This window comes from Canis lupus, chromosome 38 (genome assembly GCF_011100685.1).
Source record: "Canis lupus familiaris isolate Mischka breed German Shepherd chromosome 38, alternate assembly UU_Cfam_GSD_1.0, whole genome shotgun sequence".
Classification (NCBI taxonomy): Eukaryota; Metazoa; Chordata; class Mammalia; order Carnivora; family Canidae; genus Canis; species Canis lupus.
This window is the reverse complement of record NC_049259.1, coordinates 23,268,110-23,329,057: the sequence shown is the minus strand read 5'-3', so window position 1 is coordinate 23,329,057 and position 60,948 is coordinate 23,268,110. Positions and strand designations below refer to the sequence as shown.

Sequence of the window (60,948 nt, the reverse complement as noted above, 5' to 3'; positions counted from 1 at the left end):
CCCTGGAGACCCGGGATTGAGTTCCATGCTGGGCTCCTTGCATGGCGCCTGCTTCTCCCTCTGCCTGTGTCTCTGCCTCTCTCTTTCTCTGTGTGTCTCTCATGAATAAATAAATAAAATCTTTAAAAAATGGTACTAGGAAAACTGGACAACTACATGTCCAGAAAAATGAAACTGGACTGCTTTCTAGCACTATACATAACAATAAATTCGAGGTGGATTTAAGATGTAAATGTGGGACCGGAAACCACAAAAATCCTAGAAGAGAACACAGAGAGTAATTTCTTTGACATCAGCCATAACAACATTTTTCTAGGTAGGTCTCCTAAGGCAAAGGAAACAAAACTAAAAATAAACTATTGGAACTACATTGAAATAAAGAGGTTTTTCACAGTAAAGAAAAACAAAAGACAACCTACTGAATGGAAGACCAGATTTGCAAGTGACGTATCCAATAAGGGGTTAATATTCGAGATCTATAAAGAACTCCGGCAACACCAAAAAAAAAAAAAAAAAAGATATCACAAGAAAGAAAACTTCAGAACACTAGCTCTCATACACGGATTCAGAAATCCTCAACGTATGAGCACATCAAATCAACCACGCATGTAAAGAATCATACACCAGGAAACTAGAGAAGCTAAATTTACCTCATAGGGCAGAAACATTTAACAAAGCTTTCCTAAACATTAATCCCAAATAAATTCTTAAAACTCAGTACAGAAAACTCAGTACCACTCTAAAGATCACAGGATCCTGCAGCAGAAACTGCTGTCTGGCCGTCCACCAGCCATCTGTGCCCCGTTTCCAGAGCATAGCATGGTTTCTGGGAAGCAGGCGCCCAGCTCACAACCGTTTCCAGCCTCCTTGCTTCTAAGTGGCCACAAGAATGACTCCTGCCGATGGTAGTGACAGGCACCACTTCCAATTTGTCATAGCTAAGCAGCAGGTGAGGGGTTTTTTTTTTCCTTCATTGCTCTTCTTCATCATCACCTAAAGGCAGAAAAAGAAACACAGGACTTTGACAGCCTGTGGCTGATGGAGAGATGCTATGTAGGGTCCTCAACCGTGACTGAGGCAGCCTGGAGGGCAGCCTGCTGCCAATCAAGACCGTGCACTTGTATTTTACATGAGCCAAAATAAATTCCCACGGAAGTACGTCATGAGGTTCCTGTAGGTAAGTCTGTTACAGGACGGGACGTTACCCTTAACTAATACTGGGGCTTTCCATTCAAGTTTTTAGGTCTTCTGTGCTTCTTGAAAAGCAAAACTCAAAAGATGGAGCATAGAGTCTTTCTTGCACAAGGTAGGTGATCAATAAGCATGCCCAACAAATAAGTCTCCTGGAGTTTGGAAACCTATTGCTTCAGCAATCTGAAATTTAAAAATACATTCAATGGGCACATATGGATGTGCCTGGCAAACCTAGGAGACCGCTCGGCAAAAACAAATGGTATAAACTTCTAAAAATATTGCTCTTCTTCCTCCCTTCCTTCCCCACACTGCCAGGTCTCCTGCTACTCGTCTGCTGTTGCCCGAGACAACACTTTTGGGAAAGTCGTGGTGGTGGTAGGATCCCAAGGAAACCTCTACATCCAGAAGTATTTGAAATCTCTAGCTTAATTCTATGAGTAAACTTCTCAATTTAAATGCCACTTCCATAGATAGATGGTTTCTTACCACCCACTGGCTACTTGGTTGGCCAAAACATTATTAACCTCTAACCAGGCTCCCCCAGTCTCTCACCCAGATTTTTTTTTTTTTACAGAGAAAATGGAATATAAAAAGCAAAAAGGTGTGAGGAGTCATGGCATGTTCTAGAAACAAACAGCAAGTCACACAAAGACTGCAGGAGATACTTTGTTAAGGAAGAAAGCCCAGTGGGTTGTGACACAGCCTCCTAGTTAGGGTCCTTGATTGGCCTTAGGCCTGCCAGTTACGTGACATGCACCTCTCATTTTCCTCCTCTACAACCCGTCAAAAATATTCCTACGACAATAAAATTCAAAGTGCAGGTAGAGAGGCAGGTAGAAGATTGATGGTGCTTAAGGGTACAAGTTTGTCATGAGTAGTAAATAAGCCACAGAGCAAATGCACAGCACACTGAGTACAAACAATACCGTACTGTAATCATGTGATGTGAAACTGCCACACCGGCAGCCACGTTACAGCATATAGACGTATCAGAGTAACACACCGTCCACCTTACATTTACACAGCCGTCTATGTCAAACATAGTCAATAAAGATTTTTTTTAAATCCCAAGTGCTTCCTATGGCTTAAAATATTCTGTAATTTATCATCTGCATGTTCCTGAACATAGCAACTGACTTCCTGCACCCTCCAACGGTCTACAATCCCTTCTTTTGCCTGTCAAAATGCAGACTTATTCATCTTTCCCAATCCAATCCAAATACCGCCTCCTGTACTAAGCTCACATGCAGCCAACTCCCCAACCTCCAGTGAGCGTTAGGTACCTAAAAATCACTGTATTTGCAGTACTCTAATGCACCCTTTGCTGCCCCTCTTAGACGATCATGTAATGGAGAGCAATTAGATTGTCCTTTCCTAGGACCAGTGGTGACTTATGTCTGCATCCTGAGTGCCAAACCCAGCATCTGACACTTAGAGTGAACAAAACTCAGTGAAATCACTATGGTAAAAATAAGCAAAAAAAAAAAAAAAAAAAAAAAAGACTCAAAGCATAAGCACAAAGACTCAAGGAATGGGGACGTGAGCAGCTCAGCAGAAGCATTCAGTTGCATATGTACCTATTCAACTGGTCAAAATTATCAAAGAATCATCTTGAGTCTCTGAAGACTGACCAAAGGGCTTACCACAACTGAAGTACTTCTAGAGCAGAATCTATGGAAACTCGACAAGAACAAGCTTGGTAAAAATCCTGGGAGACTGGCATCTGATGGTGCCTGCATCCTCACCACTTGGCCATGCTGGGCAGGAGGTGCTGCACATGGATCTGGTGGCCAGAGAACACAACAGAATCCATCCCTTCAGCTCAGAGCCACAGAAGACAATCAGTTCTAGAGGGCAGCAGCAGTGCCCATTCCCCCATCCCCAGCTCCCACTCCACAGAAAGTTCTGGTGGGCCAGCCAGTGAAGAGCGAGCCATACCCACCCCCACCCTGTTCCACACAAGTGTTGGCAAGAGGGAAGCACAAATTCTGACCTCAGCACTGAGCTATGCTGACCGAAAGGTAACTGTTAAAAATTCAGCCTTAAAAAAAAAAAAAAAGGGAAGCAATCTGAGCAGAGGTTTCACACCCTGGGGCAGGGGAAAGATTCCACAGTATTAGTCCAGCCAAGTCACTAAACCAATAAATAGATAAGAAAAAGTTCTGAAAGTAGGGATCAGTACCCAGAGCTGCTACAATGGGTTTTCTAAAATATTTCGACACAAAATTGTGAAACATGTAAAGAAATATGCGATGCAAACAGGGGGCGGGGGGAAAGCAAAGAGATTACTATTGAGGGCCCCAGATGTTGGACTTAGCAGACAGACTTCACAGCAGCTGTTGTCAATATACTAAAAGAACCAAAGAAACCATGTCTTAAGAACTACGATGTGTAGCAATAGCTTAAATTAAAAACGGCAACAAGCTTAGAAATCATTAAGAGCAGCTGTGGTCTCTAGACTTGAACAGTTCAACAGCGGGTAACCATCAACAGTTACTGCAGGGGCTCAACGAGAGATCTGAGCCGGCAAAACCAGCTGCAAAGCTCCCAACAGAGCAGCATAAATGATGTGACCTTAAATATATACCAAAATGAGGAGAGCCTACGAGAAACGTGGAACACCATCAAGTGGACCAACATACGCATAATGGTATGGTTGGAGGAGAGGGAGACCATTTTTAAGGACATCTGAGTGCTTCTCAAAATTTGAGAAAGAACAAGAAAAAAAAAAAAAACCTGCCATCAAGCAGCTCAACAAACTCCAAGATAAACATGAGGATAGTGGTGCGTGGATCCATCACTGCCCAAACGTCAAAAGCCAAAGATAGAAAAAGTCTGAAAGCAGCAAGGGAAAAAGCCCCCCTATAACATGCGAGAGAATCCCAGGGAGATTCACTACCGGCTTCTCATGTGACATAACACAGGCCTGAGGCAGCAGGGCGGCATATCCCAAGTCCTGAAGGAAAACGTGTCAGCTAGGAATCCTCCGTGCAGCAAAACTACCTGTCACACACGAACGCGAAATTAACACGTCACAGGTAAGTGGAAACAGGAACCGTGCTGTTGGCAGCCCTGCCTTCGACCAGACGCCGACGGAAGTGCCTGCCTCAGGCTGAAAGGATGTGCCAGACGGAATGTGCCTCCATAAGGACAGACTAGCTCCCCACGGCAACTGGATAGGAAGACTGTGGCTGCTCTACAAGACAGTGACCGGGTATTACTCTTCTTCCTTCTCTATATTAAGAGAGAAGTTGTACGAATGCCTAAGATGTCCACTTCCAGGAAGGCTAAATGCAAGGACCTCTGGGATTCTCCAGGACGGTGGACGAGCCCGGGTACCGCGCATGAAACAGACCACGCAGGGGAAGGAGGACCAGCCGGAGGCCGCGGGACCTGAGGAATGGCACGGTAACTGGTCCGTTCGGTTTTCCACCTGCCTCTGTAGCCCATACTGGAACCTGGAAACCTCGATGGGTACAGACAAGGAGTCCCCACAAAAAGTTTATTCCCTCTGGACAGAAGACCAGGAAAGCAGGGTCCTAACAAGACATGACACTTTGAGATGACAGCTGCTCCACTGCCTGCGAAGGACCAAAGAAACCTGCCTCCCAGGGTGTGCCCCTGGCAGCAAAGGCCAAGGGGACAGCCTGGGTCTCCACTCTCGCCAGTAACGGGACACCCGACATCGCACCCAAATGGGGTCAAAGACGATCAATCGAACAGAAGCAGCCATTTCATTTCTGCCAGATGGTAATTACTCCCCTGCCAGGGACCCCCAGGGGCAACCGGGCACGGAGCTTGCTTTTCTGCCCCACGCAGGGCAGATAAGGTGCTTTCCCCCTATGCCCCGCAGGGGTGGTAACTAAGGAGCTGCTTGGAAGGTCCGCATGTCCCCCGCACTCAGCAAGAACAAGGCCACTCCCTATGGGGTCCGTGGAGGCTCCCTGGGAGGCAGTGGTGATAGCAGTTCAGGTTTATCCTGGGGTCTGAGCTCTCCCTGCACCTCCAGGACTAGCAAGGACCCCATCACCCCACTATCAACAGAGGCAGCACAGACACCAGGACACCCGCCCCCCCAGCAGTGAACAGGTGGTGACTCGCCCCAGAGCAGCCTCAGAGGAGACCCCCAGAAACATGTTTTGAATAAGAGCCAGAGTCTAACAACGTAATACTCAAAATACCTGAGTTTTGACCAACAATTCATCATATAAAGACACGGGAAGACTTCAAGCTGAATGAAGAGAATTAACAGATGCTAACCCAACATGACGCATTAGGTGACAGAAATGTTAAAGGAGCGACCATCCAGGTGTTTCCACAAGCACACAGGAGACAAATGAGCAAGTCTCGGCAACAGTCTTAGGGGAGGGGGAGGAAAAGCACAACCTAACAAATTTAGAATTAAATAATCAAAAGCAACTCAGAGGACAAGCTCCACAGAAGAACGTAAAGAACAATAGAGGAAGAATCCTACTATTTGAACACGGAGTCTCTGATCTGAACCAAGAGAGAAGCGATGGAGGCACAATGGGTGAAGTCGGAGGAACGAGACTGTCATAAAAGATCCTCTGTTGGCAGCAGCCAGCCAGGGAAGGACAAAGGGCACAGGACGAGGTTACCGGGTGACACAGGTCAAATATCCCCAAATTTGCAGGAGACACCAACCTACAGACTTAATCTGAGCAAACCCCCCACAGAAGAAACCAGAGAACCATCCACGCCAAGACCCACCACAGACTTCTGAAAACAAAAGAGAAAGAAAAATATTTGAAAGCAGCCAGAGAGAAATAGTGAAAACCATTGGAGTGACAGTGGATTTCTCACCAGACCCTGTGGAGGACAGGAGGAAGGGGCACGAGATTTTTCAAGTGCCGAAGGAAATGAGCTGTCAAGCCAGACTCCTCTATCTGGCGGAAATAGTCTTCGGGAATAAGAGAGACATCAAGACCTATTCAGAGAAAGGGAGACTAAGGATTTGTCACCAGCAGACCTGCCCTAGAAGGATGGCTCACAGAAGGCCTCTGAATGGAAAGGAAGCAAAAGAAGAATCCTTGGGACATCAGCAAGGAAGGGAGACCACAGCAGGCAAAGATAGAGGTGCACATAAAAGACCTTCCCTTCTGGAATTTTCCAAATTACGTTCAACAGTTGAAGCAAAAATTATAATCCTATGGCCCTCCCCATGGGTATGTGGATCTCTGAAGGTGGTGACAGGGCAGACGCACAGCCCCAGGGCCTGGTTAGGTGCTGATTCTGATACCGCACTATGATCACATGAGATGTACCCACGGCGGGGGGCGGGGGGGACTGGATGAGAGGACCCAAGACTTCTCGCACTATTTGCATCACCTGCCTGTCTTCACCAGGACGTTAAAACCAAAGTCTTCACATACACTCACACACACACCCCCCCAAAAAAAACAACAAAACCAAAAAGTCACCTTAAGACCAATCTCTCTTGTGAACACAGATGCAAAAATCCACAAAATACTAGCACACGGACTCCAGCACAGTAGGAACAGGATCATGCGCTGCAATCAAGTGGGAATCCTCCCGAGAATGAAAGAGCGGTTTAGCCCGACGGCAGTTATTGTACTAATAGTCACATCACGGACAGCTCTTCAGGCATGACAAGGAACGGCACGCGGCTACCTGCTACAGCCCTGGAGTGGCCGGGAAAAGAAGTCACACAGGAGACTGTGTGTGAAAACATCCGGAGAGGGCCAGTCCAGAGAGACACGTGCCCGGGAGCCTGGCCGCCCAGGGCTGGCGGCTTCAGGGCCAGAGGAAGGGCCGCGATGCCCAGGTCTCTGTGCGAGGAGACGCCGGCCGGCCCTCCATACTCCAACTTTATGGATGATAAGTTCTAGTTCAGCGTTCGTTGGAGAAAAAAAATAATCACAAACATGCCATCTGTTGATAATTTAATACAGAGGCAACACCTCCAGTGCATCCTAAATTCCTGAGTGGAGACAGAACTGACACGCGAGGAAGCGGATGAGCGTGTCTCACTGATCTACCAAAGCGAAGAGGAGGACACCAGAGACCTCTAACCGATGTGTGAGTGGGGACAGGCTGGGTCCCCCAGGATGCGCCCGGCTGCGGGAAGGATGGGGCAGAGGGGACGGCGTGTGCAGCGGGGCCTGGAGTCCGTCCCCCAGTCTGCGGCCGGCTGCTCCCCAGCCCCAAGCCGCCACCTAGCACGGGACCCCCCGATGGTGCCCAGGGTCCCACCCCCTGCCCCGTGGAATTAGGGACAAGCTGCTCCAGCTGCCTGCGCCTGGAGGAGGGGTGCGGCCAGGGAAGGAGCACCTGCAGACTGCAGGGCTCCCACAGGCAAGCGGGACAGGCCCCAGCGGCGACGCTCGCTCAGGTGGGGGATTCACAAACACTGGCTTCCTCTCGGCCACTTCTAGGAACTAAGGGGTGCGCCTCCCTCCACTCCCCACACCCCAGTGGAGATCGCGTTTCAGAACCTTGGTTCCTTCCTCCCAGGCCAACGCACCCACAGGCAGCTGCAAGCCGACTGGGCAGCCTGGACCTTCCAGATCTGGTTTTCCAAGGTCCTGGTCCGTGGGCCGAGCTCATCCTTGGCCCTTCGCTGTCCTGGCAGCATCTCCCACCATCACCGTTCTAGGTGCGTATCCACCCAACGCCTGCGTATTTTCCCCCCACATGAGTCTCTGGAGACCCTGAGCTTCTTAAGGAACAGGCTCTACCTGGCTTAGAGCAGTAACGTACATCGTAAAAGGAAAGACGCCCCAGTTAGTACTCAAATATGAAAAGCATTTGCAAAGTGTAGAAGCAGAGATAAAGGAGCAACTATTGTCGGCCGGGTGAAGTCGAGAGAACGAACGCAGGGTGGCTGCCGCGAGGAGGACTACCCGTGAGGGAGGCGGCCCCTACAACACATCCTCCCTCTCGCTCTGCTCTTGCCTCCCCTTCGCCACACAGGACTGGTCACTTCTCAAACATCCTGTGATTTTTTTCTGACTTAAGCCTGTTTAAGTCTAAATTACTGTTTTTAGAGTAATTCTGATCAGCACACATACGTATACATGTGCGGCACGCACGTGCATACGGCACTGCAATATAAAACCTTACTGTGGGTTTTAGTCCAAATAGTTTTATAAAAGCCTACTCTAGATCAACAGATTTTTTATCTTTGGCAGATTTTTTATCTTTTTTATCTTTGAAAATTTGATTTAAAAATGCACATGTGCCCACGCTCACAAAATCTTACACCCAACTTCAGGGAGTCTGCAAACCCACGGAAACCCTTCGGGATCCATGAACCTCACTTCAGAACTGCCCGATGGTCCAGCAGGTGATCCTCCCAGAGACGCCGGCATCACCTACTGACTGCCCCACTCTCCTAGGTGGGACAGGAGATTCCAGGAGAAGGCACCCTTGACTTTCAGCGGTCTGTTGCAGGGACAGATTGTCATAGGTGACCAAGACGTGCCTCTCCGTCCTCATTTTGTGGTTAAAAACAGGGCCAAAGTATGGGACAGAACACAGAAAGGCTGACTTTGGCAGTGAAACAAGGAGTAGTCCCTTCCTTCTAGGATATAGGAGTGTGTAGAGTAGGTGTTACTATACCAAGACTCTCCTGATGCCTTTACTAGCTCACACGGGAGACACGTACAAATTTCCTCATTAGGCACCTAACCACCCAACCGAGAAACACAGGGTTGGACATGAACAGAGGAGAGCTCTTCAGAACAACTGTGACGGGAAAAGACACAGAAGAAAAATACCCCTTCAGCCCCCACCCGCCCACCTGGGAAAACTGCAGTTCACACTTGAAGAGCAAGTGGAGCTGCTCGCCCAGAATTAGCCGCCACCGTGGAACTAACAATTCTCAAAGGCTTTTGAGAAGACAACGTTTCTCTGAAGACTTCTACAGGAAGGCACCATTCCTCCGGAAGAGACGCCCATCTGTTCTCCTTGTGCTCATTTTCCGGAGCTGCGACAATATCGTAGCTTAAAAAGACCTTTGTTTTCTCCCATAAAAGTAAAGGGTACTCTTGAATTCATGCTACATGCCAACGGGGACCAATTCATCAAAGAGGGGTCTCTCTTGGCGGCAACCATTTATTTTTCCATCAACAAATGGTAAGGCGAGTCCTTTTTGAAAGGGCCGTGCTAAGGATCCTATAACTGAGATCACACAAGTGGTTTGGCAAGTCTCAGGTGGTCCCTGGGATTAAGTGAAGTCACACTGGCTTTGTTGCTAGGTCTGCTCCACCCTCTGACAAAAGCCAAGCACCAAACAGCCAAGGGAAGTGGGAGCCAGGTCAATGCAGATGCTCATGTATGAGAACAGGCCAAGCACCCTCAGCTGATTTCCTAGCTCCCGCCTTCTTTCTAGAGCATAAGAGCAGGATTCTTGAAGCAGGTCACAGCATAGCTTTCTGTTTCATCCACTCGTGAGATGTGAATTGTTTGTAAGCAGGAAAGTCAATTGGCGAGGACGAAAGGTTGATGGGTGAAGTGAGTCAGTCTGTTAAGAAATGCTTCTGTCTCCAGCTCTGTACGTGGTAGCCTTGACCTCCATGAACCGCAAACGCTAAGACAAGGTCCACAGGCAGAGCGATGACGGTGTAGGTCTCGGAAAGATGGTGTATTTTCTGTTGAATCCATCAGCTTGGGCTTGAGGTCGGCAAGAGGCACACCATAGTAGACGACTACCCCGTGAGGTGACAGGCACAGGTGACAAGGCCTGCAGAGGCGGCGATCCTCAACATGGTGATGAGAGCGTTGGTGCAGGAAATGTAAACCGAGCCCATGCACCTTAACGTATACGTGAGACTAAGAAATTGTTAGATTCATGGATAGTGGTTCCACACAGGAATGTTCCATGGCAGGAAAGCTACCACAGAAGAAGTCACCGAAGTACACGTGGGACACGGGTGGCACATGGACGAGTGGGGCGACCAGGCCAATGCAGAAGACTACACACACCAGCTGGGCACATGCCTTCCTGTTCATCACAACTGCATGTACCTAGGTCCCATGGCCATCTGAGGGAGTGGCTGGACCTGAGAGCGACAACCCCAGCCCCCTGGGCTGGCTGGGGAAGAAGATGCTTTGCACCTGACCCTACAAGTGTGGACCAGGCCTAGACCCCAGGGCCCCTCCAGTTCAGAGAACCTCAGGTTGGAGGCAGACAGGCTGTGCATCAGCACCCCCATCAGCACCATGAGAATAGAGCAAGCTGCCTTTTTGATGCTGGGGGTGGGGACTGTACCTAGGGATTTCCAGATGACCACCTAACAGCTGGTGTGGGTCAAGGAGAGAAAGAACAAGGTGACTGGCTGGTGCTAAGACCAGGCGGAAGGCACTGTCCAGCGTCCACCATCTCTGAACCGGCCATGACCAGCACGCTCAGGAAGCAGCGAACGGCCAGTGCAGGGGGACCCAGACACGGCATCCCCTGTGCAAGAGAGACAGGCGCTCACCAAGCTCGAGCTGCCTGCAGGGTGAGCAGCCAACGTCCCTAAGGCTTTTCCCCTGCATTCTGAAGTTTTAGGGATAAGAATTAAGTAGGTCAAGATGAGAAAATTCTTGTTCTGCCACGGACAGAAACAGCATAGGGGAAGACGAGATGACAGGAGCAAGACACGACAGCTCCCGCCGAGGCCTCCTCCAGCCACACGGGTGAGAAGCCTGCCCTGCTTCATCCGGGCGTGCCCCCTCTGCCACCACAGACGATTCCCGTCCGGGGAACGCACGCAACGCTGCTGCACTCCGTGTCCCCACCGCTGTATTTTCTCTTCCTTGTTGCATCTCCTCCCCCAAGTGCTGTTTTCTCCCAAAAGGACAGAGCAGCAAGGAGATGGTGAGAATTAGGACATTCTAGAGAGGACGTCTAGTTGCACTCTGAATTCAAAAGCGAGATCTCACGGAGGTAGCATGGCCCAGATAGAGGACTGAGCCCGAAAGATGACAAAGTTGACCGTGGGACCTACACAGAGGCCACTTGGGACTCTGCCAGAGTCAAGAAGGGGTCTTGGAGCCTGCGAGTATTTGGTAGAAAGGTCAGTCACGATCCTCAGGTGGACACCGGTTCTTCTCTGTCGTTGGGTGAAATGTCACAGTGTGAGCAGCACAGACACAATAGCTCCCGTCATGAACAGAATCTAAAAATCCGTCTGGGGAAACACACTGGATCCTGAGTCCCCGCAGAAATCCTGCTTCTTTCCTTCTGTTATTCGCCAGAATCACTGGACCTCGGGAAGCAGACTTCTTTTTTCTCCCTCCCTCATCCCCTGCAACCTGGCTCCCACCACGCTCACTTTAAGGAAATTGCTCTTCCAAAGGTCATCGATGATGTTTTTATTGCTAAATCCAGCATCCTTTCTACGGAGATCTGGCTGATGCACTTAATGACACTGGACACCGCCTGCTGCTTCTCCTGGAAACACACTAACTCGGTTTCCATGACACTATATGCACCAGCCTTCCTCTCTGCCAAACACCGTTGTCTCTCTTCTTTCCTTGCCTCCAACCCCGTGAATGCAAATACTCCCTCAAATCAGTACTTGGCCCCCCGACATGGTCTTCTCTTTTCTACTGATGGAGAAACATTTGCACCATTTATTATAGGCTGATTCCTCTGAAACTTGTGTTTTTAATCCCAAGTGGCACACACATATTACATATTTTCCATTGGCCTTTTCTAGGTGTAAATCATACTGTCATTTCAAATTCAGCATTTGAGTAACCAGACTTCCCTCCACCTCTTCCAAAGGAGCTTCCTCCTCTCAAGTCTGTACCCCTAGGGCCATATTTCTCCAAAACCTACATAATCAAATTCGGAGAAAAATGTGATTCCATATGCCATACACTTTTTTTTTAATTGGTGTTCAATTTGCCAACATATAGAATAACACCCAGTGCTCATCCCATCAAGTGCCCCCCTCAGTGCCTGCCACCCAGTCACCCCCACCCCCCGGCCACCTCCCTTTCTACCACCCCTTGTTTGTTTCCCAGAGTTAGGAGTCTCCCATATACTTCTTGTTGTTGTTTTTTTTTTTTTTTATCTCATCGTTGGGGCACCTGGCTGGCTCAGTCAGTGGAGGGTGACACTTCATCTTGGAGTTGTGAGCTCGAGCCCCACAGTGGGTGTAAGAATTCCTTACAAATGAAATCATATATATATATATATATATATTTGCCTTTTCTCTCACCATAAGACCCTGTCATCAGGCTAAGATTGCGTGCCTTTGACTTACACAACCACACGTGAGGGTAACGCTCAGTTAATCTTAGCTCTCCACGGTCTTTCCATTGTTTACAAATAAATGTTTTTAGGTTTCCTTACAGTTTACAGAACACATGGCAAATAATCCTTCATCAGCACCAAAATGCTGGTCTAGCTCATGCTCTCCTTCTGTCTCTCCCTATCCAGTCTTTCCTGACAGTTCCTAGGACTTCAGGGCTTCTGTGAACACCCAAGGCCTTGGAAGGGGTCAAATATTCCTCCGTCCCTCCGGTAATGTTCTATCCTCACACCTCTGGTTTTTCCAGCTCAGAGTTCATGCTACACCCTTCTCTGGCCCTGCCTTCTCCCCACCCACCATGCTTCCTGAAGGCAAATTTCACTGCCAACTGATGTAACTGGGGCAGGTCGATCTGAGGCACACTGATGGCCACCGTCGGCACCCCCAGCTGGTCGCCTGCGGCTGCCCAGCCCCAGGCCCCAGCCCCAACCAGCAGATGCTTACATGGACTGGACAGCAGGGAGTATGAGATGAGAAAAGGGGTTGGATAAGTTATTTTCTGCCTGTACATATGATGAAGGTCCTATTTCTCTACCCCACAGACCTCAGTTTGTTCCCTCTAGAATCTTCTACTAACCACGTGGTCTTGACTCCAAAGCTAGAGAAGCCTCTACAGAACTTTACCTTGTGCTTCCGAGTCTACAGCGACCTGCCCCATACCCACAGCCTCTTCTCTGACACTGGGGCAAAGACGATGAGCTCCCAGTCTTCAAGGAAAAAACTGGGGAGCACTCCAGGCACACTGGAGGAGCCCAAGGCACCTCCCAAGTTGTGGAGAAGCTCCCCAGCCCCATGTGCACCTGCAGCAGCTGGAGTCTTCCACCAGCATTGCCAAGTTTGCCAAGTTTCAACGGGAAGCCACTGGTGACAAAGGGCCTCAAGCAGGGCGCCTCGGTGGGAACCCTCCCCAAGATCATCCTGCGGCAGGAGCACGATGCCTATGGAGGGGGGGGGGTCTTCGTGGGGGAGCCCGGGGACTTCTACATGTGGGACTCTGTGTTGTCCACACAACAGATCTGGTCTGTTCAGCAAGACTCCTCCCTGAATCCCAATGTCCTGGACTGGCGTGCTCTGAACACGGAGATGAAAGGACAGGTCATCAGGCCCCTGGCCTGGGACAGAGGTCTTGAATCAGCAAGAGCCCTTGGAAATGCAGTGACTGGTGGATAAGGAATCTGCTCAAGGCAATTCCACACGAGATCCCGTATCTGGAGCGCTTTCTTCTTTGAAATTTCCTATCTACACATTGCTGAGTAAGAAAGCAGGTTGTATGGTGCCACCTGCATTTGGTTAGTATTTGTTGTATCAAGCATTTTTTGCTTTGATCCACTTATTTGGAAATCAGGGTTTCATCGTCCAGAATAAACAGGTTGCAAAGAAGGGGGAGGGGAACCCATAACCAGGAAGCTACATCACAAAACCAGAGCGCTCCCCGAGGAGGCCGGTGGCAATACGGACAAGCTACTGATAATTTCTATTAATTCCAAGTGTGAGCACAATTTCAAAAGGAATCCTATTTGGCTTTTCAGCTAAAAATCAAAGAGAAGTCTGAGGTTACAGCAGAGAATCAACTATAATGAGATAAGCAAAAATAATGTAGACCCTGACATCAAGTAATGAGAAACACCAGCAGCAGGGATGAAAACTAAAAACGTGTAAGAGTCTGGAGTCCTCGTGCAAGACGGCAAGCATGGCTTTTCTATAAAAATTCCCAGTGATATCATACGATGCTTGACTTTCCTGAGTGTCCTGAAGGCATCGGGGGTACTGTTCGTGATTCCCAGTTTACAATCCCAAGGATCCCCATCTCACAGTGAACACGATTTCAACCCCCCAGCGTGACACTGTCCTCCATAACCTGACCCCCATACCTCTGTCAGGTATGACTCAGCCTCCAGCATTCCAACTACAGTAATACTAATTATTTATCCGATTGTATCACTAGCTACTTTCATTACAAATGCCACAAGGCACAGCTCCTGCCCCCCCCCAACAGAAAGGAAGTGTCTTCTTAGAGAAGGACCCTAACGAGAATGCAGCTGCATGTGGAAGATAAGACAGGCTTTTGCCCAGATAATGGAGCATGAAGCTGAGGGAAAGCAGAAAGGCCACATCAGGAGAGCTTTGAGGTGATAAAGGGATTACTTCAGACTCATGCACTCTGGCCTGGGATCAACAAAGAATCAGGTACCAGCTCTGAGGAAGTAGGATAGAACCTGTGAACTCCATGAATCAGGAACAGGCTCAGGCAGGGAGGTGCAGGGAGAATCGGAGATTTGCCAGGTGCTTAAGTGGATTCGTGGGGACTTTATAAGAACATCTCAATCCCTGGGGATTGATCCTGGGTGGCTCAGTGAGTTAAGTGTCTGCCTTTGGCTCGGGTCATGAGCCTATGGTCTTGGGGTGGAGCCCCGTATCGGGCTCCCTGCTCAGCGGGGAGTCTGCTTCTCCTTCCTGCCCCTCCTCCCACTCATGCCAGCCCTGTCAAATAAAATCTTAAATATTTTCACACTCTGGTGAGGTGGAAAACATTCAGAACATCAAGTTGGCTAGATAGGGACATTAGCAATGTAGAAAATTCATTTCCATTCACCAGCTCATGACTCAAGGCTCGCTTTATAGTTTAGTGCCAACCACGTTTCCCATACCACGAGCATTCTGGGGCAGACCAGGCTCTTCCTGTATAGGATGCGTTTCCCCCGGGAGCACCTAGACATGTTGGCCCGGACACTGTTGGAGCTCAACAGTAGACAGCATTAGCTGAACAGCCCCCTCTGTCAAGGAACCTAGAACAAGTTTCAAGAAATGAAGCCAGGGTATGCTCAAGTGGCACAATCCAATTTTTTTGAGCACCTACTCTGTGCCAGACACTATGCCAGATGAAAATACAGCATTGAGTGGACCCTGGTATGGGTTTTAGAGTTTATGCTCTAGTAGGTGTCAGTGTCACCTTATGCTTTCTACCCCCACTCAGCCTGTGCCAGGATTCAGACCTCACCACCCTGAGGCTTCCCTTGATCTCAGGTTGATATCCTAGCCCCGTCTCAACAGAATCAGACGGGTTATTTACTCTTGGTGATCACCTGCCACTTCCTCCATGTGTCTTAGAATCTAACGTCTGTCTATGTTCTTGCCTTCCGGGACCCTCTACCTCCCTAGATGGCTCTTGTGGACAGAATGCAGCAGGACTACATGCCAGTCTGTCCTTCAGCGTGACCCACACTGCACCTAAAAGCAGCCCTCTGGCCTCCCTGTCCCCATGACCTCTAGGGGCCAGGATGAACGTAATGTGGACAACACTCTGCTTCTACGACGGCTTTAGCCTTCTCAAGTCTTCTGAGTCTCCCAATAGCAAGGAGCCTCCCTTAAGCTTTCCATGTTACTCTGTTGAAGCTGCCCTCACTCGGCTTGAGGGGAAGGTTGTACAGAGCCCAGCAGACACCCTGGCAAAGTACCAGGAACAGGACCTGTGATTCTCTCAAAGCAACAGCAGTGAAGCCACAGCTCGCCCCCCAGAGCAGGTCCTTGCGGGCCCCACATCCATTCCCCTGTGCACCTTGTTCTGGCCAAAGGACACAAGTCCTCGAACTCATCCCTCATCATTTCCTTTAAGTGGATCTGTGTCATGTTTTTGTTTTTTATTATTATTATCCAGTATCCATCACATCAATGGCTCCTTCCAAACTAAGGAAAGAAGAGTTCCATTTTATTTTTTTTAATAATAAATTTATTTTTTATTGGTGTTCAATTTGCCAACATACAGAATAACACCCAGTGCTCATCCCGTCCAGTGCCCCCTTCAGTGCCCGTCACCCATTCACCCCCACCCTTGCCCTCCTCCCCTTCCACCACCCCTAGTTTGTTTCCCAGAGTTAGGAGTCTTTATGTTCTGTCTCCCTTTCTGATATTTCCTACCCATTTCTTCTCCCTTCCCTTCTATTCCCTTTCACTATTATTTATATTCCCCAAATGAATGAGACCCTATAATGTTTGTCCTTCTCCGATTGACTCATTTCACTCAGCATAATACCCTCCAGTTCCATCCACGTCGAAGCAAATGGTGGGTATTTGTCATTTCTAATGGCTGAGGAATATTCCATTGTATACATAAACCACAACTTCTTTATCCATTCATCTTTCGATGGACACCGAGGCTCCTTCCACAGTTTGGCTATTGTGGACATTGCTGCTAGAAACATTGGGGTGCAGGTATCCCGGCGTTTCATTGCATCTGTATCTTTGGGGTAAATCCCCAACAGTGCAATTGCTGGGTCATAGGGCAGAAGAGTTCCATTTTAGCGTTTTAAGCAGAGAAAGGATTTCTTGCTACACGATTTAGGCAATTTTCTCAGGTAGAACAGTTGTCGCAACAAGGAAAATAGCAGGAGTCACAGAAAACCACTTCAGTCCTTGAGAACCCAGATGGGAAATGGAAGAACCTGCAAGGCAGGGTGACCCAGGAACATGACTGGGTAGTGATTCAGCGCCTAAGACCTGGGTAACCGCCACTTTCCCCATGCTGAGCACGAAGGCAGGGAGACCTGTGGGAACAAGCAGCGCGCACGATGTGCGAGGAGCAGCTTAAACTGCGGACGGCTCCTGTAAGAAAAACAATTTCTGAGCGTCTTGTACAAGGATGGATCTGGTTCTTATTTGTGAAGCTACAGAGAAGCAGGTCAGAGCACTTAGTCTCACGGCTCCAGGCCTGGCTCATACTAGAAAAGTCTATAAAGGCCTCTGCTCTGAGGAGAGGGCTTGCAGTTTGGGGTTTCATATGGGAAACTCTGGAGGGGTCAGAGGTTACAGCAAGATGTTCTTAAGTTTGGGGTATGTATGCCTCAGCTCAGACTTGAGATGAAGTGGGGATGGAAAATATTTTCTCTTATTTTCACTCCAGAGCACCAGCGTGTGGTCCCACCTGGAGGGTCACTCCGAGACATTCTAGTATTCATGGCACTTTCTATTGTTTACGATGAACAGGTGTCCAAGGACACTCGAAGCACAGAAGGAAAGCACAACGTGACCCGAGTCCCTCTTATCCTTACCTTGACAGGACCAAGTAGCTAACTTATACACAGAACTCTGTGTTCCAGAACTTTCCATCTAGATTTTTTCTGGCTGTGGTCCTTCCCCCGGAAGCCCAATATCAGAGATGCCGAGAGGTTCCCGTCACCCAGCTGGAACTGTGGCAAAGCACACGTGTCCTGTCACAACCACTGGATCAAGGAGCAACGTTACCAAGGTTCTGGGTAAACCACACTGGGGCCCGGAGTCTACGGGGCCGATCCAGCCATGTCTGGAGTCAGGAGGCAGCGGCTCGCATGCAGCCCTCACTTGGAGCTCGAGCTGACGCAGCAACTCCTCCCTGCCGCCCCCCGGGGAGACGGTCCCACGTCCCTGCTGGGCACACGAGCCGGGCCAGGTGCTCCCTCGTGAGCACAGGTGGTACCCAGCGCAGGACCGGGGGCGAGAAGGGCTACCGTGGCTTTACGTCATCCTCCCTAACTCGCGGGTGTATTCCCACAAAGGAAAAGGACTACCCACGCTCCCTTTCCCGGCCCTGCCCTCAAACCCAATCCTCACCTCTCTGAACCCATGAGGTCTCCCACCAGAAAAAACAAGATGAGCTTTTCCTGTAGGTGCAGGGCTGCCCCACGTTTCACTTGCATTTTCACCGACAGTTCGCGAGGACAACACACTGACACGGATTCAGAAGAATAAAAGACGGCGCCATGTGACAGGTAACACATCTTCCTCTGCGTGGAGCTGTTTTTCCCCCAGAAAACAAGGCCCAGCCCACGTGAGACCAAGATTAACCCTGCAGTCCTTGCAGGACCCGTTGGTAATGAGATCCCCTGGCTCGTTTCAGGATTCTGACTCCACACGGACCCGCAGGATGCACAGTCAGTCTCTTGGCAAATCAACCCAGGAGACAAAAGCGAGGCAGACAGTCCCCTGAGAGTCCCTTCCAAGTCACAGCTTAAGGGGGCAACTCCTCCAAAGGCACAGCCAACAGGACCAGAGATGCTCAGTGTGAGCGTGTCACCTTGTGCTTCATCCAGAATCCAGGGGCACGTAAGTAACCTAATAATCTAGAGAGCTGACCTAGAACCTAAGACCAAGCTCTGGAGACACCAAGACTCTTACTTCTTTTACCAAAAAAAAACAAAAAACAAAACAAAAAAAACAGCAATCTGTTTTCTTGGTTTTGCAGTGATTTTCTGCAAATAAATCATGACTGCCCAGTATGCTCGCAAACCTAGAACGAACACAAGCAGACCCCACAGACTCGAGGCGGGTGGATTTCTGGGTAAGAGAAGATTCCGTCCCAAAGAAAAGTCACCACTCTTCCGTTTAATTCAAATAGTTCCATGTAATCCTCAGTTTCCCAACTCCTCCCCCGCTGGCTCCCTAGGTCTATTTGGTTTAAAATGAAAGGCAAAGTAAAGGACAGGGCAAGAGTCTAGCAAAAAACAATCACACACACACACAAAAAAAAAAAAAAAAAAAAAAAACACACACACATACCAAAACAAAACAAAACAAAACAAAAAAAAAAAACATTTTTTTTTTGTTTTTTGTGGGTTGGTTGGTTGTTTTTAAAACTCCCCCCCCCCCAAAAAAAAATAAAAATAATAAAAAATAAAACAACTCCCAATTCCTTAATACACAAAATGTCATCACAGGGGCTCAGCCTACCTGGTGTAATTCAGGTCTTTTTAAAACACAGATTCTGTTTCCAGACACACAGTTTGCTTATAGAGATTTAGGCATTTATAAACACCTATGGCTTTTGTCAGAATTTCTTCCTTTTGCAAATGGGTGTTTCCTTTACACCCTCAGTATGTTTTCCCCTCTATTTGTCTTTTTCTCCTAGTAGAAATATCGGCTTCATGACTACAATTTTGATGCATGAGCACATTTCCATATTCTTATTCCCCCACAGGGTTCTTATCCTTCTGGAATGTATAAATCATCTTGAAAGCTCTCTGCGCTATACGGTGCTTTCAGGATTATCTACTGGTGGGTCCCTTACTCAGAAACACCCTTAGGGTGCGGCCACGGGAGGGCTCAGGTTTGGGTGGGAGCAGGGCTGCTTCTCGGGTGCCCAGCTGCAGTCACCTCAGGCCAGACAGACCCAGAAAGGCGACCAGTAGGGGAAATGGGGGGCCCTCCAGGGTCAAAATCGTCCCCAAGTTCACAGACCCACGTTCTGACTGCTGAGTGCTCATCCCAGGCAATCTGCACGGGCAGCGCCCAGGTGCCCACTGCACACCCTCTGGGCCCCAAGGTGCCCCGTGACCTCCTCTCCCTTCCCACAGGAGCTCAGCATCCAGGGCCCCTGGAGGGCTTCAGTGTGAGAACCAAAGACCAAGGAGGATTGACAGTAGCACTGACTCCCATATCCCAAACTTCCCATCCCGTCCCCTGGGGCCCCGTCACCTCTGGAGACAGCAACAGGCCCACATCTGTCATCTGAGCCAGACGTGGCTCCCCCGTAATCATTTTGGAAGCTTCTACACTTTCGGAGAGGCCAAGAAGTGAGGTAAGGGGGCGATCACCCTTGATCTGTGTGCGATGCTCCAACGTCACCGGAAGCGGAGCAAGACGCAGAGAAACAGAGCTTCTAGGGGGGAATGTGGTTGGGAAGGACCCTAAGCAAAGTCAGGGGGTGCAGAGGACACCTCACGGGAGGAAGCATCGCTGGCCCCCAGGGAGGGCCCGACCTGCAGGGTGAAGCCCAGGGAGCACACACGCAGCCCCTTCCTCATACCTTCCCCCATGAAGATGCTGATGCAGGAAGCAGGGCCTTGGGCGTCTCCACCCTTCTGTGTGCTCCCGGGTCTTCGTCCACAGTTTCTGGAAGGTTTCCGGAAGGTCTTAAGGATGGCCTTGAGGGGCCATCTGCAGGGCCATCTGCAGGGCCATCCAGGTGCGTGCCCCAAGCAGTCAAGTCCTGCTCCGGGGGGGTCCACCTCTATGAGCTCCTCCGAGTGAATTCGCATTTACTGCAGGTGCACTCACAACAGATCTCCCGCTGCTTTGGGGTAAAAGCAGCACTACTTTGCAGACCCCAATTTAAAGACACCAGGGGTTATTTATTCGGGGTTTTTCCCCTCCTCCTGACAACTCAGTTCAGTATTTTCTCCTCTTCCCTATGAGGAGGATGCATGTTGCTTCCCCGGCTCTGTACGTCCTTCACCATTTAGTGTCACTCGTCGCAACAGGCTCAACAAGAAACAAAAGGCAGAAACAACGGTTTCTGATCCATGACCTACTGAAGTTCTATGTCATGACCCATAACTGGGTTTCCCTGCGTGGACTCCACAGAAACTGACCGGCCGCCCACCACTGCCTCCTTCAATCTGACACCCGGTCTTAGTTCTCCAGCTTCTATTTATGATCCATACTGTTATGCCCCAAAATATTTTAAAACAAGGGTCACAATCCCATCAATACGTGTAAAAAGTCAAGTTTCTTATAACTTCACTCCCACCATTTCCCCCGTAACAGTGAACACATCAAACGTCGGGTAGCTCTTGGACTGTTCCTTGCATGTATAGTTTATGTGCATTCACACACTTTGATTTTTTTTTTAAAGATTTTATTTATTATGAGACACACACACACACACACACACACACACACAGAGGCGGAGACACAGGCAGAGGGAGAAGCAGGCTCCATGCAGGGAGCCCGACGTGGGACCCAATCCTGGGACCCTGGATCACGCCCTGGGCCGAAGGCAGATGCTCACCCACTGAGCCACCCGGGCGCCCCCACATTATAACCTCACTACTGCTGCTGACATGTCTCGCTTGGCGCAGCCCACATCTCCACCCGTGGCGACACAGCAGCACCATTCAGCGGCCGAAGGCTCCGGGCTGCCGTCCAATGCCTCGCCACGAGTCACGCGCCGCCCTTCAGCCCTGACGCGCAGCCAGTGAGACGCGGAATCAAATGTCGAACTTCGAATCACAGCTGTACCGCATCCTTTCTGCAAAGCTGCCTAGGGCTGCATGCTCACTCTGGAATCTTTTTTTTTTTTTTTTAATTTATTTTTTATTGGTGTTCAATTTACCAACATACAGAATAACCCCCAGTGCCCGTCACCCATTCACTCCCACTCACTCTGGAATCTTAACCTTTCCAGTTGGTCTTTTAATTTACTTTGTGGCACAGCCCTTCCTGCCCTAAACATTTGCCTCCGTTTCCAAGATGGAGCACTTTTTCTGGAAAATCTGCAACGTTTTCTAGATCGTGTTTCCTGGATTCCTAGTAGAGGTTTCCTTGATGGGCCCCAGCTCTGCAGCTTGCTGTCCTCTTGTTCTTTAAAATTGCCCAAAACACCGTCTGGTCCCCAGGGTCCCTCACCAAACTCCTAGGAAAACTTGCGTGACCAGGTCTTCCCTGCCTCGCCTCCTGCCGGCCCCCGTCTGCACCGCACCTGCCGTCCCTGCCCACCACTTCACGGTGGAGGTCCAGGGCTCTTGAGGGACTTTACATGACAACATGGAATACTTGATTTTAAGCTGTTAAACTTCTTTATTCTTATAATTTCTTCTGCCAAAAAAAAAAAAAAGAAGTCAGTGCTTTTATTCATTTCTTCCTTTTCTATTACTGGTCCCTCTCCTTTCCCAGTGACCCCCCCACCCCACCCTTAGTTTACTTGCCCCTAGACCCTCACGTCCCTCTTAGCACTTTTACAACACAGCAGTTGCCAACACTTGGCCAAACATCCTGGCCGAGCCCAGAGCCTCAGCTTCACACCCATTAAACGTTCCCAAAGATCCCGGCTCTGAGGTTAATTCACCCGACGCGGCTCTAGGTCTTTCCTGGCTCACAGCCACCCTCTACCAAGCAGCCCAGTAAAGCCCGACTCCCTGAGTTTCCTTGTCCCAGCTGCTCATCTTTCCCCCAGAAGAGACCCAGACAAGGCTGGGGCACCACGGGGTCAGGGTCTTGGGCACCATCCTTAGAGGAAAAATCCTCACACCCACACCCTACAAAAATAGCCTTCGTGACGCTACTCTGGGAAGATCCCTGTGGTAGTCTCCCCTTACGGGGACCCCAGAGCCAGAGGCTTAAGGGAAGCCGATCCCGGAGTGAGGAAGGGGGCGGGGAGAAGCCGGCCCATGACCTGTGCCAGCACCCCGACCATCCAGCAGGACCGCAGAGCGTGGGTGGGTCCCTGCATCCCTCCAGCCCTGCTCGAGTCCAGGTCGGGGTGTCAACTGCTCCATGCTGACTCCCTGCCTTGTTTTCAGACACGGAAACTGAAGAATGCAGGGACACAACCTCACAGAGGTGACCCAGTTTGTTTTCCTGGGATTCTCCAGATTTCGTGAACATCAGACCATCCTGTTTGTGGTTTTCCTCATCCTGTACACCTTCACCCTGGCTGGCAATGCCATCATTGTGACCGTCGTCTGCACGGACCGCCACCTGCACACGCCCATGTACGTCTTCCTGAGCGTGCTGGCTGGTTCGGAGACCGCGTACACACTGGTCACCATTCCACGGATGCTGTCTGGTCTCCTAGCCCAGAACCAGCCCATCTCCTCGGCGGGCTGTGCCACCCAGATGTTCTTCTTCATCGCCTTGGCCATCAACAACTGCTTCCTGCTCACGGCCATGGGCTACGACCGCTACGTGGCCATCTGCGACCCCCTGCGGTACACGGTCGTCATGAGCAAGAGGGTGTGTGTCCAGCTGATGTGTGGAGCCTCTGGCATCGGCCTTGCCATGGCAGTTGTCCAGGTGACCTCCATATTTACCTTACCCTTCTGTCACAGAGTGATTGGACATTTCTTCTGTGACATCCTCCCGGTCCTAAAACTCTCCTGTATTGATACCACCGTCAATGAGATCATCAATTTTGTCGTCAGTTCACTTGTGATCCTGGTCCCCGTGGGGCTGGTCTTCGTCTCCTACGTCCTCATCATCTCCACCATCCTCAGGATCCGCTCTGCCCAGGGCCGGAAGAAGGCCTTTGCCACCTGCGCCTCCCACCTCACCGTGGTCATCGTCCACTACGGCTGCGCCTCCATCGCCTACCTCAAGCCCAAGTCGGAGAACTCCATAGAACAAGACCTCCTCCTCTCGGTGACTTATACCATCATCACGCCCCTGCTCAACCCTGTTGTCTACAGCCTAAGGAACAAGGAGGTCAAAGACGCCCTCCGCAGAGCTGTGGGAAGAAACATCTAATACGCTGATCGTGTCTGTTGGGGATCTCTACCCCTGAGCGACACGCACCTTCACTGCCTCCCACCTTACAAGTGTGTCCTGTGCAGTCCCTCCTGCTGTGGGGTATGCCCGTCAGACTTCTGCACCCCCACCATAACAAATCTTAATCTTTGTTCCCATATATTCCAAGGTTTCATCCAGGCATTTTCATCTGGGAACCTGAAAGGTCAGGGAGGATGGGCCTCATTTTTAAGAAATCATATCAGTGGGGATCTCTGGGTGGCTCAGCAGTTTAGCGCCGCCTTCAGCCCAGGGTGTGATCCGGGAGACCCTGGATCGAGTCCCGCATTGGGGTCCCTGCATGGAGCCTGCTTCTCCCTCTGCCTGTGTCTCTGCCTCTCTCTCTCTCTGTGTCTCTCATGAATAAATAAATAAAATCTTAAAAAAAAAAAAAAGAAATCGTATCTGCATTTCTAAAGCGAGGGAAGGAACCTCTTAAAAGCATATTAAATGTGGTAGTTTTATGAAAATAAAAATGCCTGTAATTTTCATAATATAACCTACAGAAAATTAGACAAAATCTTGCCAACAAGGTAAAGACAGTCAATATTCAAATTATATCAGAACCTTTGGGAAAGGTGAGACATGTATTAAAAAAAAAAAAGTTAACAAATTTGTAAGACACTAGTTTGGTCCTTCAAAGTTTAGCTTCCATTGTTGGATTTCTACTAAAGCCCTTGCTTCCATCAGCATGGTCCCCAGAGCGCTGGCCGCGGCTGCACCCCACACACCCCTTGGGCAAATCTGACCATGCTCATCAGAATCTCCCTGGCTGCTGGTCCTCTCCATGGAGGCAGCTTCTCTCTCATCGTTGTGAAGAAAAATAAGTTGATCAAAAAGAGCGGTGTTCTGTTTGGAGTGAGAACCATGGGAGTATTCTTTTGCACACACCATGGCATCCTTGGGTAACACCAAAAAAAAGGAAAAACAACCAAACACACATCAGCAGTCAGGAGTAGTTGCTCACCGAAAAAGGCTTAAAAGAAAAAAACAAAACAAAAACATCTATTCCTACTAGGTCTCCTAAAGAAACGGTCCTCCCCCCAGAGCTTCTGGGACCTTCTCTGGTTTCCTGCCTGCACATACCTCTTACTACCTCAGGTGATGGTGGGGAGGCTTAGAGGCTCAGTGTCGTGCCCCTTCTCCTCAGGATTGTGTTAGGGATGCTTCTCTGCCCATTCCTTGATGCCATGTGTCTTTTTAAGGGAGTGCCTGCCTTTTCCTTCATCCGGGGAAGGGATGGTGACATCCAAGGAGCTCATCACGTAAGGTCTGGCTGTGCAGACATCTGAGATTCTAGATGGGAAAACCATAGCTCTCTCAAGGCCTGGTCGGCTCTGTGTTTTGTCCTGCATCCTCTGAGATTTCTGCATCCTAGAAGCAAGCCCTCCTATAGGAGATTTTAAGAGGTCAAAAGCCCGTCCGAGAGCCCCAGATCTGCTATAAGGCCTCCTCTGACGGCGCCCTCGGGTTCTGCCCACCAGGAATCCCTCCCCCACGTGCAAAGACAGCATCCCTTGGGGGTGAGGGGGCACCCCTTCCTCCAGAAGGAAGGGTCTCCAGGACTGTAGGACAGCACCACCCCACCTGCCACCAAGACTACGCATAGCGCCAGCTCTCATTACCCATCGTCCCCAGTTCCCTCTGGACTAGCGACCCCTCCGTGCCCTCAGACCTGTCCTTGTGTGTAGAAAGGAGGCAGTAGGACTGGGAGGGCTGTTCTGAGCAGGAGGCCCAGGTGGGGACGAACCCGCTCTAACCTGCCCAGTGGCAGCATCACCTCCTCCAGCTGCTCGTCCCTGTCTGCTTCTCCCCACAGCCGCTGCTCCCCAGTCCCGGGACCAGAGCACAGGTCTTCCCCGGTATCCCCTCCACCCAGATGCCCCCAATGGCAGCTGCTTCACCAGCCACTTGTGCACGCAGAAGTTAAACATCAGAGCTGAGCCCAAGAGCAGCTGCCAGAGAAGAGTCCTAAACCCTAACGGAGAAACCTCTCCTCTAGACCCTCCAGACCGTGGCCAACTAGCTGTCTAGGTTTCTAACTTTACAAGCTACTAACTTTTTAGATCAGCTGCTGCTGCATCAGGGTGGAGTGGGAAGAGGCCTGACCCCAGAAGCCTGGTCTGGGTCCTCGCTCTGCACCCAACAGCACCTTTGATGAATACGATGCTTAATCCTACCTCGCTGACCATGAAAAAAGTTTAAGTTTTGTTAGTTAACTTACAGCGTAATAGTAGTTTTTGGGGTACAGTCTGGTGATTCCACAGGTCCATACCTCACCCGATGCTCGTCCCTGGTGCCCTCCTTGATCCCCATCACCAGTTTGCCCCCTCCCCATCCCCTCTGGTAACCACCAGTCTGTTGGCCATAGGAAAGAAGAGTGCTTCCTGGTTGGCTTCTCTCTTGGGCAAAAAAAAAAAAAATTATTTTTTTAATCCCCTCGCCTGTATTCTGCACAGACTTAGCTGGTTATAAACACTGCCTTACGTGGCCTTCCACAGCTCCGTTCACCTCCCTCCAACCCAGGCAACTGTTCTTTCTTATGTGTCCTACAGTTGTGTGTGTGGAAATTTGTTGGCGTGGCATTCTTCTCCTTATGCTTTTGCTGTTTGACTACAGGTGGGTCTCTCTCACCAGGTCACAAACGAGCACATAGTAGGACCAGGAACAGTTCTTCTCATTGTTTGGAACCATCCCCCGACAGCACTCAGCAGAACGAGTGCTCGATAAACCCTCAATCCTTGAGCACCCGCTACACACACGGTGTTGCACCTGGACTTCCCGGCAGGTTTTCAGATGCACTCTCTGCTTTTCTGTGACCTTTGCAGTCACCCTTCCCCTGAAAAACAGTCAGCCGGGCCACAGCAGCAGGGTCACTTGGGTGTGTACTCCTTTCCTTCCCCAGGCTTCCCACAAGCCAACTTCCCAGTTGCTTCAGGATCCGCTAGTCATCACATTAATTAATCCCCTCACATCACAGAAGTTGATGTGACTTTTTCATTTAAAAACATCCCAACCGGGCAGCCCGGGTGGCTCAGCGGTTTAGCACCTGCCTTCAGCCCAGCGTGTGATCCTGGAGACCGGGGATCGAGTCCCACATTGGCTCCTTGCATGAAGCCTGCTTCTCCCTCTGTCTGTGTCTCTGTCTCTCTCCCTCTCTCCCTCTCTCTCTCCCCCTGTGTCTCTCATGAATGAATAAATAAAAATATTTTTTTTAAAAATTAATTAAATAAATAAAAGTTAAATAAATAATAAATAAATAAATAAATAAATAAATAAATACATACATCCTAAACCCATACTAGGATAGGATCTTTAAAAACTTGTTTCTCTTAAATTTTGAAGAAAGTGCTGGGCCACATAAAATTAAAGATCAGAGCACTTAGCATAGTCCTAGGTGAAAAAGTCATAAATACTGTATGATCTCACCTATGTGTGGAATCCAAAAAGAAAAAAAAAAAAAAAAACCCTCTCTCTCTCTCTCTCTCTCTCTCTCTCTCTCTCTCTCACACACACACACACACACACACACACACACACACACACACGTCCCTCTCAGGTCAGGCTTGTGGTTGGCAGAGATGAGGAGTCAAGCAGAGGAGAACTGCATGAAGAGGGTCAAAGAGGCACAAACCTCCAGGGAGAAGATAAAATAGGTTCTGGAGATGTACAGCAAAACTATATGATATATTTGAAAGTTGCTAAGAGACTAGCTCTCAAAGTTCTCATTACAAGGAAAAACATAATGTGTAACCTCGTGCGGTGACGGCTGTTAACCTACTATGGTAGTATTTCACGGTACATACATAAACCAGATTATGTTGTACACCTTACGCTGACACGTTACAGGTCAACAACCCTGTCAACAGCTGGGAGAAATAATCAGGACATACCCTCGTACTTTTGACAAAATTACAAATCCTTCATAAGGCAAAGAGAGTGATTTTAGATTTCAAATCACCCTGCAACGGAACCTCAGACCCCTTTGTTACCGGGACCAGATTTCTCACCACCTAGTCTCCCAGCCCCCATTTCTCCTGCCTTTAAAGATATTAACTGGGGAGAAAGCAAACACAAATACCGTCAACAACCCAACGTTTGGTTGTGGGAAGCAACTAGCTCCAGAAACAAGAGTCGAAAGAAAGAGGCAGAGGTCACTAAGGGCTAAGGGGTGCATTCCCTGTAGATGTTTTTATTAACTCATGAGAGGAAGGAGGATTCCAGAACACTAAAGCGATGTGGTTCAAAGCAGAAGACAGTTACCACTGTTGAGGATTTACTACATGGGCGCCGCCGTGCCAGCCACGGGACACTCATCCTCATTACTTAAGACAGTACCCTCAAAACTTTATCCCCCTCTGCACTTCATAAGGGTCTTCAAAAGACCTTCTGTGATCCTTATAACAACCTTACAAAGTAGGTTTTATGCCCACACCGACAGCTCCGAAATGTGGCCTGCTAACATCCTAAACAGACCACAAAAGGGAAACACAAAATTTCTGGCAGCAGTCCTACACGGTTTCTAAACTGGGGTAGAAAGAGCAGCTGAACCATGGCATTACCTGCAAAGAGCATCTTTGAGAGAGAGCATCACAAAGGGGTGGAGAATGAGGATCTGGAGTCAGACTGTCTGCGTTCTGATTTTACCTCTGCCACTTGCCTGGATGCTCTAACCTCTCTTTGCATCTCCTCCCACCCAGGTTTGTAAAAGGGGGCAGGGATTGCATCTAGGTGATCTCACTCCCGTGTTTCTAGCTGGAGCTTATCGAGGTTAAAATAACTTCATCAAAGGTATCCTGGCATGCCAGACACCGTGCGAGAGGCAGTGATTAAGGCATCAGGCCCTTTGCCCTCATAATGTCAAGAGTCAAGCAGGGGAGCCCAAAAGTTAAGCAGCTACAAGAAGTAGGAGAAATGTGGGATGTTAAGAACACGGGCGGTGGGGAGGGGGGCAGGGTGGTTCCAACCAAGTGTAGGGGTCACAGAAGAGCTACCAGGGCAAGTGGAATTTAAGCTTAGGATGAGTCAGCTGGATGAAAGGTCGCAGAAGAGTCTGGAAAAGAAAAAAAAAAAAAAGATCAGGCAAAGAAAGCTGCATCCGCAAAGATATGGAAAAAGAAAATGTGAGAAATGCTAGGTTTTATAGAGCTGGGTTCACAGGCACTGACAGGCGAGCCAAGTCACCCGTGGAGGCAACCCCAGGACTTTATGACCAGAACTACTGAGGACGCATCCTAGACAGTGGAGGACACGCTCACAGGCCCAAGCAAAGCAAAGATGTGATTGATCTGTAATGCGGGGAGTTCACTGCTGGTGGAGGGAGAAATAGGCCGGAGGCCAAGACTGGCAGGACGTGGACTAGAAGCCACCGTGGGGCTATGACAGGTGACAGCAGCCGGAGCTGGCATGGACGCAGTGCTGCTGGAGGGACACGGGAAGCCTGGGGATCATGGGAGCCGCGATGGGCACTGCCTGGTTCTAGGATGAGGGGGGGCAGGTGGAATCAGAAAGGACACAGGGAGTCCTGGCTCAGGCAGCTGGGCAGACTGGTGGCCTCGACCAACACGGGGAGCCCCGGAAGAGGGGACAGGCTGGGTGGGAAGCCATCAGCTTGATTTGGACCTTTAGGATTGAGGGGCCAGGTATTCAAGTGGAGAGACCAGGACGCAGCTGGATCCGTGGATCTGGGACTCGGGAAAGCGTGGGGTCAGATCTAGTTGGAGGGATCCTAAGTGTAGATGGGAACTTTCACAGGCGACAGGCTCAGCTGGGGTTGGGGCCCAAGGAGCAGAGGGGATGGACAGGCCGTGTGGGGACGTGAAGGGTGGTAGGGACAGATGGGCCATCGGGAGCACAAGGGGCAGGAGGAGAGGGGCGCTCTGCTCCAGGGGCAGAGGTCTCCGAGGACTGAGAAGCCCTGATGTCCCTCAGTGGTGGGGAGGGAGCAGGGGGCAGTCGGGAGCCTCAGGTTCCCCCAAAGTCAGCCCTGGGGTCCCGCAGACATTGTGCAGAAGGAGAAGATGTTCCCTCCTTCCTTCACACCGCGCAGAAGCGCAGGCAGCATGGCTGGGGCCTCTCCCCACCACACAGACGGCTGTGTCAGGGCACAGGTGGGGGCCCTGGCTCCCCGCTGCCTCTTCCTCCACGCCGCCCCCCATCCCCACTGGACACGCTCCCTCGGAAGTTGGGGGCAGACCTGACAGGGAGGGAAGGACAGTGGGGGCTCTCGGTTAAGCTGCAGCTGGGAAGGAAGCTTCAGGCGGGCAGCAGCCACCACTCTGTGTGCTTCCGTGGCCACTGTCACCCCTGTACCCAGGGTCCTGGTGCCTCGGCACAACACTCAGAGCTCTCTAGACCACCCCACCCCTCTGGAGACACCGAGAATATGGTTTGAAGCGTACAAGAGAAGGGGTAAGAGTAGTCCAACCCTCAAGGTGACGTGGGAAGCCTCTCGCCAACTGGGCCCAGTTGCCTTTGGGAGGGTCTTGCCAGAAGGCCACCAACCTCCCAAGGAACACGTATGGGAGGGGGTCTTGCCATCCCAGACCGAAAACTATCTGAAGGGAAGGCCTATTTTAAAGAGGGTCACTAATATTTGGGCCTCATCGGACGACCCTAGATCCAGCCTTACTCCCCGCCCCCCACCAGAACCACAGTCTTGTCTTCCTTCAGGCCTCTCTCCCCCAGGTTAACACAGGGCTTGCTGTGGGGATCCCACTCCCTCCCTCGATTCAGAGTCACAGAATTCCTCAGCAGGGCAGTGCTTCTCATCTGCTTGTCGGAGGTCTTCTTGGGCAGCGAACTCCGTGACCCGTCCCTGGACCCAGAAGGTGAGCAGGAAGGGAATCAGAGGGCAGGATGCATTCTAAGGCCTGAAATTCCACCTGCCGTCTGGACATCTCTGCGTCTCTCAGAGCCCGGAAGGCCTAACCATGAATCAACCCCCTCCCCCTCCCGCCAAGTAGAAAGGCTCCCTGCCCAGCTAATTTCCCTCTTAGCGGGACCAGCTATGTCCACCTGGTCCTAACCCTAAACTGTGTCTTCTACCTGCCAACTTGTGACATTTTTGTAAGGAAGCCCTTTCTTTTCCCATGGAAACCAAGGGCCACCTCACCCGGTCCCTGCAGAGCCAGCCTGCCTCCTAGGCCCCTTCTGGTTCAGCCCTGCATGGCCTGTGGTGCCCTCCCCCAGGGCTGTGGGGGGCTAACCCACCACCACCCATCTCCTCTAGCATCAATGGTCCTGTATTTGGGCACCTCATGTCATTTACAGAGAGAGGAGATCCCTCTTTCACCAACAGGGTAAATAGGTGATCAGACACAGGGCAGATGGCAGGACGGAAACAGGAGTTTCTTGTAGCCAAACGGACCCCACCGAGTAGCTAGGTGGTGACTTGCAGGGCCCCACCTGAGGGCAGTCTGCCAGGAGCTCCAAGAGTGCCCAGGTCCTCTGGAGGAAGGGTCTCCGCTTTCCCATGTCCAGGTTTTACGGGCCCTTGTAAAGAACTCCTGCATGTGCCAGAGGGAACATCTGGAAGTCTACTACACCCCCAAATCCAGCAGCAGCAGCAGCAGCTAGAGAAAGGATGGGGACAGTCATGGGGAGGGGTAGAGGCTGCCGGTGAGGCTGTTGCCGGAGTTAACAGCCACTGGTCTCTGTCTCCCTCCTTCCCCACTCAACGCCTTAAAGGACTAAGCCTTGCAGACTAAGTCTGAGAGATTTCAGAGCCAGCCTGGCAATCCCAACCAGGATTTCCAAGGCTGCTAAAGTGGAGGAGGAAGAGACTGAAATACACCTTGGCTCTCCAGCCCTCTCTCCCCAACTCGAACAGCTAGAGGAAGAGGCAAATCAAAAGAACCAACCACCGACCCTACTGATCTTTGGATCTTCCAAACCACAAGTCTGCCCATGGACAGGGCCGGCGGAGTGAGGAGACGGGATCTCAACTTTTAATAATTGAAAGAGGAGGAAACATTATAGACTGTGTCCAAAATAGCATTAAAAGACAGGAAATAGAGATTCTACAGAGCCTCGTTGGAAATAGAAGTTGGGGGGGGGTGGGGAGAAACTGTTTATCCCCATCCAACTGTGTTAAAAGTGATCAATAAACTGATTACACATAAATAGGATTTTGTAGAATTGTTTAGCTCTCAATGGAATCCACCTAGTAACAGGATTTTGTTCAACCTTCAGAAGCGAGAACTTTGGACACATTTTCAAAATTGTATTATTCAGGTATGCAGGGGACTGTACCTGCCATTTTACAGGAGCTCAGTAAGCCTTTGTTGAAGGAGAACAAATGTGTGGATGAGGTTGGCCTTGGCTGCAAAGAACAGGGGCAAGCTCTGAAGGAGGCCAGGCTCTCAACTGGCCGCTGACAATGCGCGGCCCCTGGAGGGAGCTTTCCTTGCTCTCTCTCAGGCAAGAAAACACGTCCCTGACCAGGTCTGTAAGAAAAAGGGGGCAGAGAAGAGATACTAAGTGAGTATTTAGAGGTGTTCCACGTGTGTGGCCGGGAGGATGAACCCCATGGTACCTCTCTCCCACCCCAGGTCCCCCTATCTAAGACACCGTGAAACCCTGGGAACGTTCTTCACCCCTTTATCTCCGAAAAGGATTTGCAAGCTCAGTGCCAAGAGCCAATGGGAGAACAACGAAGCCCCCACTGAGGCACGGGGGCTGATGCAATCACGGGACCTGCTCCGCCCCCAGACGGAAGTGGGTTTCCCCAGCCCTCCCCGGGGGCCCACAGCCTCCCACCCACGGGCCCACGACCAGGCTGCCCTCACTTGGGCTCTTGACAGACTTAGCAAGTGTACAGTGTGAGAGCCTCCCATGTGGTTAATTCACATGCGTAACAGGAAACAACCTTGACGTCTCAGTTTCATCCGTGGGCCTCACAGGACAGTCCTCACGGAGCTGGAGGAGCAAGTTCTGGACAGGAGGTCTCAGACTAGGGACAGGGTGAACTTCGGTCCATTCCAAACGCCTTGGTGTCCAGCCTCCATCTGGAGCCCTGTGCTGTCCCTGGTTTACGGGCAGGTTTACTCCTTGACCCTGAATCTAGAATCCTTCTTCCCCGACCTTCTTCCCATGGGGAAGAGCAAAAATAAGGAAAAAGAAAAAAAATAAGATGACCAAATGCAACGGTACGAAATCTGACTTGCATATATATACATTCGAATATTCGTCGTTTATTTTCTAGAACAAGATTGACCTACAAAGAATGAAAATATTTCTTTTATTAATGACTCGGGCTCTATTTTAAGCGGGTATTAGAGTTCTTCCAAATGGAATAAAAGGAGTTGGAAGCGGAGGTGGCAGGAAAGGCGGAAAAGTGGAGCACCGTCCAAAGACTGGGATCCAGAATGAAAAGGGACTCAACAGGAGAACCACTGCCCAGGGGTGATGGCCCGGCTGGCCTGGAGAAGGGGCACGGAGGGTGGGGGGGGCACATGGGCGCCCCGAGATGCCCTGCGAGTACCTGCCTCGCCACCACAGGGATGAAGAATGCACACGGCCCGCACAGAGGGCTCGTGCCAAGCGATCCTCCCATCTTCACTCCCATAGAAATTTCGCTCCACCTGCACCTGCTGACCAGGGACAAGATCCAGTCCGTGTTTTTTTTAGCAGTGGGAGAGTATCCTACAGTCATTTAATCTGTCCCCTGATAACAGACATTTAGTTTGGCATTAATCTTTATTACTAACAATGCGGCAGTGAATAAACATTGTGCTATCCCTGTATCTGTGCAAGGACAAAGCTACATGGGGAAAAATCTGAATATACAGCTCGGTGGAAAACTAATAATTCCGCGAATCTCAAAATTACATATATAGAGCCAAGAAAAGTCTAATACATGCAAAAAGATCTACATTAAAGACATTAGCATGATCGTGGGAAGGCTTAAGAATTTAAATTAGCTCCACTATAACAGGAAGTTAATAGATTCCCTAAATTTGATAAATGAAGTTGTATAAGGAATAGAAAAGTAAATACCAGAAGACATTGCTAAATGAATTGCTTCTGGGAATTAGGACTTAGGAAGAAGGAAGGATAAAGCAGGAAACTTTCATTATGAGCTTTTTAGTGCTGTTGATTTTTAAACTATGGGCGTGTATTACCTTAAGAATAAATTTTGAAAATTAAAGTCAAAACCAAATAAAAAAAATTGCCTTAAGGGTAAAGATATGGAAGATAATGTATTAAGATTTTGAATTTCAAGACGAAGGGAACGTTTTAAAGGTTTAAATGTATATAAAATCATATCTCCCTCTAGGAAAATTAGATTAGCACGGTAACAGACGAGATGCTCTTTTCTGCGTATCCTCACTAATATCAGCAATTAACTTTTCCTAACGCCTCACGGTAGGTTTCTGACGGAAGTCAGGGAGAGCCGGTCTCCCCAAGCAGCCGCGCAGACATTACCCTCACACACGACCGCTCGGCCACACTGAGCATGGCTCAGGATGAAGGTGCAGGGTCCCTGGCTCGAGAGCCACCAACCCCAGACCCCAAGGCAACTGCAGGGGAGCTTTGGAGCAAGCTCGGGGCTCCCCCACCCAGGCCGGGCGCCCTCGGGGCCAGCCCTGCACACCCGTTTATGTCCGGTCACCGAATTCCGAATGTGAACCCGGGAAGGCTCACCTGTAAGCGGCTCAGGTGTCCTGGCCCGAAGTGAGGCTTTGGAAAGTGCCCGTGATGCCCCGGGGACCTGCCGATGGCGAGGCCAGGTGCGAGGGACCGAGGGCCAGGGCCCGTCCACGCACAGCACCATTGGGTCTTGGTTCACCAGCGACAGGAGCCGAGGAATCCGAGCAGCCTAGACTCCGTCCCCGGGCCGAGCGCCCTCCGGGTGTTCCGTGCACGAGCCCTGGCTTGGGGGGACCCCGGGGGCCCGGGGCACGACGGGGCCCTCATCCCAGGGCCGGGCACGCGGCTGGCACGGGAAAGGAGTGCAGAGATCCAACCCCAGGGGCTTCCGGGGGCAAAGCCCTGCTCCGCGAGCTCACGGCCCGAGTCACTCAGGTGCACGGATGTTGCTAAGTGTCCCGGGGGCTCCTGTCCAAGAGACCCAGGGAATGGAGCAAAAGCCCCACAGGAGAATGGGGTGGGAGAGAAGGCAGGGGGGAGCGAGGGCAAGCGCAGCCCTGGGGGTGGGGTTTCAGGTGGGCCGCAGGACTGACTGTCACCAAGTCACAGGCTCCATGACAAAGCTTCTGGGCTCAGGGGTGTCGTGCAGGGAGGTGGCCCTGGAGGGTATGGGGGCGCAGACTGGTGAGCTGCTTGGAGTCCCGGACACCCTGGGAACCCGGCCTCGGGCCAACACTCTAGACTAAATCCCGCAAGGACCCTGAACACAGGAGCTAAGCGCCACCCAAGGCCCATGGTGGCCTTGAACCCAGACCTCGCCAGAAGCTGCAGCTGGGGGCCTGGAACAGCACGGAAAAGAGACACTTGCATATCCTTCCCCCTGAAAGCCCTGGTGGTCCTGGAGGCAAGTTGTAGGGCTTCTCTTCCCAACCGTGCACTTTGCTTACCTCCACTTGTCATAAATTATTTAAGAGATTACCTAACCCATTACCGGCACCCTAGAACTTACTTGTTTTCAAAGACCTCAGGAGAAACAGCCACAGGTTATTTCTACCGCATTTACACAGAAATCCTATTTACAGAGGATTATCCTAGATCACCTATTCAAATTTGTTTCTGTAGGAAACCAGATGCCTTCCGGTCACCGAGCGTGTGTATAAATATCTCCACCTGTCAGCCCCCTCCCCCCAAAGCGCTCCTGCCCTGCACACACCACTTGCTGTCCTAATTCTGACAAATCTTTCCACGGCCTTCCGTTTCTATTGAGTCTTCCTCCTCGTGGTATTTTAGGTTTGCACCACCACACTGATTTTGATCGCGGAGACTCCCACACATAGGAAGTCCCCTGACGGCATCCTTGCCTGGTGCTGCCTCGAGACCTCCGAGGAAGAGCCCAACGTCCAGAGTGGCTAATGCCAGTGGCTCAGCCTAGGAGGATGAGGCTGGGTTACCAGAGGCCATAAGCCCAAGAATCCTATACACGCACGGTCCCCTCCCGGCTCTCCCCAGCCCAGGCTAGAGAAGAGTTGGTTAGAGTGGCTTCTTACTCTTCTTCCACGACACCTTAGACATTGCTACAATCTGCTTTTCTTTTGAAGGCTGGCCTTCCCATTCCGGAGGGTGCACTAGGAATGGGGGTTCTCATGGATAGAAACATATGCGCGTAATACGTCCTGCCCCAGAAGACAAAGGTACACATGGGAGGCAGGGGAGTATGAGGCTGAAGCCCAGCTCCAACTGTTGAGAGAGGAACCCCAGTCACCCCTTGCAGCCCATGCCTGCCCCCCACCTCCAGAGAGCCTGGGGAAGACCCAGAGGGAAGGAGCCCTCCACCCACTCACCCCTGGTGGGAGATGCACCTGCTGCCAAGAGGGACCTACGACAGTACAAAGCCACCCCCCATGTCGAGCGAGGCTACGACGGGATGAAGAGGCAGCAGAAGTGTGGTGACAGGAGCAGGGGGAGGGGTCACCACAGTGTCACCCCTTCAAAGGATCCTTCATGGAGTCCAGAAGCTTGCCATTAGTAGCAAGCTCCATCCTGGCTCTCTGATGCTCAGACCAGTCCATCCTCAGGCTGACGCAGCTCCGTATCAACAGTGGGCGACACAGATGAAAGCCCCCAGGGAGGCCCCAGCAGGGATGGAGGGTCCAGGGTGAAGGCGGCATATCAGAATCAGAGACACGATGCTAAGGAACAACCCCAGGCGAGGGTAGTGAAGGATAGGAAGGCGTAAAGGAAGGAGTAAAAAGTAACTACACGTTTTCCAAACTAAAGGAATGTCTGTCTCAGCCACTTAAACGTGGTTGAATTTCTAGATCACCCATTCACCCCCACCGTGACGGGCACTGAGGGGGGCACTTGACGGGATGAGCACTGGGTGTTATTCTGTATGTTGGTAAATTGAACACCAATAAAAAATAAATTTATTATAAAAAATGAATTTCTAGATCAAGGTGGTGAACACAGAAGCAACGACCTATCTCCTTGGGGTTACTCTTTCATATGGAAAACTCAGTAAAAAAACCTTGTTCCATCTCAGAGTGAAGATGAGAGGTAACTTATTTAACAAACGTTTCTCGGTCATTTACTAGAAATTAAATAAATGGTTAGCTGCTGGAGAAATGCGGTCAAGATACTAACCCTGTCCTCAGGGTGTCTGTAGCTTAGCATTAGGTTTTAAAAAGCATTTTCACAGATACAGGCCACTGTATGAGTTTGTAATAATTACTGCAGTTACGACTAGAAGAAATGATATTCTCAAGAAAATGTTAGAAATAAAAGCTTCTCTTGGGGGAATGGGAGAGTTGCTGGTAGAGACAGATGGAGAATTTGGTTTCTAAGATATTAAGCTGCACAATGTCCACAATAACCAAACTGTGGAAGGAGCCTCGATGTCCATCGAAAGATGGATGGATAAAGAAGATGTGGTCTATGTATACAATGGAATATTCCTCAGCCATTAGAAATGACAAATACCCACCATTTGCTTCAACGTGGTTGGAACTGGAGGTATTATGCTGAGTGAAGTAAGTCAATCGGAGAAGGACAAACATTATATGGTCTCATTTATTTGGGGAATATAAAAAAATAGTGAAAGGGAATAAAGGGGAAAGGAGAAAAAATGAGTGGGAAATATCAGAAAGGGAGACAGAACATGAGACACTTCTGACTCTGGGAAACGAACAAGGGGTGGTAGAAAGGGAGGTAGGCGGGGGGTGGGGGTGACTGGGTGAAAGGCACTGAGGGGGACACTTGATGGGATGAGCACTGGGTGTTATGCTATATGTTGGCAAGTTGAACTCCAATAAAAAAAAAGAAAAAAGAAAATAAAATAATAAAATAATAAAATAAAATAAAATAAAATATTAAGCTGCAAGGGACAGGGTGGCCTACAGCTGCAAATATGGAATAGACATTCAGCAAGTATTCGTAGGTGAGTAAAATGATCAAAGTGTTAAGGGAAATATCCATGATGAATCAGCATAGAAAACAAGTATAGATTCTGGAGTTGCAATGAAAAGGAACATTTATTTAATGCTATTTACCTATCAGGATTGTCCTAGATGCATTAACTCATCTAAACCTAACTAACATCCATCTTATTCTCACCTAACACATGAGAACCTCAAGTGGGGAGAAGACAAGACCTGGCCACCACCACTCATAACAGAGTCAGGATTTGAACCTTGGCAGTTGGTCTCCAAAGTTCAACCAACCACCGTGAAATGTCCTGTTCTTGTAACACAGAAAACGATCAACGTCTAAGACCAGATGACTTAAGAGTGAGAGTGAAGAAAAATGGTCAGGAACCCATGCAGATTCACGGCTATGAGGTCAGAACTTGGAAAAGCTGCAAGGTAAGATAGAGGGGGAGAGACCAGGATGGTTTGTCAGAGTAACTAGGATGATAGTCAACCCTGCATATGGAAGACATAAGGAAGTCAATACAGGAACTCAAACAGGATACAAGGAAACCAACCAGGGATTAACATAAAAAATCTGGTATCACCCCTACACTGGAAGGACTAAGAGAAAGCAGTGTCTTGGCTTGGATTCCCTCCTCCCCCCTGAAACTCAGAGCCTGAGACCAGAGCTCATGAGCAAATACAATGGACTCAAACAGTGAAAGGGTTAGGGGCACAGACACCTACCCCATGCAGTCAAAAATCCAATTATAACTCCCTAAAAACTTTAATAGCCTACTGTTGACCAAAAGCCTTACCAACTACACTGGATTCACACTTATTTTGTATGCTACGGGCTGTATGCTGTTCTCCTTCCAATAAAGCTAAGAAGAATGTTAGAAATCATGAGGAAATACACCTACCATACTGTATTTTTTAAAATCCATGTAAAAATGGACCTATGCATTTGAAACCCATGTTGTTGAAGGGTTAACTATAATTTAGGAGGGGATTCCAAGAAGCTAGGGGTGTTAGAATGAGGGGGGGAAGAAAATGCAACATAAGGTGTATTGTTGAGGTCACTGCTGTAGTCAATGGAAGCCCAATCCCACCCCCTGGATCTTCTGAGAAGCATGTAGGACATGCAGATTTTTCCACCTAAAGATTGACTGGGACAAACATTGGTTCATTGGTTGCCGTCTCTCACTTACGGAGGGTCACCTTCAGGGGGTTGATTTCCTAGCTGCACATGTTTGCTCACCAAGCAGGCTCTTGGAAACCTCTACGGTGTAGTAGGAACCCCAGGACAGGCGGTGAAAGAAGTGGCTGTGCTTGAGAGGAGTTGAAGCCCTCCAGAGCTGTCCAGGCGGCTGCGCTGAAGTCAGGTGGGGCTGAAAGGATGGGAGTTAGAGCACTAGTGGGGTCGAATACTGGAAGAGTTCTCAGAACCCAGGGGTTGGCACCAGCCGGTAAAAGCTGGAATTAGAGTGGGAACCATAGAGGAGATGCAGCTGCTGCTGGAGAGCCGCCGACAGCTGAGGAGGTGGGGCGGGGGACAGGGAAGGAAAGAGATCCTTGCCCCTCCCTTCCTTCTGCCCTCCAACCTCCCGTTGACCAGAGCCAGCCTGAAGTCAGCCGGCACCACAGTCTGGCAACCACTCCCAGCACACAGCTTCTCCCGTGGCCCGCCCCCTCTGCAAGGGCTGCCTTTTCACACTATCTTTTGATATAAAAACATTAGGTCACCGTTGTTTGACTCCTCAGTCTCCCCTTGATGGTTCGTGCTTTGGGTATCCTACTTAAACCCTTTCCAGGATCATAAAGATGTTCTCACATGAACTTTTAGGAGCTTCATCATTTTACCTTACGTGTTTTCATCTATAATTTGCCTCAATTTTATCTTGGAATAAGACGTGAGGCCAGGATCGGGTTTTAGTTTTTTTCCATTTGGATATTCAGTTGATCCAGAATTATTGGCTGGGGGTGGGGGGGGGGGTATCTTTTCTACTGTCTTTCAATGCCACGTTGTCCTAAATCAAGTATCCAAGTGTGAATCTGTTCCTTGTCTACCATTCCGTTGGTCTGTGTGCCAGTACCACAAGGTCCTAACTACTCTCACATTAAAATATCTTGAAATCCAGTAAAGTAACCCTCTACCTTTCTTTAGAATGTTCTTAGCTATTCCTGGTCTTCTGCGTTTCCATGGAAATCTTAGAGTTTTCAATTGACACAAAATAAACTATTGGGAATGTTATTGGTATTTCACTAAATCCGTTAATTTGGGAGAAGATGATAAAAGCTTTCTATCCAATATATGTGAAGAACTCTTTAAAGGAAATGTCCAAGAGGGGCACCTGGGTAGCTCAGCAGTTGAGTGTCTGCCTTCAGCTCAGGGTGTGATCCCAGCCAGGGGATCGAGTCTCACATCGGGCTCCTTGCAAGGAGCCTGCTTCTCCCTCTATGCTTCTTTCTCTGTCTCTCATGAATAAATAAAATCTTTAAAAAAAAAAAAAAGATAATGTCCAAAGAATCCAAAAGAAAAATGGACAGGTGGCTTGAGTGGACACTTCACTAAAGGGACTATCCAAATTGCAAATAAGCGAAAATGTTTCAACTGAACACCACAACATCTTCATCTTTCAGGCTGCTATGACAAAATACCACAGACTGAGTGGCCTCTCTAATTTCTCACAGTTCTAGGGACTGCAAATCCCAGATTGAGGAGCCAGGTGAGGCAAGGATCCTCCTCCAGATCACAGACTCTCTCACATGGTAGAAGGGGCTAAGGAGCTCTCTGGGGTCTCTTTTAGGAGACCAGTAATCCCATTCATGAAGGCTCTGCCCCCGTGACCTACACACCTTCCCAAAACCCCACTTCGCTACCATCACCTTGGAGGTTAACTTTTTAACATGTGAATTTCAGGGGTATGCAAACAATCTAAGGCACACAGCATCACTGGACACTTGGTGAATAAATTTTGAAAAGCAGACAATGCCCAAAGTTGGAAAGGTGGAACATGCAGAAGGGCAAGACGGTAGAGAACCACTAAGACTACATATATGCCATAGGACCTAGCACCTTGGGCATATCCCCAAAATACATGTTTTTGCAAAAAGATACACACCATAATGTTCAAGAACACAATACCCTATAACAACCAAGTAGTAGAAACTTCCCACACGGCCGTCAGTAGTAGCGGGGAGAAACGTTCTCCGTTCACACGTCAAAATGCCACAACAAGAATGAATGAACTACTGGCACGTGGAACAGTGAGGGTGAATCCCACAAACACGGTTGAGGAATAGGGGCCAGACACAGCGCAAACTGCTCGATTCCATTCCACGTAAAGTTCAAAACAGAGGTCGGAACCTCTGGTGTAGAAGTCGGGAGAGGGAGAACTTCCAGAGAGGAGTGTAGTCCGTAGAAGGAAGCATGGGGGTCCTAGGAAATACTCTCTCTTGCTCTAAGTGGCAATTACGCAAGTGTGTTTATGATAATGCATGGGTATTTATCGGTTGTGTACGGAATATGTACACGGCGCTTCCATTTTAAGACTTCAACGTTCAAGCCCTCGACACAGAGATTGACACGCGTCAGGACTTATTAGCCATAGCGAGTAAAATGATGGAAGCTGGACAGTACGCATTTGTAGTATTTCAGAGCATCTGTTAAGTCCCTTATTAATACCCTGGAGCCGAGGCTGGAGTAGAGAAAATGTGCGGTGAGAGGGATCCAGGGTAAAGTCTGCTCTAGCAATCATGCCATTTGGAACAGGAGGGGAAGTACCCATTCCCATTGCCTCTGTCCCCAAGGCTATAGTGGCCCTTCTGTCACTGCACCACACGTAGAGGGGAAATCGTGCCTTGGGTGGTCAATACCAAGTCCTTTGCGACACACACACCGTCACGCTAGACCTCTTCCTTTTCCCTGCTTCACGTCAGTTAACATGTACCACTATGCGTGACTGAGATGCACTTAATCCTAAACATTAAAAGGAGTCCCACTCCCACGAACGTGCTGCTTTTCAACAAAGGGATTTCCACCCTCTCACCTGCTGGGCATTAGGTTTCGTCCCTCACATCTGTGCCTAGTATCAGGATTCCCGAAGTCGTGCACTCGCCGGACCTGCAGGTGGTCTGCAGTCCGTCTGCAGAACTCAGGGGAGACCTCCCCGTTGCAGAGCTCTTCCCTCCCAGCGGGGCCGGGCCGTGCCCCATAGATGGCCTCCGCTCACAGCTGCTTCGTGGGCAGCAAACCCAGGCTTACTCCCCCCACTCCCCGGTAACACTCCCTCCCTTACACGGGGAGGCTGCACAGGCCAGCTGGCGCACCTGCTCCGCTTCGCCGACCACCTTCCTTACTCGGGGGACAGTCGAGCCACGTCTCTAATTGGTCTGTCCCTCTCAGCTCTAAGTAGAGTGTCCCTCGGAGCAGCAGGCTCGGGCTCCCTGGGCAGCACTCCCCCCGCCTAACATCACCCCCACCCCACTCCATCAAACAGCAGAGCTCCCTGCTCCCGCCCCGCCTCACCCCGTGAAGGGTCACATCCCCTGCTCTGTGCCTTGGAAGGCCACTAATTGTTTTCCAATTAATACCCCGCAGTCGGGACAGCAGAGAGGGGTCTCCGGCATAGTGTCGCTGCACTGCTTCACCTCGACGCAGACGTGCTGGGCAACGGGCCCAGCTAGGAGGAGGACAGGACGGAGGGTGCTAGCCCAGCGCCCCAGCTCACCAGGCCCGAGGCGAACAGCGAGCGGACGCAGCAAGGGAGGACGAGGCCACCTGCATCTGCGTCCCCTCGGCCAGGACCCAGGACCGGTCCCTTCTGAGGCGAGAACGGGCAGGAAAGTGCAGAAGGGAAGAGCTCCAGGGATGCAGCAGTGTTTCTCGCCGCGAGAGTTAGGGCTCTCGGGGGGACTGAGGACCTGAGGGCCAGCAGGCCCACCCTGGTGGGGACACAGAGCCAGTTGGGGCCACCCTGGCCGGCTGGACGGTCACAGCACACCAGCCGCGGTGAGGGGACCCAGGCGACAAGCAGAACGGAGGGACCCACCACCCTTTAGGTCCCGAAACCCGGAATCCCCGCCAGCCACTGCCCTGCAATGGTGCTCGCCAGACCCGCTGAACCCAAGCCAGGTGGCCGCGCAGCACCAGCCACCACCCTCGACGGCAGCAGGAGCGGCCTCGGCCCACCGCCGCCAACGCGCAGCGCCTCCAGACTTTCTCATCTTTGTCCATCTGACTGATGAGAATGAGCAGCTCGGTGAAGTTTTAATTTGCATTTGTCTAATTATAAAGGAGGGTGCCCATCTTTTCATGAGCTTTTCCTTTCCTCGGAGCTCTCGATCCAGGCCATTGACGGGTTTTCCCGAGGGCTACTGGTCTGTTCCCAATCTGTACAGGCCACTTAGAGAGTGTCCGATCATAAAGAATGGACTTCAGAACTACATATTTCTATGTCATTTGTCTTTTGACTTTGCTTTTGTCAAAGAATTTTCAATAGTTGAATTTTTATAACTGCTATATTTGTGACATGCTTAGCTAGGTCTTCTCCTAACCAGAATTATTTTTAAAGACTCCCTTGGTTTTCTAGTCCTTTATGGCTTTTTTTTTTTTTTTTTTTGGCACTGAAAACTCTTATCCATTTGGTCTAGTACGTTAGGTATGCACATTTTTGCGATTTTTTTTTTTCTGGATGGCTCAATACCGTGTAATGAATATGTACTGGACATTCTTTTCATGGTTTTGAAAGGCCTTTATGAGAACTTACATCCCCATATGCATGTAGGTCCATATTTAGAACCAATCAATGGCCTATTTATGTGGTAGTATAAAACTACTTTAACTTGTATAGTCTCATGTTTGGGAGTAGAAATGTTCCTAGCTATTCTTGTTTTAATTATTCTACATGAACCGCAGAATCAGCTTGCTAATGAGAAAAAGTCCTGTTGGGGGCTTAAATGGACACTAAATTCACAGCTTAACTTGTAGAACCCAATCCCAGAGAACATTACATCTTTCCCTCCTGACCCCTTTGCTCACATCTTTGTCCTTCAGGAGATGGTTTTCTTCAACTCGATCTTGCAGGTTTCTTTCGATTCTTACAAACTTACCTGTTGTTGCTATGCTAGATTCTCTGGCATTGTACCCTATCCAGTTATAATCTATAGGAAAGTATTGCTCTTTATGGATTTTAGTATAGCCATCCACATTTCTAAATTCTCCTCTTCAAATAATTCTTTGGGGTTTTCCAAAGGAATAGGTTCATACTCTCACACACATTACCTACTGCCTCTAGAATCATGTTCAAAAATTCATGATGGTAGACACTCTCTCGACATGCCTCTGTTACTAAGATCTTAATATAAATTAAGTTTCCACTTTCAAAGCATTTGTAAATGCCTAGAATAAACCTCACATGGTCTTCTTTTACTAGGATTTTAAAATGCTACTAAGTTGTTCGCTAATTTAGGGTGTCTGTACCAGTTTTTATAAATGAAATTGGCCTACGGGTTTTATTATGCTCAGTCTTTATTATACTTATCAATTCTATGATTAGTTCATAAAAGAATTTGGAAGCTTGCCTTACACGCTCTAGAACTGCACTGTCCAACACAGTAGCCAACAGCAACATGTGGCTACTTAATTAAAATGAGATAAAATTAAAATCCAGTCCCAAGAACCAGCTGCACTCAAGTGCTCTGTGGCCACATGCGCCTCCGGCCACACTGGGCAGCACCGAGTGTTTCCATCACAGAAAATGCTCATGGACAGCAGTGCTCCAGAAAAACAGGCAATCAAGTCATTTGTTCTCTTATGACAGACTTTCAAGGAATAGGTCTTAAAGTTTTGGGAATTAGTGTTTCAGATTTTCTACTTTTTCTGGAATTCGTGGAGATAATTTACAGATTCTTAGGAAGTTATCTGAGTCAATAAAGCATGGAAAACTTTGAAGAAACTTTGAAGTGCTCTTCTTTCAGGTGAAGAGCACTTCAACAATCACTTCTTCCGAGGACTATGTACTACCTGCCTGTCTGGTCAGATCAGGGGATGGGCAACTATAGCCCCCCCGTTATTCAACCAAACACTAACCTGAAGTTTCTCATAAATGTGACTGAAGTCTACAATCCATGTACTTTAAGGAAACTTTCCAGCATAACCTGAGTGAGCAGGGCTCAATCGGCTGAAAGGCCTCAAGAGCAGGAGAGGGGCTTCCTGAAAGAAGCTCTGTTCTCACTGCAGTTGGGGCTCATCCAGAGGCCCAGCGCATGGACTCAGGACTTCCCCAGGCAGGCCCCACAATCCTGGAAGCCACCAGATCTCTCCACTAGAATCCTGACTGATGGATTACTTACTGGTTTTTTTTTGGTTTTATTTTTTCCAAAGGCACTGCTTCCATTTATGTTTTAGTCTGATTGTTTTCCAGTTACCCAAATCATTCATGCATTTTTTTTTTTTTTTGGTAACTCCTTCACTGTGGTTCCCATAATTTTTTTTTTCCCATAATTTTTTTTAATGGGAGATTTATCCACTATTCTCATTGACTATAAATTAAGATTAATACTTCCCTGAGCACTGCCTTAATATTTCACAAATCCTACCGGAGTTCTAACATGGATATTTCCTAGGTGTTCTGCAATTTAAGCTTGGACTTTTTTCTGAGCTGTCTAATGTCGGAGTGGTTTTAAGCGATTGAATCAATTTCATGGGGAGGGATTTCCTTAGTTTTTTTCACCATCTTTTCATGACTTACTAGAAAATGTTCTTTTGGAATGTGTTATTTTGTTTGTGGATTAGTGGATGGTCAGATTTTGTGACTACCCTTGGGAACTCAAATGAAAAAAAGCACTGTTTTCAGGCTACTGAAATTTTACTCTTGAGTTTGAAAGCTTGTATGTACTTACCTTTTGTCCACTTGATCATGAGTTAAAATATTTAAAATTCAGTAGTATCTATTTTCTATGGTTTCTCATTTATGAATGACCACTATGATTCACATCCTTGAGTATTAAGAGCACTTTAGCTTTTGTTCAATGCCTTTGGCTTCGAGTTCAACTGTATTGGATATTCTGTTTGAATTTGCCTACTCTAATAGTCCTTTACTTGCACCTTCAAGCTTTCTGAATCGCTTTTAGAATGTGGTCTTGCAATTTAATCTGACCCTATTCTTTTGAATAAGTTTGACCTGTTTATACCTGGCATAATTTGAGTTTTTATTCTATATTCTAGATCAATAGGTGCTGCAGAAGCAAGCATTCTATATTAAAGTCCGTGGGTTTTCCTCTACATGTAGTCGGGTTTTGTTTTGGATTTCATAGCATTTCAAATGCTGGCAATTTTTGTTCTAGTGGTTCCCTTTATAACTGCCTTATGTAATACCCTTAGCTATTAGATAATCTAAATTATGAATAATGATGTAATTTCCTCTCACACCTTTAATTACCCTCTTCCACACCGGATTGTAGTTTATTGCGTGTTTTCTTGAATATACTTATGCCTATCTTATTCGATATTTTATATTCCAGCTTTTAATCTCCAGCTACAAAATGAAATCAGTATATAACTCTATACCTCCCCTATTCTTCTTGTCCTATTCTATATTCATACACAGTCCTATTGCTTTTGAATTGTCAGATCACATTACAGTTACAATCTCCTGGTCTCTTGTCAGTTAAATCCTAAGTGTACTGTTAAATTATTCTTGCCCTTCTCTTTGCTATATATTTTCTTGTCATCTTAGTTGGTTAAAGTTCACCCACAAGATATGTGAAGGGCTCACGAAAACATGTTTTCTTAACCTGTAAGGACGCAAAAGCACAAGACAATATTGTTGCCTTTGTAATAGTTTGTAGAGAGGCAGTTTTTGGGTGTGATTTTAAATTTGCCAGGCACTACTCTGCTCTCATTGTATGTAGTTCCGGTGAAATCAGATTGTTGGCCTCAGTTGCCGTAAGCAATTCATCTCTGCATGCATTCAAAGATCTAGGGCTTTCTTCAGAGATCCCACTTACATGTATTTTGGATCTCCTTTTTAATTCCATGTTAGATGATTAGGGAGAGAGAATGATGCTTTTCCAATTAACTTTCCTTATTTCTATGCTTGGTACCCCCCCCTTCCAAGGCTTCATCAGTGTCCTTAACTCTATTCTCCTTGTTCCCTTTTAAATTTTACTATTATTGATGGGGTTACAGTACTGGTTTCCTTCTATTCCATTCCTGTTCATCATGCTTACATCTTATCTCTTCCCTGAGCTCTTGCATCTTCTGTGTTGTATTTATAGAAACGATTTCACTGTATTTTAAAATTGAGAATGTTCATTTCCTCCATTCACATGCTTTGCCAGGATCGATTCTTTATATTCCAGTTGGTTTAACCTAACCCTTTATTTTCTTGTATTGTGGTACAGACCCTGTGAGGGTTCCTCTTCTATCTACGTATCTTAGGGGCATCCTCTTGAACCTGGGCCATGATCCAGGATACCTGGACTGTTTTATGATCCTTGAGTTGGGGCCATACCATTAATCCACTGTTCTCACCAAGTCAGTTGAGACAAGCTGCTGTAGAGTCTTCAGTGAACTCCTACTCCTGCCTTGCATACCACCAAGACCAGCCATCTCCACATAGGAGTTTCTCATTAATCCCCACTTTCTTCAGTTCTGGAAACAAACTAGGCCGATGAAACAAAAGCTTTAGAACCAAAGCTCATCCTACTGGTCCGTAAGCTCTATTTACCATTATTGAAGAGGAAGAATTTTTACCTTGAAGCGCACTCTTAACTTTTCAAGGTACCCTCTACTGACAAGTCCTCCCTCCTTCTGTGGATGCCCCTGCTTGATTTCCTCAGCTTTTAGAGGCCATTCCACTTACTTTGTGATCTGATGTTTTTAATGTTTCCTAGCTTTCCAAACATATAATTTATATTTTGATTCTCCTTCCCTCCTCTGCTTTTACAGCAGTTCCGAGAGAAAAGTCAACATTCTGCTACCAACTTCAAACTGAAAATCTCTTTAATGACTTCAAATGCACTGGCTCAGCACCCAAAGAATTTTGGGTGAGGGGGAAACCCACACACTTCCAAAACAAAGTGTCCTAGGAAGGCGATCTTTTTTAGTGTTAATCTATTTGGGAGTTATCAGATCATATGGATTGTGTAAATTCAGACAGATTGCTAATGTGTCCGTCTTTAGGGGTACATTCTTTTCCCACCTGGAGCTTATGTATCCCATCATTTCCTTGTTTGGGTAATGAGCCCGATTTCTATGCAAATCTTCAATCCTACCTCTCCACTTCCTACCCTCTCCTTTACATATATGGACGTTAAGACCCTATCTAAGCTGTCACTGAAAGGTCAAGAACTAGGCAAAAATTTCTGATCCTACACGGTACAATTAAGAAATCAAAGATTTCTTAGGTTAACCAACCGAAGAGGCTCCGTAGAGCAGCTCAACAGTAATGATCTCCCCTAATCATGCACAGCTGGCAAGTGCTTTGGCATTCACCACCACCCCCCCACCCCCAGGGATGAAACCCTGGAATCTGCTCTCAGACAAGTGAGAAATCTGTACAGATAAAGCTTCTAGCTCAGGTCTTTGAACTAGGAAAACAGGATGGTTTGACTCTAGATCTCCACTATTAAAAAGTTGCCTCAAGTGCACAACCAGCTACACCCAGGAGTGAAAGATGGTTTTCTACACAAGTGTAAAGAAGTGCACATTTGGTCAGCAGTGTGCATCCTCATGGGTCTTCTCCTTGTCCACATAGCCACTCCTCCCCCCCATATTTAAGACCACTCTTTGGGGGAGGGGACACTTTAGGGAAAGGTGTTTTAGAGGGCATTCAGGCAGAAAACGCTGTCAGCCACACAGGTGGTGAGGAAAAGTAGTCTGGTTGGAGAGAGTGGTCCAAGTTTGAAACTATCAGATGTAAGGGCAAAACAAAGGTTTTGAGTGTGCAAACATGTAGGACATTTACTGCATAGGTACTTACACACACACACACACACACACACCCCTTATTCTAGATTATTCAGCAAAACAAAAGAGGATTCAAGAATATATTCCCAATTTCTAATAATGGCAGGCAAAATTCAGAAAATTAAAGTGCTAGATAAAGACATTCTTTTTCTTTAAAGATTTTTTGAAAGCAGCAAGACAAACACAAAGCCAAAGTAAAAGTAAAATGAAAAACCAAAGAGATACGAGAGGCACGGAATTTGCTTTGTCCCCAAGCGTGTCGACAATTCTGGCCAACTTGAACTTTTTTAGTGGTCTCCAAGGGCAAGAGAAAGAATTAACACCAAGGGCTTGCACAGTTAGAGAAAAACAGAAGCCGCTCCCCACAATGAGGATCCTAATGGCTTACACCCCTAGGGTAAGGGTGAACTGGAAGTAGATCAACACTCCCAGGCTCGCTGTGTAGGTTCGCATCCCTGAAGCCCAAGGACTCTTAAGCCCTGAACTTGGATTAGGAGGACCCTAATTCAGCAGTCTACTCCCCTGCCAGCCCCTTGCAAACACACACAAATCTTCCCCAGAGGAGGAGATTCATTTTACATATGAAATCATTCCTAGGACTTTATTTACAGTGAGAATACAGCCTAATAAGACACATGGAGAAATAGACTGTAAGAACCAGAAAGAACATCAGAAAGTTACCTCCACAGCCTCATATTGACACAGATTATACAATTACTATGCTTGAATAAAACTTGAAAGTAAGTGCTCTGAGAACAGGAAACTGAAGTTGACAAGTTACATTAGAAATTTCAAATATGGGATGCCTGGGTGGCTCAGCGATTGAGCGTCTGCCTTCAGCCCAGGGCGTAATCCTGGAGACCCAGGATCGAGTCCCACGTCGGGTTCCCTGCATGGAGCCTGCTTCTCCCTCTGCCTGTGTCTCTGCCTCCCTCTCTCTCTGTGTGTGTCTCTCATGAATAAATAAAGTCTTTAAAAAATAAAAAAAAAATTAAAAATTAAAAAAAAGAAATTTAAAATATTCAAAAAAGAACCAGGTAGAAATTCTGGAATTGAAATTAAGACAAATGGATGTTTAAGAAAGACAAATCTATAAACCAAAATATCAGAATGCAGCAGAGTGATTAAAAACAGAAAATACGAGAAATACAGTGAGGCTATGTAACCTACATTTAAGCATATAGAGAGAGGCAATAGAGCACAATGTAGGAAAGCACAATGGTTAAAAACTGTTTAAGAAATCTACACTCAGCATGGGACTCAGATTTACAACCCCAAGATCAAGAGTCACATGTTCTACTGACTGAACTAGGCAAGGTACCCCCCCCGAGAACTTTCTAGAAGCAAAGACACCAATCTTTTAAGATAAGATCTAGAACAAGAAACCCACACCTAGATACACTGTTGTGTAACTGAAGAAAACATGACAAGGGGAAACAAAAAAAACCCTGAAGTACCAGACCCCTTGCCCACAAGAAAACCCACACCACCTTTTGAACAATTTTGAAGAAAATTTTTAAAAGAACAATGGAATTGAGGATGATTTAGTAGCAATTGCTAACTTAAATTTTATACTGAAAATTCCCAATGAGGGAAAGGTCAAGAGATGGAAAGGAGAATGGGAGATGTTACTATCAATCTACTAAATTGACAAATGCTAGAAATTCCAACAATGCCAAGTGTCAGCAAAGATACTGAACTCAAGTTCCCAAGTCTTTTACTAGGGTAAATCAATACCGCTCTGTGAGTGCTATTTACTAGGAAACTTGAAGATACACATTCATTACCACCCCACAGTCCCACACAAGCGTTTGACACCAAAGATTTCTTTGCCTTTTGTAGAAATTTTGTCTTTGTCCTTACTTCTAGGCACAATGTTTCTTTTTTTTTTTTTCTCTAGTTTCCCAGTATTAAGACTAATCTTTGTTAACTAGGTAACTAGGGGACTCCCAGTGGGCCTCTAATAACTTCTAGATGGGAGCTGGTCACTAGAAAGACAAGCACACCAGTAGAGAGTTGGGATGTTCAGCCCCTTGACCTCTAGGGTTGAGGTGGGCTGGAGATGGAGTTTGATAGTTTAATCATACCTTTGTAATGAGACCCCAAGAAAAACCCTATAGACGGAGGCACAGTGGACCTTTCTGGTCAGTGAACACACTGACGTGCTGGAAGGGTGATAGACCCAGAGTCCACAAGAGGGCTTGGAAGTGCTGTATGCCCCACCCCCACACCTCTCTCCAAGCTCTTTCCAATCTGTATTCTTTATACAAAAACTGATTGTAAATATGGTGCTTTGTGGGAGTTCTGAGAGTCCTAGCAAGTTAACAAATCTGAGATCGTTGTAAACACTCCTAAATTTACAGCCAGCCAGAAGTGCAAGTGGCCTCACGACTTGCAACTGGCATGTGGAGCAGGTTCAGTTTTGCCAAGGACCAAGCCACTTGTGGATCAGATGCTAACTCAGTCAGCAGAGAAAGCATTTTGACATGTCTAGCCAGCTGGGCAAAAGGGCAAGTAGTCCCTAAGACATGCAGCTGGTCCCTGAAGTGAGGGTAGTCTTATGAAGGACTTGCCTTTCACCTGTGGGGTCTGCACGAGCTCTCAATACTGTCTTACAACTAAGCTTGACTTGACATCTAGATGGATTCAGAAAATTGAGATCAGAACATGCCTATGTACCAGGGAATCTGTGTAAGTGTTCACAGCACTGTTTAGAGGGTCCCCACCCGAGAAGTGACTCATCTCTCCACAGTACAATTGATAGCTTTAATTCCTACCCCCTCCACAGCCCATCTATCACACATGTAAAGGATGAATACTGAAGACCAGATGTTGAACAGGCCAGGTGCAGAATACATAGGTTTTTCATAAAACTTCAATAACAGGAAAACCTAAGTTAACTATTGTTTGTGGTGTGCACAGAGATAGTACAACTACAGGAAAGCAAATGATTACCCTACAAGTCAGTATGGTTTCTTCCTTTACAGAGGACAGTGTTGTGATGGCTAGAGGGCACAATATTTCTAGTACCCCAAAATCTGCTTATTTGTTGATCTGGGTAGTGGTCTTCACTTAATTAAAGTGTAATTCAGGTTTTGTGCACCTTTCTGAATGTTTGCTATATTCCATAATTTAAGTGTTTTAGGAACTAGAATAGTGATTATGAAAGAAAGCTATGAAGCCCATAGGCAAGTTTATATAATTAATGTAGCAGTGAACTATTAATTCAATGAAAGATTCCACTGAAAAGTAGAAATTTAAGATAAATACAGAACTTAGTTAAAAATGGATGAAGTAAAAAGAGGCTTTACAACTTGGTTAAATCTACAAGAGGACACAAGTAGTTTCTTGCATGCCTCAAATGTATATCTAGATGATTTGTTACGATACCTTGCAGCGCGGGACCATTTGGGGTACACTAGGCTTACGTTTGTGCAGTCATCAGGGGTCTTTGAAAATACTTCAAGTTTACTTTTTCTCCTCCATGAAATTCTCAGAGGTCTATAAGGCTTCATTTTATTTCCATAGTCTACAAAGACCAAACTCGAAGAGAGAAGACCGACCCTAAGCAGTACACAGGAGCGTCAGAACATGGAAATCCACAGCTCTTGAGACCCTGGCATGAAGGGAATTCCCCACAAGGACCCATGCTTTTACAGGAGGAATGCCTCCCCCCCCCCCAAAAAAAAAAAGTCAATGGATCCCACCTGGTCTGCTCTAATCCTCAAAAGCAAAGCTGCTTTCTAGGTAAAGTTGAAGAGATTAGTATCACCGCTAAAATGTCAAAGATGGAAGTAGGTTGATTCCTATTAATTTCAACTCAAACTGTTGATAGGACTACTAAGTCTGATGGGTTTTAAAGAATGTTGGTGGAACTCTCAAAAGTTTAACTAGAAATAGATTAAAAAGTTAAACGTGAGATCTGAAACCATGAAATTCCTAGAGGTAAACAAAGGGAAAAAACTCTTTGACATTGGTCTTGGTGAGGATTTCTTTGGATAGGACAACAAAGACACAGCCAACAAAAGCAAAAACAACCAGGACTACATCAAACTAAACCTTCTGCACAAAGGAAACCATCCACAAGATTAAAGACAACATCTGGCATGGGAGAAAACAGGTGCAAGCCATATATCTAATAGAAGTTTAAGATCTAAAATATAAGGAACTTCTAATAGCAAAATAATAATAATAATAATACACACACACACACACACACACACACACATAAAAAGGGGCAAATTGGGGACCCAAGAGGCTCAGTTGGTTAAGTGTGTGTGACTCTTGATTTCAGCTCAGGTCATGATCTCAGGGTCCTACCTCTGAGCCCCACATCAGGCACCCTACTCTGTGGGGTGTCTTCTTCCCCTGTCCCCCAATCATGCTCTTGTTCTCAATCTTAAAAAAAAAAAAAAAGGCATAGGGTGGAGTAGACAAAGAACTGGAATATTTTTTCCACAGGAAGTATATGCATGGCCAACAAGTTCATGTGGTGTTCATCACTGATCAGGGAAATGCAAATCAACTACCAGGAAATATTACCTCACACCTGTTAGGATGGCTTTTATTTATTAAGACGAGACAAGTGTTAGCAGAAATATGAAGGGAGCTCTTGTGCACTGTTGGTGGGAATATAAATTGGTACAGTCACTCAAGAACGGTATATAGAGATTCCTCAAAAGGTTAGAGACAAAACCATAGGACCCAACACTCCCACTTCTGGGTATGTCTAGAAGAAACAGATCAGTATCTCAGAGGTACCTGCTTTCCCATCTTCTTTGCAGTGTTATTCACGATAGCTAAGATCCAGACACAACCTAAGTGTCCATAAATAGATGAAGGAGGATGTGGTATATTCCCCGTAATGGAATATCTAGCATTCAGCCATGAGAAACCAGGAAATCTAGCTGTTTGTAACATGGATGAAGCTGGAAGACATCATGCTACATTTAAGCCAGACGGAAAGACACTGTGTGATCGCATTTACATGTGGAATCTTGAAATAGCCAAACTCAGACACAGAATGGTTGCTACCAGGGCCTCAGAGAAATGGGAAGATGTCAAAGGGTACAAACCTTTGGTATAAGTCCCGGGGATGTAATGTACAGCAGGATTCCTATGGCTACCAATGCCGTATTGCATAGTTGAAGTTTGCTCACAGTGTAGATCTTAGCCTTCCCGCAAATAAAAGGTAATCATGTGGGATCCCTGGGTGGCGCAGCGATTTGGCGCCTGCCTTTGGCCCAGGGCGCGATCCTGGAGACCCGGGATCGAATCCCATGTCGGGCTCCCGGTGCATGGAGCCTGCTTCTCCCTCTGCCTGTGTCTCTGCCTCTCTCTCTCTCTCTCTCTCTCTCTGTGTGTGACTATCATAAATAAATAAAAATTAAAAAAAAAAAAGGTAATCATGTGAGGGGACGGAGGTGTTAATGGACTTGACTGTGGTGATTGTTCTATAATATATACATCAAATCACATTATAGGCTTTAAATACATTCAATTTTGTTAATTATGTCCAATAAAGCTGGGGGCGGGGGGCGGAGGGGAATGCTGGTGAAGTCACTAGTTGTGGCTGCTAATGTATATACCCAGATATCACAAATGGCCAGTGCATCTCTTCAGTTTTAATACCTGGAGGACTCAAGCAGTTTGTCATTTGGTCCCGTGTAAGCTAGAGCCTTCTTTGTAATGCCATCTGATCTACAGGGACAGAGCCATCTCCTCATCCCTCAGGACCTCACTAATCCACTACATTGGCAAACCATGTGCATGGATCCCTGAAATAAGCAGTAAATACCTTCTACATTTTAGTAAGGCCAATATGGTAAGTTTTAACAAAAGGATGGATCAGTCATTTCAGAGGGGACCAGTCAGAAAGAGCCTAGGAAGTCATCTGTGCCTCGCGTAAGTTGTCCTAGAAGCTCCCCACTGCAGAGGAGATTCTTAATCAGAGTCAGGAGGACTCTGTTGTCAATCATCCTTTTCTGACCAGCCGAGTTCTTGCTAAAGAGACTATTAAAGTAGAAGCCCATAGTGACCAAGACAGGACAGGTATGGGCTCGATGGCAAAGACTTCACTCACCAAGTCTAACTTGGTCACTCAATGCCCAATGCCCAACACTCAGGTGGAAACTGGCACGGTCCTTGATCATCAATGTGGTAGCAACTGGCTTTCAAGAAACAGACACATTAGGAATTTGTTTCCCTGATCATATAACTGCACACCCCATCTTTGGCAGATGCCCCTTATGCACTATTAGGGCATCCTACTTAATGCCTCTGATCAAGGGATACATTTCCCTTGAAAGTGGGGGCAACAATCTGATGCCATGGAAGGAACCAGCCAAATCTCCTAAGTTTTAATGTATGAAAGGCTCTCACAATGATGCATATTCTCTTGTGGCTCCTGTAGGAATTTTTAAGCTTCTCATTTTTGTATAAAATATAATAAGGTTTTAAGATATTAAATGTTACATTTAAGAACCATTTTAATATTGTCTTTGATTTGTAATATAAAAAGACATTTTCATATTTAAGTGACATGCTATTTAATTTCCTTTAGGTACATATGAATACATACCTGCCTTAGAAGTCTTACAAGTTGACAGATCATGTTTGATTTGGCACCCATGTGTAGCTTTCTGTAAACATCACCTTGGTTTAATCGTGATAAAATTTCTCTTTTAATACAGAGAATGCTTAATATGCTACATGAGAGTCTTAATTAACTCAATGCCACTTAAAATTTTGGTGAGATCATATTGAGGTAGGTTTGCTGAATTGTCATTAACTTCTATTTCAGTATCAAACTTCATTACAGTTCTTATGCTTTTTAAATAGTCTATTAGGCGTATGAATTAAGTAATTCCTACTTGCAAGTTATTTAAAACTATATATTGGCCAGAACTACGAAACAGGGTGTCTGAGCATATTGATTCGATTGCCATCAGCCACAGATTATGCTCCATATATACACACTCAGAAAGGTACCAAAACTGTTCTATTTCCAAAAAGGAAAACTAGAAAGGGATAAATATTTTGATCCTTAAAAGATAGTAACGGGATTTAGGTTAACACAAACCTCCCTGGATACATCTGTGAGCCAGATGGAACATGTCCTGGTGTGATCACTGGAGACTCCGCCACCGTACTGGCTGAGACACAGGCTGAACGGCTCTTACTGGAGGTCGTTAAGCTCTGACCAGTGAGCACGCACAGCTCCAGGCTATCCCATGACAACCAAGGCATGGGGGTGGTTTACACTGGTTTACACTACTTGTTTATACTTAACCTGGATTCAGTCCAAAAAAATATTTAAAACCACTTCAGGGCGGAGCGGGGGGTGTTAGGACCCTTAGTAGTTCAAAAGTAAATGAGGCAATGGAGAACAAGGAAAAATAAGGGTAAATAATTCAATATTCCTGAAATTTTAATACTGAAGAGAAGAATCCTTTACTAGGAAAGTACAGTTAAATTATCTCAGTAAAGCTGGAGAACACAACGATTGGCCGGATGTCCTACAGAGACAGCCACTAGGCCACTTTGGAATCGTCAAGCCACTAGGAATCAAAGGAGGAGATTGGCTGGTGTGATTAACTCTGTAGGACATCGGAGGCAAACATTTTAGGAGGCGTTTTGAAGACTGAAGGTCCTGTGACCATGTTCCCCTCTCCTCCAATCTCAGTTGAGGAACCAAGCCGGGCTACAGTGACCCCTCAGCACCAAAGAGCACATTCTGATTGAAGGACATTTGCCTTAAGCTGCCCAACACCAAGTATGAGCAGAAGTGAGAAGTCCAAAGTCAGGAAAGTCTGACCAAAAACACGACTGTGGCTTCCTCTACTTTTCATTAGTTGAACATAGTTATCCTTCCCCACCCCCTTTCTAAAAAAGGGCTTTCTCTTACTTTCATTCATTCACCCTAGTTCATAGAATATGGTGGTGTTTGCATCGTAGTTTTGTTCAGATTGCGGAATTTTGACAAGAGATCAGAGCAAGCTAGAGAAATAGCAGCACAACTGCAGGACCCGGGGAAGCTGAGGCAGGTAACACTGAGACACAGGAACCGCATAGGACTTTGGGTGGCCTCCCATGGGGGGCCCCCAGAGATCAGATCCTGCCACCAGCTCCCAGCTGACCAAGGGGCAGACGGGACCCAAGGGGAGACAGGGACAGTCTTCCCCAGGAATGTGGAAGAGGGAGCGGGGAGCACAGGCCCAGCCCTGAGTCACGTGAGTGGCAAAGACACGGGGCAGGTGCACGGATGCTGCTAAGAAGCCAGGAAAGTCACTAACCGCCACTAGCCTTCCTCCCCTCCCCCCAAACCCTCTTTTTCAGTTTTCTTAATTATTCCGGTTTCCTTTCCCTACAGTTCCTGTGTTAAGATTTATGCTTTAGGAAGAACAGTGGATTTTTTATTTCCTACAAATAAAGTAACTAGTACAGTCAAAATACCAGTCAAAATGTTCAACAGCTTGTTGCACTTTAGAAAAAAAAAGAAAAGGCCACACACCACAACCTAATTCTAAAATTCACCTGGGAAAGCAGGTACAAGAATCACAGTACAATGTGGGAAAGAGAAAGTGGAGAATTAGCCTGGTAAGTATCGAATTATGAAGCCACAGCAAACAACTATATTATTGCTCTAAGTGTTCACCAATAGCTGAAAGTCTCAGAAACAGAGCCAACTGCATGTGATTATTGTAGAAGTATTTAAACAATTTTCTATCCATGGAAGGAAAAAGGTTAGCTCTCCTTCCACAACATACATAAGTTGAATCCAGAAGGAGGTAAGCTTTTCTTAAGAATGTAAATATAATCTGAGTCTGAAGAGAAACTAAATATTATACACTTTTAAGAATGAATTTATTTAAATTCAATTAGCCAACATACAGTACATTAGTTTCAGATGTAGAGTTCAGTTATTCCTCACCTGCATAAATGAATCTGAATTTTCTATAGCTGCAAAAAGAAAAGTTTAAAAACTGATCTACTTGGGAAAATACTCTGTACAGATACAACAAAAATTGCTTTAATATGCAAAAAGTTTGGGGTGCTTGGGTGGCCGAGTTGGGCATCTGACTCCTGGTTTCAGCTCGGGACATGGTCTCGGGGTCCTGGAATTGGCCCTGCATCAGGCTCTGCACTCAATGTGGAGTCTTTTTGTCCCTCCCCCTCTGCTCCAATCTTGAATAAAATCTTAAAAATATACAAAAAGCTAGAAATTAGAGAACAAATAGGAAAGGAAAATGGGAAAGGAATTTGAAGAGGCTCCTCCTGGTAGTAATACAAGTGACCAGTGAGCCTAAGGAAAGATGCCCAGCTTTGTTGGAAATCGGGGAGGTGTGAAATAAAGACACCAGTTAGATGGAACCTTTTACCCCTCATATTGGCAAAACCTTTAAAGTTAGAAAATATCAGATGGGAAATTCTGGAAATAGAAGAGTTACTTACATGCCTTTTTAGCAGGAATGTCCGTTTAGAGCTTTTTTGGATGGCAATTAAGCCATATTTAGTAACATGTTAAGTCATAGCACCTAATCTAGCAATTCTACTTCTATTTATTTTTTTTTTCCATCTTCCTACCTTGATCGAAGCGTGAACTCTTCTCACTGCAGCCTTGCCACTGTTCTCTCTTTAAATCTCAGGCTGAATTCGTAGGTTTTCAGGATGATTTGAAAGTTATCTAGGGAAGTTGGTGGGGACAGGTGACCTGGGGACCCTACTCTTCCGCCATCTTGCCCCGCCTCCCAGCAATTCTACTTCTAGGTGTTTGTGATAAACACACGTGCTGGAGGAGGACGGACGAACATGCAGGTCTAAGAACATTCCGTATTGTAATAGCAAACAAGTTGATGCACGGTACATCTGTCGGGTGAAATTAGAGCCACCTTGAATACCAAGGGTGACGAGCCTCGAAGGTCAGGAAGGAGGGCGGGCTGTCAAGGGCCGCTCCGACTCCCACGGTGTCCGTCCCAGCTAACGAACCCTGAGAGGTCTCAGAGAGCAAAACCCAGGCCCTCAAGAGAAGCTGGTAGAAGCAGCTATGGGAAGATAGCAGGCCTGAAAGCACGGTTAGTACAAGCTGGCAGGCGCCTGGTAGCACAGTGCGGACTAGGGGAGCAGTAATCTGGGCTCCATCAGGTTTGTGGGAAATCAATAAACCTGACAAAATGATCTTAAAGTTCAGATGAAACACCCATCAGCGCCCTCCAAGGGCTAGGACCATGAAAACAAGAGGGCTACTTGAGGGGGCAGATCAAGAACAGGGAGAAGGAAAGGCAAGGAGTTGCCACAAAGCCACACAAAGGTGGCCAGCAGCTGGGTGAAGACATGGGGCCCTCCACGGGAGTTGGCTAGGGCTGCCAGAATAAGGACCCCACGCTAGGCAGCTGCACTCCAGAAATGGATTTCCCTGCAGTTCTGGAAGCTAGGAGTCCCAGGTCAAGGGTCGGTCAAGTTGGTTCCTTGGAAGGCCACAGTCCTTGGCTTACAGAGGCTGGCTTCGCCCTGTGTTTTCGTGTGGTCCTCCGAGTGCGTCCGAGTCCTCGCTCTTCCTTGGACATCGGCCATATTGGCTTAGGCCCACATTTTGCTGCGAGACCCCATCTTCAAATAGTCACATTCTGAGATAACAAGGTTAGGACTTCAATATGTAAATTCTGAGAGGAATAGAATTCTGCCCATAACCCACCTCTTCACAGTTCTGGATCACCTGCCTGGAAGGACCCTCGTCCCCTCCCCAGTACACTTTCCCTGCTACCTCAGCCATCCTACAGTCTCCCTAGATCCAGTTTCCTCAGGGATCGCTTTCCCAGACCACATAATCCCAACCTAAATTGGGCTGTTGCTTTCTCCTAGCTCTTACAGTTTGCAGAGTGCATGTTCTTCAGAGGACTTACACAACTTACAGGGCCATATGATCGGGGTGGGGAGCTATTCTTCCTCTCATGCCCCCCACTAGATGGACCATTGAATTTTAACTCCCCATCACCCAACGGTAGCAGTTCCTCTGATGATGGTTTGGCATCTGAGGATTTACCAGGTGCCACTCTGCTAAGCATTTCATTATATGAGCTTATTCCTCTAAAGATCTGATTTAGAGATCCTACAGATGCTGGAAAAGATCAGTGTGTTCACACTTATAAAGTAGTACAGCTGGAATTTTGGATGTTCAGTGGACATCCGCTGAACTGTAAGTAAGTGAACTTAATTGACGATAAATAGAGGGAAAAAGTTATGGCTTATTCATATTATGGAATAGAGAGTCTTTGGAAAAAAGATTTATATGAAGTGACATGGAAAGAAATGTATTAAATGAAAGTACTCAGACTAGGATTCCCCATGTGTGCACGTGCACACACTTTGCTGAATGCACAAATAAGTGCTGGATAAATGCACCCTCAGGCTATTCTGGAGCACAGTGAAAGGAATTTAAAGGAAGACAGGTAAAAAAAAAAAAAAAAGAAAAAGAAAAGAAAGTAGAGCAAAGAGTTCTTAAGAGTATTTTTCAACAGGCCTATTAAAATTTAAATATGCAACTCAACTATTTTGCTTGGTTCTTAGATTTTTAGTAATCATCCCAAACCAGTTTCCAGGATGGTTGACTTTACAGTCTTCTTCTCCCACCTTATACTGCAGTGACACAAGAAGAGGGACCACTCAGATGTTCCAGAATGTTCTTACATCACCATTTAAGAACAGCTGAAAGCAGAAAATTGGATCTAAACACAAACCACAGGCCGAGAGAACGCCGTTGCACAATACTGCGAGGACAGCATGAAGGTGTCGTGACTGGAGGGAGAGGAGGGTGCTCCAGTCCAGCTTGGAGGGTCACTCATCAAGGTGCCAGCAGGAGTGAGGAGCCAGACATCCCCCACCACACCCCTCCCTGCATGATGGCAGGAAGCACCACGCAGGAGGGCCTGGCGCAGAGACAAGGCCAGCATCCCGGTGTCCGGCACTTCGGAAAGACAGGGACTCTCTGCTCTAGACTATCAACAGGGTAGCAGTACCTGATGGCCCATTCTTCCCCTCTCCTTCCACGGAGCAGCACATGCCACCTCCTTCCATGATCACATGGCAAAAATAAATAGAGCAGCCCCAAAAGGCACCTCAACTCAAAGTTGAGCAAACAGCCAATGATCGTAAGATATTTGTAGAAGGCCAGCAAATGAAAGACCCCAAGTTCAATAGACAGCACTTATACCCAAGAAAACAGCTAATTGTGAGAGCAGGGATT

General features: G+C 47.6%; 1 protein-coding gene and 1 long non-coding RNA gene across 6 annotated transcripts; one reads left to right on the top strand and one right to left on the bottom strand.

Annotated features, from left to right (window-relative positions):
* Positions 1-22,766: 22,766 nt before the first annotated feature.
* OR10J14 (olfactory receptor family 10 subfamily J member 14) lies at positions 22,767-23,693 on the top strand. Its single transcript, NM_001388780.1, is given in 1 exon segment — positions 22,767-23,693. A coding segment is annotated over 1 exon segment (927 nt).
* Positions 23,694-27,900: 4,207 nt separating this feature from the next.
* LOC111094527 lies at positions 27,901-39,922 on the bottom strand. 5 transcript variants are annotated; one of them, XR_005385837.1, is made up of 5 exons: positions 39,890-39,922; positions 38,994-39,123; positions 32,602-32,816; positions 31,986-32,179; positions 27,901-28,785 (listed from the first exon to the last, which is right to left on the bottom strand). It is a non-coding gene; the product is annotated as an uncharacterized LOC111094527 (long non-coding RNA). The 5 variants fall into 5 exon arrangements; XR_005385835.1 differs by lacking the exon at positions 39,890-39,922 and adding an exon at positions 39,596-39,883 and having other exon boundaries at positions 38,944-39,123; XR_005385834.1 differs by lacking the exon at positions 39,890-39,922 and adding an exon at positions 39,596-39,883 and having other exon boundaries at positions 32,602-32,819.
* Positions 39,923-60,948: the final 21,026 nt, after the last annotated feature.